Genomic DNA, 72,089 nt, shown 5'->3' with positions numbered 1-72,089 from the left:
AGCCATCCTTCCACTGAACCACTCGCGAAATGCGCGACCGGGTGAATTTATTACGCGAGAACTAATTTAACACAGTATTTCGCACGATACTACAAGACACTCGCGTAAAAAACCGACGAACCGACTGCGGTTCGTTTATTAATTATCGGCGACGAAAGCACGTTCGAGCACGAATCACATAGTCCTCTGGATCCTCCATATCTGAAACAAGAGCAAGAGATATGCGCTATTAATAAGAAATCAAATATCAATATGCAATAGAAATGCGTTTAAATTAAAGTATTTTTCCATTATACACGAAGCGGCATCCAAAACATTGCGCGAGTCACGACGCCGCGCCGTGTGCCGACCTTTGCTCGCGCGCTACGCAGCGACAACGCAGCATGCGAAAAAATTCAATGCCCGGCAGAAACAGAAACGTGCTAGCAGCGTTGGAATTAATCGTCGATCAGCTCGCATGAAGCTCGATCGACGTAGATTTGAATCGAATATTCTACGGGTAGGTTAGGCGAACGGCCCTCTAACAAGTGCATATAATTCACGGAATAAATGGGGATACAACTTACTTAAAAGGACGGGGAAGTGATGTTAGATGCTCTCCGCATAGACAGCTTGAATGGGGGAAGGTAATTTTCGCCCGGAATTGCGTCTTTGTCTGCCAAAAACGTGTAGATCTTTCGACGTCTTTCTACAGATGCTTCCAGTTCGACAGCCGGCGAGGGAACTGGGAACGATGGTCGTGCAGGCAGACACGTACGCCAGTCTCTGCTAGCCGAGCGTGTCCGACCACTCCCGACCACCTCCGATCCTTGTTCGTGTACCGTGGCGTCTCGATATACCTCACGATCAACGTAGACTTGAATAAAATATTAAATTAGGCGAACGGCTCTCTAACAAATGTATATAATTCACGGAATAAATGGGGATACAACTTACTTAAAAGGACGGAGAAGTGATGTTAGATGCTCTCCGCATAGACAGCTTGAATGGGGGAAGGTAATTTTCGCCCAGAGTTGCGTCTTTGTCCGCCAAAAACGTGTAGATCTTTCGACGTCCTTCTACAGATGCTTCCAGGTCGGCAGGCGGCGGAGCAACTGGGAACGACGGTCGTGCAGGCAGACATGTACGCTGGTCTCCGTTAGCCGAGCGCGCCCGACCACTCTCGACCACCTCCGATCTTAGTTCGTGTATCAAGCCTTGGCGTCTCGGTATACCTCACACATTCTAAAAGAATTAAAAACAGAATATTAGGTATGTCGGACATTATGCCGAATATTACTTTTAATATATCACGAATTTTTAATAGACGAATACGTTGTGGTATTTGTTAATTATATTAACTTGTACTTTATACGATCCGTAGTTTCTGATTGAACATTATTGAATGTAAAACAATAGTTTTAATGAATAAAAAGCAAGAGTAAAAACGCGCGTGCTTTGAAGTATCTAGCATATTAACAAATGTATAATGTATAATAAAAGGAAAATAACATAATCCACGTCAATCGACAAGTGATTATTTATAAAGAAATTATCGAGTCTTTTTAATAATTTGCAGAAGCTATGAGTAATAAGCGGATAATGTATGATTGATGACACGAAATCCTATCGGAACTTCCTAATATTCAATTTAGACAGGTAATGAGATAACGTTATCGAGTGACGTTTATCGACGAACATCTCAATGTAAGTCTGAAAGAATTTTGACGATCATTATCAACGGCGACGGGGACAATATTCGCGACAAATGAATCGATTTGCAGTCGCGGAAACGACAATGGTTGCAGAAAGAGCGTTCTCGCTTCCAGCCGGCCGAGTCAAAAGTAGTAGTACCGAGACAAAGAAACGACGACGAGAAAGCGAGACGGAACGCAGGCAGTCAGTCTCACGAGTTTCAATCCGATAGGCACTCCGCGAGCGGAAGGGAAACGTCGTCGAAGCGATTTGTAAGCTGATTTTAATGTCGCGTTTACAGAGCCCCGTAGGGCGCTTTGGGGAATCCCTTTTGCCCCTCGATTCTTTCCCGCTTCTTTCCGCCGTCCTTCGTCGCTCGATCTGACGCGTCGGCGAATTTTCTACCCCGGGGGTCGTTCCTCGCGTTCACGACGAACGTTTCGCGCCACTCGCTGGTTCCCCGACTGTGCCGCGCTGCCACCCTTTCTCTCCCTCAGTGGCGTCCTCCCCCTCGTCACTCCGCTTCGTCATCCCGTCGGTGTTTTTCGATAATAAATCACGTTTCGGGCTTTTCTCGTTACGCACGACTTCACCTCAGATAAGGTCAACCCCAGGGTCATTAGAGGGTCATTAAGGCGACGCTAATGAATGCAGCGCGTAGGATTGATTTCACTACGTAAGGACGTTGCCCCTCGCGCCGCGACTCGTCCGGATACCAGCGCTTCCGTTGTCCTCGTAGCAGGGAAGTAAATTTAGAAAGTGAGTCACTTTAATAATGAGGTTTGCAACATTTCAAAACACGCTAAAAAGTCCTGTTTATCGAACAATAAAGAAAACTTTAAATTACCTCTTCTTCTATCTGAAATTACAATTAAAAAAAAAAGGGAATAAATTGAGAAATAAATTTTAAACGGAAATGCCAAAAAAAAGTCGCCTGACAAATGCGATCGCGATCTATCAACGCGCTCTTTAAAGAGATACGCAGTTCCAATAGCGTGCTAAAGGGCGGTGGCAAGCGATAATGTCATATCGACGACAGTCGACCGTCGCGTCGTAACGCTTGGAATGTCAACGGCGTAAAGTGGCTTCGATTCCCGGCCCTTGCACGAGCGAGCGTTCCCATAACTGTCGTGAGAACAAAAGTTTCTTCGAGGTGGTTCGGTGCGCCTATCCGTGAGTTCCGCTTCGATTGACTTGCCCCGCTTTGCAGGCCGAAAAGACTCTTCGGCTGTCTTTAAAGGTCGCCATGTGAATTTTTATTGACACGAGGCGTGCAAGCGGGTTCGATTCGATTTTTTCCAGACGCGCGCGAGATGCGGAAAAAGAGACAAATAGGAGGGACACCCCGAAACGCGAGGCCTGGAAGAAATTAGATTGTCCTCCCAACGTATGCGCCGTTTCGCGAGTCCTCCTCGTCGCCCTTTCGACGGCATTCTCGTCTCGCTTCCGCAGCCACGCGATCACCTCGGCCTGTCTTTCACCCCCTTCGATATTTCTCTCGTCTCGCGACCGTTCGTTTTACACACCACGTTTACACACCATGATTACACACCCCGCGACGGATCAACCGCAAGAGAAAACGCACGGGAGCGAGAAGAGAATCATCGCGCGACGAAACGCACGTCGGAGCCGACGCTTTACAGATATTAAAAATCTCGTCGCCATTTATCACTCGCGCGGGGAGTTTTGCTCGGCTTTTCATACATTCGCCGCGTGTCCCGCTCTTTGCGTCTTAATGAACGGCGCGATAATTTAATCCGGTGAATGCGCGGCGGGCGGAACGACGCCGGGGTGAATGCGTTACGTCAATGTCGTTGATTTAAAAATTTTGCCACTTTAATTTGACAGTTATTCAATTAAGGTTATCTGCTATCTCGGCGCGGTAAAGCAGTAGCCAAAGCTCGGGGATTTCTTTGGCGTTGAAAGAAGTTAAATTGGCTCCTTCACGGTCGTCAGTCACTCGGCGCCTTCGCCGTTTCATCTGTCCTCTCATCGTCACGAAAGGATGAGTCAAAACGGTAGAAAATAGTTTCAACGATTTTGATACGAATAATGGAATAATTATTATTATAGCAAAAAAAAAAGAAGAAGAGTATTTGATAAATTCACTATTTTACGTCTACTTTACTTAAGGAGAAGTTAAATGTTCGATCATACGCTTTGATCAATTATTTCAGCGTCAAATAAAAAAGTGATGACTTCCATTACATGTCATTTCCAGTAATAAATTTTAACGTCGTTGATTAATTCCGTATCGTTTCAACTTGATAGTCGACGTATCTATTTCCTATCTTCAGTCGCGAAATTAAGTATCAATTTCGACGAATTTATATCTGTAATGGATATTTAATTTCTATATATTCACGTCACGAGTTTCTTTAGCGCTTTCCCTGATCCACCCTTCCCCTCGTCGCGTTGCTTTCATTGATCTATACATCTTCCGTTTCACCAAGCGCTTTTTCTGCTCTTCTTCTTTCGCTCAGCAGACACGTGACTCGTTGGATCATACTTCCGGCTTGTGAGCAAGGGTGCAGCAGCCCCTTTGCTCGTATTGTGACACCGAGTCGATGTACCCGGCATATATATGATGCACGATGAGCAATGCCGGCTCATCGGTTTCCTCGGACTTTCACAAGTCGATTCAAGGGTATCGGGATGACAGGTTGACTTCGCCGCACTCCAGCTGCCCCCGTCGAGGCGTACTTCCTGACTGAGTCATAGATCAGTCCAACCCCGAGGGATCGGACGAGCGTACGCGTCCGCGTATCAGTTGTGCCTCCTCGCGCGATACGTGTATACACATGTCGCTCTCGCGATTGCTCCGACTGTCAAATTTTCCGTCCTGAGACAGAATATTGATCTCCTCAAAGGTCGAGGAATAAAGAAAAGGATTTTCCGAGTATAAATCTTTCCTGACTTTATCGACTTAGCATTTGTGGAGAACATTAGTTTTGTTTTTCAATTTTATTGTATTTTATTATAATTAATTTTTTAAGGATTGCATCGCCCTATTGTAACAATTTATGCAAGTATAATTATGTTTTAATTAGAAATAAATTAATATAATTAATTTGAAATAATTAAAATTATATTAATATAATTAATTCGAATAAATGTATTCGCGTTGTTATTTACTATTGCGAGTTATTGCAGCGCTGTCTTTAAGCTCTGATTTTAATTCCAAAAATACAGATACGTGACATGGTATTAAAAAATGGTTTACCTGATACGCCCTCCGGGTTGTCCCCCATCCCCCCTGCATCCCGTTCATTTTGCGGGACCCCAGCAAATATTTGCGCGCACCTATACATTTCCTGTCAAATATTTGTAGGCAGTTGCGTCGCCGAATGAACTATTCACATCAACCATTTTTCGCGATGAAAGCGCTCGCGTTTTTTAACAGCTTCCTCCAATAGCAGTTCACTGATGCATTGTAAACGAATATTTCTCGTGCAAATTTTTGTGTACACTTTTTAAATAAATCGCTTTGAAATATTCGATTAAAATTTACTTAAACTCGCTAATACTATTAAAACAATATAACTGTTGTTTGGTCATATTTCTCCATCGAGAGGTTAATAAAAAAAGAAAAAAAAAAGAATATATTTATCGAGAAAGGATTTATTTTAACTGAAATCCGTAAAATAACTCGATGATATTTTTCCTAGGTGTCCCGCGAGGTTTATTCAGTGTGTTCACGTGTGTTAACAATAACAAGGTGCAAAGTCGAAACGCATGCACTTACGAAGGCAGAACGGGAGGGTGAAGAGGGGTAAAGCGTGATAATTACGCGTGTACCACGCAAGACACCGTCATCTCTAAAGAAGCGGCGGTGGAGACGTTTTATTGCGAGGTGCCGTCCTAATTTTAGCCGGCTGTATTTCTGTACATCCGACAACTTATCCTCTTGGCGGCGATGGGTAGGCTTCAGTATACAGCCAAGATACGCCTCTATTCGTCGACGCGCGATGATAGTCGACGAGAGTCGCGAACCTACACGTGTTCCATATTCGAAGCGGCCTTTCTCTCAGATCTCCACGCGGCGTGTTACGTTGTCAAACACATGGCGTGCCGTGCTCGCGGTATTGCTTACGGGTCGGAGGAGCGGAGCCCTTTAATCTCCCGCGGCCTACCAACGTTTTTCTGTTCCGGGCGAGTTAATCGTTCCGCTCGCAATTCGCCAATTCGGAGTATCGAATGGTTCTCGGAAAACCACTTGTACTGGTTTAAAGAAGAAAAGAGACAGGGAGAGAAAACTCTGTGATGTGAATAATCAAGCTCCATACATACGCCGACGTATGGATTGGAATTCAGTTGGTAATTTTTTTAAACAGGAAACCTTGTAACGTCGGTTAAGTTTTCTTTTTTTTTTTTCTTTTTTCGATAAAATTGCAGTTCTTAAAATGTTATACACCCTAAGATCGTTCTTTAATTTCTTTTTAATAATGAATAAATTGTGTAAAATGGCGACAAGTGATGAACAACGTCAGGTGGTCCACAAATCGCTTTGCATTTACTCGCGAAAAGTCTTTCTCAGAACTCTTCCTAGTCGTGGTTATTAATTTCGGACGTTTATGCGTCGCGCGCACTTACTCGAGGCTTTAACAATGTGTTATGACGCAAGCGAATCGTTCCCTGGAATTTTCTGTGTGTCATGCTAATTGGAACGCTCTGAGTCACTTCTAGTAAGCAGCAGTTGTACTAAGTCTTGGCGATCTCGTTTAAAACTCACTCATCGAAGGCGACCGCGGAAACCGTTACGTCGCGAGATCCTGCAGCCCTAATGTTCCTCCGGCGTGCATAATAAGTCGCGTCCTACCTGGGAAAGAGCGGCGACGCCGGTCGTTCATCGTTTCAGGTACCAGTATCTTAGTCGCCGAGCAGTCGAGGCGACGATCAATTAAGCGCAGCCCGCAAAGTGCTAAGACGTTTATGGCCGACATCTTATTATACCGAGGCAGATGGGGTGTGCGCTGGCGCGACTGAACCGGGTCGTCGTCCTCTTCGGGCGACTGCTCGTGATCACAAGCGGCCAACTATCGAAGAAGCGGAACCCGTGAAGCCCCGACGGGACAACTGTCTCCAGTCGGATATCTTACAAGATTCGGTTAGGCTAATCTCGATGCGATCCCGTTGCTTTGATAATGACTCTCGGAGGAATTAATACTCGTTAGGCGCTCGCGATTGAACTATCGTCAACCGTAACTGTAGGCAGACCGGTGGGATTACGCGAAATACCAAAGGTGTTCCAAGAGCCACACATTAACTGCTATTATTTCCAACAAAAGCAATTACAAAAGGAATTTACATACCAGAGCGATACGCGCGAAAGTGCTTAATGTAAAAAAAAAAAAAAAAACCATGGCGATCGCGGGAAAAACCAATATATCTTCGTGGCCGAGGAAAGATCGGCGGTCTCGCAAAAATTGCTATCTAAATCATAAGATTTCGTGCGGATATACTGGCGTGCGCGAGCACGCTGCACGAAGAAGACAATGCGCGGCGTGGGAGAGAGAAACTGGGATAGCCGACCATTTGCGCGGTCCACGAGGCAGCCCGCTTATCCGGCGACCGTCGTAAATCAGCTCGGGAATAAATGAAAACTCGAGTCCGCTCGCACGAGCGGGCTCCCTTCGCCGCTCTCGAAGAGGCCGCACGAGCACCGAGGTCCGGTTCGAAACGTAACGTCGGCCAGGCTCCGGCGCGATATTAAACCGCGGATATCGCTCTCGAGAATTCGACGCGGCTTTCTTATTCAGACCAGCGGGACTCGCGCGCGTTTTTCGTCAGATCGGCGCTTCTACGCGATTAATTAACCTTTAACGCCGCACTATCCTGGCCACTCTTCTTTTGTTTGAATCTTGAAATTTAATGTAGCAATTTAAAACAATTTTTTTCAAACAATGTGTTAGATATTAAAAAAAAATTTTTTTTTATTTTATTGCTTAAAAATCGTATTAAGTTATGTTAATTATTACTTCAATAATTATTAGGTTATAGGATATAACTTATAATAAACTATTTAGTTACTTTAATCCAGTGCTTCGTTTGAGGGTTAAATCCTTTAGCGAGCTTAATCAACCGGCGCACTTTAGAACGGTGCTCGAAAATGTCGCTCGGGGCAATCGTTTACGGTTCGTTGTCGCCTGCGTGCTTAATATGCACACGCGAAGACCTGCGTCAAATAGTTAATTAAAGTTAATGCATGCGGCCCGCAAAGTTATTATCCCTGGGCGCGTCAGCTGGCGCATGACCCGATACCGAAGGACCTGCTTACTTACTGCCTGTTATCGACAAATCGCGCGTTATCTCATTCTTTTCCCTCCCTTTTTTGCGCCGTGCACTAGTATTACATATCAGTCCACTCTTAATGCGCTTATTAATATAAATTTAAAAATAAAATATTAATTTCAGCCGCATCGAAAATGAAAAGTTAGAAACATATCTCAAGTTAATTGTTATAAATTTATACATTAGGTATCTTTTTATAATAAAACATGTAAAATTAAATATATCGTTTCTTCAAAAAAAAATATTAACAATAATTATTATTTTATTCTAAAATTCAGAAATATAATTTCGTTATTTGTATCGAACCGGTTATACGCTTTTATTGCAGCTCGGAAACACTCGAGACCAAGTGCACGTATATTACTGTGAGTCTTCATACTGCGGCACGTAAAGTTCCGAAACGATAATTCATCGCAGGGATCTCACCTTTTGGCGACGATTGACCCGTGGCATCTGTGCGACGAGAACTAAGCGGATGAAAGGGTAAGACTTTTGACGAAAGATGAGGAGGTATCGAGTGGACTTGCCCTCGGCTAGAACGATAATCCGCCTGTGCCGTACATAAACTTCAATTTCATCGTGGACACGCGGCGGTATGTATCACGTGTGATAAACGTTCTCGAATATAGACGTCGCCGGGCGACAAGCCCTTCGAAACTTTCTGTCCCTGTCGTATCTTCTATTCGCCGGGTCTGGTTCTCGTCCTACGATACGATTGACTCCGCAAAGTATAATAACGCTATTATCCTAAGTCCGCGGCGTTTCCTTCTTGCCCCCTCATGCGTGCATGGCGTTTCTCTCGGAGCGCTCTCGATTGATGATGCCTGAACCCATCGACTCCTTTTGCGAAAATAAATAAGGCGCGTACTTCTCGTCCCGTCATGCTCTTGATATTACCGAGTCGGAAAGGCACGAAGAAATGTTTTCGATAACGAAGTATATCGTTTCATTTTTTATCTCTCCTTGGCATAAAGAAATAATGATGTGACGTTGCGATTCTTCTGCAGTTAACTTTGATGCTAGTTCGATTCGGTTATTGAATTAAAATAGCTTTGATTTATCATGTAATTTGATAAAAAATTAAAAAATAAAATATATAATAATTATTATTTTCTGCTTTCTTTTCTATTTCTGTCTTTCTTTCCTGTCTTCTCTATCTATTTTTCTGTCTCAGTAGAAATATTCTGTTACAATAAGAACGTAAACTCCCACTGTAACTCTGGCCTGTTAGAATAAAATAATATTAAATTCTTCGGCGACGCATCGAGGTAAGAAGAGTATGGCAAGCAATCGAGTTAGCCCGCTGGTCATCCGTAATTCGTGCTCGCAGCGACAGAAGCACCATCCCCTATTTTACTACGGGCCGACCACTTCGGCGCGAGACCGCCGAATTAAATTAAAACTTTCCTGCCAGTTGGCTTTTGCCTCGCTGCTCTCCGCATTAAAAGTAGGTACTGAGTTAAGTTGGGATTTTAATCAGATATCCTAGATTCCCCAGTAATGCACGATATTTAGTTTAAAAAAGTCCGAATAAGTTTCCATTGTCTTCGTCATAAACTACCATAATTAATATGTCATCAGTATTATCGTTATAATTAAAAATATTAATTAAATAACTACAAACTTTATTGACAAAATAAAAAATTGGAAATAAATAATTTCTATCCTTTCTATCCTTCGCTCCATAGTGACCTTTAAAAAGAAAAGAAAATTCGGATTTTTTTTTTATTTGCTTAATCGGTCGCGTCGAATTCCAACCAAATTCCATTCCAATCGCGAACGTCGTCACGACCCTAAGCAGAGGTAATTAATTTTTGAAGGCTTATCAACGTTTTTGAAACACGTTCCAGACTCCAGCCGTGCGTGGGCACAGCCGCGGAACGAGCGTCTGGACCGTTATCGGGACACGGCGAGATACGCGCTGCGGATCGGTCTACAAAAGTACCGAGAAAAAGAGACAACACAAGTCGCGCGAGTCCGTCGATCCCGCCGGTTTCTGGTTAAGCTCAAACGTGATAGCGGCTTATCGATTCGCGGTCCCGCTTTGAATTTAGCCGAGTTATCTGACGAGCGCGCGGCATGCATCAGCTACCGAGTGATCGAAGCATCTGTTCGAGTTCCTCAAGTTCTCCAGCAGCGTCCCCCGACTCTGCTAGCTCCGTCTGTCTATCTGCGGAGAAGATCTGTATGCGCGCACTCGAGCGATGACACACGTACTCGTCATACTTGGAAGGCGGTCGCTCAAGTGATGTTCGAATTCCCGATGGGAGACCTCGAATACCGATCTCTCCGATTCCGCAGATATCATTCTGTCGAATTCTACGATATATTCTGATATAAACGGCATGTCAGAAAATAACACGAGTCGCGCTAAAAAATATTTGATTCGGATCAACAAAATATAAAAGAAAATCACAAAAAAAAATACAAAAAAAAGACATAAATTGCTACGAACTTAACAAAGAAATATTTTTCACAATGACGGCGCTCTTCTTCACGAGAAAATCGATGAATTCAGTGTGTACGCGTGGGAAATGATTAATGACATCAAACGCATAATTTGTACGAGATTCTATTCGTGCTCATTAGTTAATAACGATTAGGCAGTAAATCTCATTCGCGGCTGTGTATGGTGGTACCTTCGATGTAATCTGGCATAATCCTACGATTAACGACAGGGAAATATTCCGCGCCCGCCATAATCGTTTCATTCGCCGAGATATATTATGCGCGCGACCATGAAATTGAGACACTAAAGTCGCGTAACACCTCTAGTGCTTGAAAAAGGATTTCAAATACGTTTCTCCACGACACCAAGACGGGCCGTCAAAAACAGCATGACGTCGGCAGATATGTTATTGTAACATGATTTTAATGATCTCCATAATTCTGTAATGACATAACGCGGGCGTTACAGCGTCGTAAAATTTAAGATGATAATCTCGTAACAATCCGGACTTTTCCCCGACGCCCGTTTAATGTTACTTGCCGGCGACTTCCGATAAGCGACGCTTATCCAATCTGTGAGTCGGTCGCCCGGCGACTCGAGTATATCTGACATGAGTTTCCGCGGGTCAGTCGCCGGCGAGAGAACCAGCGCTCGTAACACCGCCGGCCATTAGAAGTAATAAGCTTGGAGAGTCTTAAATAACGCGGGGGCATCGCAGTGGACGACAGTTATGACAGGCACGGCCCATTGTTCTCGGGTACTGGTAATTATTGGAGTTGCGGGAGTAGCGTTACAGTGAAGCCGGGACATACAGAGCGTATTTCTGCCGCCTCACCTATCCGCGGTATTTCAACTTCAATGACCAAAAAGAGGGCCAAAGGGGGGGAGAGGAGACCGAGCACTTCATGCGCCATTTAGAAGGGTAATGAAAAGACCGGCGTCGGATATGACGAGGGGGAGAGTAATTGCGCGTGTACCCGAGGACGTTCCCGACGTCTCTCTTCCGTTCCGTCTTCGTCTAGTCGTGCCCTCGCCCTTGGCATTATCCCACCCGATTCTCGAGAGAGACTTGCGGGCAGAAGAGAGAAGAAGGAAGTGACTTATAGACAACAGTCATCTACTCTAATTTCATCTCAGGAGCGTTCGGCATCTCGGACGTCGACTCTGTTCCCCGAGTGCCATCATCCGTACTGCGTTTGATCGCTCTGGTAGCTCTCGTTAGCAGACGCTGTGGAATTTCCGGACGCGACGCGCGTATAATATTAGCGAAGACGCTAACGATCGGAGTTTGAACGCGGGAAAACCTCCGCTGCTCCATTGATTCGATCTGTCGCGCCGGCAAAGCGAGTGCAGCTCGCAAAACTGCAATCTCCGAGAAAGATCCACGTCCAGGAATACTTGCGACGACGATTGAACATGCGCGGAATGCGGATACCGTTTTATAATTTTTTCAAATAGTGCTACATTTTATTAGATAAAATATTAAATACAACCAATGCTTGTATTTTTAAAGAAAAATAAAAATCTAATTTAAGCAAGTCTTTTTTCTTTTTTTTTGTTCCCCTTAAAAACCATCATCGTTTTTCTGATAACGATCGAAATATGCCACGCAACAAGCGGTCGTACTTTCCAGCCATAAGACCTGATAAATCCGACGAAATCACGGATAATAGAACGCGGATCATTCGAAACATTACGCGCGGGGTATCGTGGCATAAATCAAAACACGATCTACCCGCCGATCGTTACGCGATCCGGCTCAAAGCCGGACTGTTATACTTTCAAATCAGTTCGAGAATACGAAATCGAAGGGCGTCCTTATCCCTTCCGCTTTCTTCCATCGTTTTTTTTTTTTTTTTCTCTCGCCGTTCGTATTCCTCGCGCAAAAACGATTCGGCGGTCAGTCAGCGGCCGGCTGTATTTTCAGAGCTTCTTTTCAGCGGCGGTCTCGCGATCCTTCGTGCCGGAAAGGCGAAGGAAAGAAAGCGGAGGAAGCGGATGTGGACGGCGAGGGAAAAGGCGAACGATCGACTGGGATGAGGCCGGGAGGGAAAGGAGTCTGGTCAATGCTCGCGAAAATTGGCTTCTAAATCTTGCGGCCGGAATGAGCGCCGCGCATCCCCGTGTACCCCTCCCGCCCTGTCGAGGGAAGCGACCTCAACCCGCCGCCACCTTCTCACGACCCTTTCCCTCAGGTCCGGCGCGGTTCTTGGAGGGAATGAGAAACTGCTGCGGTCGGGAACGGCCCGGGGGGAAGCCGGGGGCGGAATAGAGGGCCATTGTCGACGACGTGGAGGCTTACGGCCCGCCCCACGAAAATCCGCGAGGCAACTTTGCGGAACGGACTTCCATAAGTTGCATTCAATGGGACATCGGTATAAAGAGGGTATAAAAAGGAGGAAGGAGGGATGAGAGACGGAGCATTGTCGCAACGGCAAAGAGGACGTCCCTATTCCGCGTTCATACGTTTGTATCTTATTCTCTTTCGCCGGCACCATCATTCGCTCATTTGGTGCAACGCGCGCAATTCTCCGCGCGATATCTTTTCTCCCCGCGATTTTTTAATATCCACGCGGTACGCGTTTCCTTTTTTCTTTTCCTCGCGTCATGGTATTATTTGCATTTCCATTAGCGTTAATTTTAACATCGTACTCGCATTAACGTCGCCATAGCGCTCATCTCGCGCAGCTTGCGCAAAAATAAATTTGCGCAATTCGGTAATTGATGCAGCGATAAGCGAGAAGCGTTATTAATTTTCGCATTTTTACAAAGCCATATTAATTATCTAATAAACAAATAAGCACAAATATGTATTGTATAATTGTTAGGTTTGTGACAGAATAACATAACCGGCGATGCAACTCAATATTAATTCCTTGAAATTCTGTGACATGGTAAAAAAAAAAAATTACATACAACAACGTGCGAAATAGATGAATGAAAATCTTACGGTTTCAGATTACGTTTATACTCTCAAAATAATTTTAATTAATTTCTAATAAATCGAATAGCGCGAGGAACAGTATTTGATCAGTTGCGACGAAGTGATCTTACACGACGAATGATCCGCACTGTTCTGTTTGTATTCCACGAAGGTGCGACAATATATTACGAAGGAGCTCAAGCAAAGGTCGCGTACGATTCTGCTTTCGAGTATTCCGAACGCATCGGGCGCGTTATCTCGGACGTTATCGTACCGGGAAGCCTCAGAGAGGACGGCACGGACACGCACGTGCGTACCCCCACACGCGGCCGGGGGGCAACTACCGCCGCGTGCAAATACTAGCAGGCTGCCGGGTGTGGTCCCGGTTGTGGAAACGTGATCCCCGTGGCAAACCGCTGTTTACGTAGATAGAAGTGGCCCTTTCGCCCCGTAAACCGACTGAAGTTGATCGATGCGCGGCTCATCTCAAGACGCGTCGATCTCTTCCGGTCATCTCTATGAACGAACAACTTCCGCTACTAACGTGCTAGAAGTTTGCCAGGCGAATCGTGTCGGAGAGCGCGATAATTGGAATAATGATATTTTGAACAGTCAGATTGCTTTCAAGTTTTGCAATGCGCGCGACAGATTTTATTACTTTAATAAATTACTGTAGCGAAGTAAAATGTACAAGTATCTACTACGCGATTGGATGATTTATTAAAAATAAATGTAAAGTAAAAAGAAAAATTTTTGAACGTAATTATTTTAAACAAAAATAACCAGCGTTTTTTATTTTGTTGAAACGTTCCGGGGATTTGCACTTTATCAGTTATCAATTATTAATTTTTATTATTTTCGAATGTAATTCGTTATATCGATGATTGTACGACACGGCATCAAAAATTACATCATGGTGGTCCAACTATGTCTATGTAGAAGGGAACGTTATATACTTTTCACGGCAGGAAACCATCTGTTTGTTGTCTTAGGTCGAGTCCGAATGAAACGCGAGCGCTTCGATGTTGGCAGCGTTTGGAATTCCTCGGTGTGATCCTAAAGAAACATACGAGGCGCCAGCCGTTATGAACGGGTTATGAGAAAACAATAGTTTCCGGATAGAGAAAACCGAGCACCTGTGACTTCCAATATTGCAAGTTGGCGCGCTCGTACTTCGCGCCCATGCCGCGATTTATTTCCACGTTTGTATCTAAATTAACTCGCAGAGACGTATTGCTTGGCGAAGATACCCACCAATATCAATGCAATAGAATTGAATACAAATATTTTATTCTACTTTTCAGTACTACTAGGCAATAATTAAAAAAGAGTCCCCAAATATAATAACGCGTGCAAATTAAGATTTTGTTTCTTAAACTGTGCGCGCATAGCGCGCACATGATTTCTTCTATATTAAATAAAGTTCTTAGTGTGATGAAACAATTCAATGTAAGTGGATACAGCAAACATAATTGTATACTTTCCCTTTCATCAATCGTCTGTTGCTCGCCCTTTCTCTCGCGGATAATTGATTATCTAATATCGTCTTTCACTACGAACACGTTCGCGCCGAACATCGACGCGAAAACTATGCGCCAGTTGTGTAACTCGAATGGATAGCATTACGTATCTCGGAGATTCCCATAGAAATCGTCTTCGCGGAGGCAGCTGCGCGCTCGATACGCCTATCGGACCGTTTTCCTCTCTGCGGTAACTTTCTCTCCTCGCAGAAATCTTCTCTTTCGGATTTCCTATATTTTCCTCAATCTCTCTTATCTCCGCATCGTCAGCTCCGCTCTCGCGATCCTATCGAGGGAGAAAAAAAACTCAGCGGGAATTCGGCCAGGGACAAACTTTTGTCAATCTAACGAAGTCGCCCGGCTAAGCCGATTATTTCCTTTTCCTCTTCGCTGAAACTGCCGTTTGATATATAACAAAATACATCCCCGGCGAACCAATAAAGCTTTTCGCGTGATTTCGATAAATCAATTACGCTCGCGACAAATTCCATAATTGATTCACGTCGGCGATTCGTTCGAATAGGTTTTGATTCAAGTACGATTTTATCTTTAACCCGCGCCGCTTAGATTTTCATTTGTATTCTCCTCACCGCTTAAAATACAACGTGATGCATCCCGCCGCGCGAATAAAGCGCTAAATAATTCCGATAAATCCATCACGGTTGTGACAAGTTCTATAATTAATTAATACATCGATTCAAGATTAATCCCCGTGTCTTTGGTTACGGTATCTTCATTCGAATATAATTTTGAAATATCAATGGTAATTCAATTTTTTTACTATTCTTTTAATAATGCTGGAGCTCATATCTCCTCTTTTCTCATATCGTTTGCAATATTTCCCACGCGTCGTTCTCCCATATCAATATGAGATTGGCTGAAAAGTAGGGCACGGCTAGGTCCGTAAACAAAAAGCAAAAGGGATCAGCACAGCTGTTGAGAAAGTGGCATAAGACTGCCGTTTACGTCCTGCGGAAGGATCCAGCTCGAATTACAACACTCGTTACGAACCACCGGCGTCTCGAGTTCCGGAGTGCACTTTTAATGAGTTCTCCCGCCACGGTCAATTAGTTCTGAGCCCGGTCGCCCTTGCAAGACCCGGAAGATTTGAATCGTTTGAGTGTTAGAGCCTGCTCTAATGCGGCGAAAATTGTGAGATAATTGTTATGGGCCCTTGTAGCGCCGCGGAGAAACGGCATAATCACATCTGAATGGACAATTAATTTCTCACAAAAAAGTCGCCCGACAGGCATCAAATGTAAGTGAATGTTTCACTCGCTTTAAGCATCGAAATTGATTTTATTACAAATAGATAATAAAATTTACTCTTCTTCCGTAATCTATTTTCAAAACCTAAATTCGCAAAGTTATCTCGTTTAAAATTAATTAGACAATTACCTAAATAATGACATCAAACAAGTGCTACATAATTTTCCTGATTCGCGTGGCATATCAAATAAAGCGGAATCACAGTCAATATTGATATCGTACAGATCTTGTTATCACGAACACTCGGAAGAACGAAAGCGTTAAGATATCGCCGACCTCATCAAGGCGCGTTCGTTTACTCAAACGGTAAGAATGGTGTAGGGGAGAGCGCAATTTCACGAGTGTCAAATAGAACGTGCAAGAGGCAATTCGATATCGTAGTCACGAGCGTGCAATGGCGGTTTTATGGTAGCAAGTAGGTCGGCCATGCAGAAGAAAGTAGAGCAGCGGTATAAAAGTTAACGATCCACAAACGTCTGGACGCTGATGAGAAACGCCAGTCTCGGGATATGAATTGCCTAATGGAGTGCAGGTAGCCGATAAGGCCGTGGATTTTTTTTCCGGTCCCCCCTTCAAATTGTTTAAACGGTTATCGCGTGAGATGTATCCCGCGCGCTTGCAGACGATACTCGACTCGACGTCCGAGAAACGAGGGCGATCGAAATAATTTATAGGAATGCGCTCCGACCAGCGACGACAAATCGAAACCGATGGATTACACTGGACGTCCGCAATTAGAGTGACGAGTGACGTCGATGAAAGACGCACGTCGGCCGTCTACTTCGGAACGAAAGCGAGAACGCCGCGCGATCGGCGTTACCGTCGATCTTTATCACCTAACAATGAAGTAATGAGGACCATTAGCTTTTTGCCTTATTGCGTTGCGAGTTCCTGCGTCGCCGACGACGCAAGGGATCAAATGACCCTCATTAAGATAAACGGCTTAAACAGCGCACGAATTGCGATTCATACCGAGCAAGCCGGGCAACGGCCTCAAATGCCAACGCGCTATCGGTTTCTTTCGCCGGCGAGCGATCGGCGGTTATAATTAAGGCTATCGATTAGCGACGCGAGCATCTAATCGAATTCCTAACTTTTCCAAGAAACGACCCGAGTCTATTCGCCGACGGAGGATTGCGAAACCGTTACCATTATGGCACGAATGTGCTTTCTCATCTTATTTAATCTGACACTGATCGCCGAGCAATCTATCAAGTGTCAGCTCTCAATATATCTTGCCGACAATCTGCATTTTATTGGTCGCTTTTATTCAAAGTTGTCCCGTGTTCGTAACGGTGTAAAAGTGAAAAAAAAAAAAAAAAAATAAATAATAATTATAATGGTTTTTAGAAGAAATTTTTGCATTTATCTGCATAATATTAAATTAAAAAAAAATTATCATATTCTAAAAGTATAATCAGCTAGCGGATAATTTAATTTTTCGTTATTTTTACGATTGAGGTTTTATATTTCATTTTTTTTTTTTTTTTTTTAATTAATAAAATATTTTGTCAAAATTATTACAAACAATTCCGTATAAATCTTGAAATCACTTAAAAATATACAGAACTGTACTATATTTTTAAATACTTGTGTAACTGCCTTCTGTACTTTCCTTCCTCCCTTCTCCATAGTTAAAACCACTTCTTTAGAAGAAGGCTTACGGAAGCTTCTCAGACGTTGTAGAGACAAATATATGAAGCTACTGATAGCGGAAATGGAGCAACTGGTAACCGTAACACGATGCACTCAGCTGCATCCTTTTCTTAAGGTTTAAAAAAATTAGTTTATTTTATCTCTATTTTTTTAAACATATAAAATTGAATATTAATATTTATTTAATATAACAAATCTAAATGTATCAACAAAAAAGCAGGAAGAAGAATAAATTAAGATGATTAAATTTTCTAAATTACCGTTAAATTAATCAAAGAAAAGAGCTACGAAGTTACGATGAAAAAAAATATATATAAAAAAATGACACGCGTGCACTCGTGGTGATGCAGCGAGAGCACCGGGCCCTTTTTTCAGAAGCGGTATAGAGGGGGAGGGAGGGACAGTACAACTAACGACGTGGCAGGTCGAGTAAATCAGAAGGGAGAGTGACGATAAGTTTTTGCTCGTTACAACCGGCCTGGGAAGCTCATTACGCGGCTGCCGTGCTAACCCCACGCGAGGGAAGGGCGAGATGAAGGTGGAGGGCGCGGAGAAAGGGCAGCACGAAAGCGAGCTTCGACCTTTTCGCCCTCAGCCAGCCGGTCAGATGGTCGCCCGGGGGGAAAAAGAGGAGAGGAACGAAAAGTTTCGCGTGGGTTTGTTACTCCGGGAGTCGGAGCTTTCGGTGGAAGGCTAGACGCCGGCTTCCCGCCGCGTCCAATTGCTGGAAATCCCTTCTAAAACTATGGCTAAGCGAAAAGTGTAAAAACCTCGACGGGAGATTGATGCTGCGCGGGCTCATCCGCCGTGAGAGCGCGCATGCAGCATCCCGGCGCGCGTGAGACGGAGATGCGCGGGTACTCGAATCGCGCGTAATTGGATCTATCCGCTTTAAGGTAAACACCGACGTCGCTCGGCCCTCCAATAATTAGCGGAGTAATCGAACGGAAGCGCCTATTCCCGAGCGTACGTTAACGTGCTTCTTTTTTACCGCGATTACAACCCCGCGTGTACGTTTCGAGTGTTATTGCGATTGTCTTTCTAATTGGCAGCGTCGTAACAACGTTACGTAAGATAACGCGGATAAATATCGCCGGATCGGCGCTTTTACTTTCCATTGCATCCGATGCTCGCGTGTGCTTTTGCAAATTTCACTTCCCGGGATATCTCGTAAAAATGCGCGCGGTGCGAGCCTTCGAGGAGCGGAGTCAACGAAATTCCACGATCAGAGCCGTTAGGTACACGAAATTATCGCGCGCGCCTACCGGCGCTTGGTATTTAAACGATCGGCGAAATAAATTTCGCCGGCAACGGCCGTCTCGTGACCGTAGCAGAGAAACCCAACGACGGACGCTCGTCGAGCCGCTCAGATTTTAACGCAGGCCGAAGTCGCGTCCAATTACGTCCGAAACCAGTTTGCGGCAGAGGGCTGCCCGGGACCGTCTATCCGATCGGTGGCTGGCGAAGCCAAGCACTCGCGTGCTGGCGCAATGACGCGTTTTTCAGAGACGATTGCGCGGATTCCGCCGTGGGTCGTTACTTTTAATTACGAGGGGAGAGTACCCCAGCGAGAAACCACGACTGTCTTCCTTCGTCGCGTCCCTTTTCCTCGTCGGATAAGATGGCTAATAATTAGGAAGGGTTGCCGTGACCGAGGCCACCTCGCAGCCTCTCTCGGCAAAATGCCAAATGCATTTTCCTGTGCATCCAGCTTTGCCGGCGCGGCGTATCTACCCGCTAAAATTTACAGTCGGCGATCGATTAGCCTGCTCCTTTTATTCATTCCGCGATCGAAGAATTAGAGACGTGTCTCGAAACGGGGCGAGCTAATTTTGCTTCGCAAAACGTCCAACCGCTCAGATCTCATTGTAAAAGAAATAATTCGATATTTGACCGACACCGAAGTCCCACGCTGAGATATTAAAGAAACTTCTCTGACCTCTCTTTTTTCTATTTTTTTTCTTAACTACAAAAGTTCTTCAAGAAGCAAACTGAGAAGACGTGTATCAAATTTTATTTATCGCTCAGTTGTAAAAATATTTCTCTCTCCCTTGTTTTTATTTTTTTTTATTTTTTTTTATTTTAATTTTATTATTAAAAAAATTGATGTAAGCGTCGTTTAAAGATAGTATTTTGTTTCTTCGTAGCTAGAGAATTGAATATAAATTAACAATATATAATGCCGCGCAATGGTAATAAAAGATACAACAGTTGCACAAAGAAAATGCGCAATTTGCAGAAACATTTCCGTAGCGACAGAAACGTTTCAGCAACGTGCAATCAAATACCTACACGAGCATCGAGCGAACACGGAGGAAATAAATTGCAGCGCTTTTACGGAGTGGACGACAATATCGAGAGGAGGATCGATTGATCGTTGGCCGAAGAGTTGATATAACGGGCCTCTACCTTCCTCTCTCTCTCGTCGAAATGTAATACAATATTTTCTCTAGAACGCGGCGCGTCTGGTCGACGCGGCGGCGGTCGCGGGCAAGTCCATTGTCTCCTAATCGCTTATGCACCCTACCTATCTCCGCACGATAATAACGGGAGCGTGCACCTGGCGCACCGTGCGGGAAATTGTCGGCTGATACGCCGGGACGACACACGCGGATGTCCTAGGTCTCTCCATCGCCTCTCGGGACGCCGCGACGCCGCGTCGCGACTGACCGGCCGGCCTCCGCGAACTGGTTACCAATTTATGACGTTTGCCCGACGGGCAGAATGTACCCGCGGCGTGTCTACACGCGTCCGTTACAAACGCACGACACGCGCAGTCCATTAATCGAGAGAACCTGCAGCTCGTAGCGAGCTCCTCCGCTGAGCATCTGAGATTTTTACCGTCGAGTCGCGGGTCGAAACGTCGCCGTGGAAACGCAAGCCAGGTGCGCACGTTTTTCTTCCCTTTAAGGTCTCGAGTGGCGTTGAAGGTAAGATAGAGACGTTTCGAGGTCGACGAGATGAGGAAGGAGACGGGGGATGAGCGACGAGGAGGTAGATCGACCCTCGTCGCTTGCGATAACGGATTTCCGGAGCGTTTTCCGTCTCTCTGGCGTGTTTCCCGGCGTACAAATATCTCTAGCGAAAGTGATTTAATCTTGAAAACGCTCGATTCGTCTCGTAAGTATCAAGATTACGTTTCGGTGTAAATTAATATAAGGAATTAAAAAAAAAAAAGCCTAGTCTGATTTACGCGCTACAAGTTTTTAGTTTCCCATTTCGATTCATAGATTCAATCGAGCAAGAACGTAATGGACCACCGACGATAACGAATATTAAATTATAAATATGTAAAATAACGCAGCCCAAAAAATATGCCTGGTTCTTCAGAGAATATGTATATATAATGAACCTCCCGCGGCTAACTATTTATTAATAGCCTCGTGACCCGAGATGCTTCTAATGAATTTTCCCAAAAGTAGGATTTCGTAACCAGCATCTCGTGCACCCGTCGTTCTTTCTTTTCTCCTCTTCTCGTTAGCGTGGCTTCGGTCTCTCCGCGACTTCGTGCGTTTTACCCACGGCACTTGGCGCAGAACACGTGGCGAGCGTCACTTTGAACAACTTTCTCTCGTCTCTCGCCGATGGCACGGGATGTGAAAGAAAGACGCGGCTTTCTTTGCGGTATCCCGCTGCCCTTCGCGTCTCTTATAAAGGGTCTAATTGTTCCGAGGGTTCACGAGAGGCCGCAGGAAAAAAAAACGCTGCAGCCGGCGGCAGTAAATTACTTCGCTTGAGATTCTTCGCTTTTGATTTAGTTACTTCCTGCATCGGGCGAGAATCTGGCCTAATGCTCGCGGCATGAAAACTAAACGGGGATATACGTCTTCGTTAAAGAAGCGCCTTTCGACACACCGCAGCGCACTCGTTGCCCGTGAAACAATCGATACTTGCTCGCCGCGATATAATTGGACACGGGATTTGATCTCGCGTGGCAAACATAACACATTTTGCACATAACGCGTTGCATAAATTCTCTTGCCCTTCCCGTCTTCGTTTCTTTCGTCGGGCATTTTCTTCGAGGGCGCGCGCGCCCTTAGAGCGACGAGGAAGCATCCCGTAACATCTCGCGCGTGAAACGCACAATGTATAATTATTTATTCTCACTTATGTCACGCGCGCGTTTTGCGAGGGCACAAAGGGAAATAAAGGTCCATTTCGCGCGATCCTGTTATTACCGCACTCTTTCCCATTAATCGGCATCACGCAGTATTGCCGACCGCGATTTTTCCCGCACGGCCTACCCACACGCGGTGGAAGCGATTGCTTATTACAGTTCCGCATGCGATCCATCTTTCATCAAGCCCGAATCGATCTGTCCGCAACTGGGCATCGATCGTTCTCCCCGTGTGATTTACAATCGTCCGTGGATTCTCGTGCGTGCAGCGATCCGTCCGCTGGTAGGTGCCTGTTTCACGTTGCCGTGCGAAGCACGTTTGCGCGGATCGGAGGTGTGATAAGTGGAGTCGCGCCACGATGAAGGAAAGAGAAACCGACTGCTGAATATGAGTCAACCCCGCAACCTCGTAATTATGCTCCAATTGTTGCCGCTCGGGTCCACCGCGAGAAGAGGACTTGTCGCACCGACGTCGGAACGAGTCTTAATGTGTCTGACCGCCCCCGCGGACTGTCGCGTATATTCACCGGTTCTCCTCTCTCGCATCGAGCACTAGCTTTTTCGCCGTTCCCCGGTGACGTCGCAAAAGTTGCCTTACAGCCATCCTTGAAAACGGTCGAAGAAATTACTTCCTGAGAGGGGGAGGTAAATTCTCCGTTCCCCGTCGAGACCGGCAGCGCGGCTCCAGTAATGAGAAGAATTTAAAGCAGATATTCCTCGTAAACATCGGCCCGAGTCGATCCATCCTTCAGCTGTCGGAATGATTGATCAAGTGAATCTAGTTCGCCGCTTCTTACCGCGCGGATAAGAGTTTAACCCGTTCTCCGCTCGGGGCGGAATCGATGGGCCCTTTATCTCCTTGATGGATCGCTGATGGAATCTCGCTATCGTCGAAAACCGCTCATTGTCTGCGCTGGACCCTCCGCCGTGATACATTTATGAAACATTGATCGATCGCGATAATACGGATCACTTGCTAGGTGTATCAATATTAGCGCGTTCCGGCTTCCGGTTTTGCCGCCTACTTGGCAAGTTTCCCTTTGTCATTTGTATTACAAGCTCAGTCGGCGCGAGATAATCCGAGACGAGTTAAATTAATTTACGATCGTTGTACATGCATGCCTATAATTATCAGATAATCGTGAGGCAACATAATTTTCCACGTAATTAGCATAGTCTTGGATTCTCCGATAGCAGGCCGCGTTATCGTGCAACAAGTTACTTCAATCCTCCGATTTACGATTTTTTTTTCTTTTTTTTTTTTTAATTAATTCATAAGTATCGTGAGATTTTCTTACCGTAACGAACATCGTTAGAGGATACGACGGGAATGATATTCTCGCCGGTGGAATTTGTAGCGTGGTGGTTTTCAACGAAAGTACACTTGGTATTCTGCAAACGCAATTAAATACCTAACGTATCGCCGAGCCGAGTGAACTCGCGGAGAGCCAATTACAAATGACGCTGTAATGACATTAGCGCCATAAACGCAATTGCAAAAAATAGCAGTGCTTACCGAGATAACCAGCGTATCAGGCATTAACGCATACCCCGATACCGCCCGCGTCCCAACACCATTGACCACTCGACGATGCATTATCGGGCACTTCGGACTCTCTTTCCGCACCTCGCCAAATCACCTGGGCGTGAAATTGCGAGCTATTTGAAGTACAATCGGCGCATTAAACTTTTTGCCACGCGACGAGGCAAAACGGCGCCCGGCCTCTCATCATCGTCATCGAGAATCCCGCACTTATTCGCAGAAAGGGGAAACGCGAGGCAAAGGAAAAAAAAAATATACACCCTTTCCTCCTCCTCCTCCCCTCCCTACCCCGAGAAAGAAGAGTAGCGCGGCGATTTTGCTCTCGCGAGAACTGCTCGCGCCCATTATCCCGGCTATTGTTCCGCCCTGATTCCCTCGCGCGCGGATATTATATATCCGCACGACGATAAATCCACCGGCGGTACGATGGCGCGCACATTCCGTCGCTATCCCATCCAGCCACCCTTGCAGGGCTCCTCCGCCATGCTACGCGCGCGGCGGTAAATAAAATCGGTAAGCGCCGCGACGATTTACGAAGGCGGGGAGGCAGTAAAGGTTTCCGCTTGATCGGCTGTAAGCGCGGGTGCTTCCGATGCACCGATACTCCGATAACTGATGTTTCCTTCCCGCATGTCCCTGTCTCAGCTTTGCGACAGCCCTCCCTCATATTCCGACAAGTCTCTGTCCCCCGACAGCAGTGAGACTTTATCGTCTTGCACGATCCTTCCGTATATATACATTTTATATGTATATTTAACGTTTATGTGTATCTCTTTGTTCTCCTCGCGATCAGGATCTATCGACCTACGACCGTATTTTAAGCCGCGAAAAATAGCCGCCCGAATAACGATCGAATAATGGAGAGCTACGACGCAAACGTTTCGCTCTGTTAATGCACGCTCGTCGCTGATTTACACAGCGACGAACGGTCTGTAGGTGGGAAAAATATGCGACATCCGAACGCACGACCTCGCGTCAGAATGATTTAACTGCTTTCGCCGAGTATTCTTCAATTAAAAAAAAAAAAAAAAAAAAAATTGAGCAGATCGAATTCGGATAAAATGTTATTATGGGATACGGAAGAAAGAAAAAGGAATTTTTTTGAATTTGTCATCGTAAACAGGCTCGTAAAATAGGATTCGTGAGCGCATTTTAGATACTTCGCCTTTGCTATTGCCGCAGACCGTAAATGTCCATCAGGACTATAATTTCACCGGAAAATTATAGCAATGTCATGCTCCTCGGGAGTGAGCTTGGAAAAGATTAACGCTCGTTACATCGCACCGCAATAAAGAACGAGAAACCCGTGAAACCACATCATTCCGATCCGTCACGAATGTCTCTTCATGCCGAAGCGTAGATTTTTCTCTTTTTTTTTTTTTAATTTTTTTAGGTCCTTCGCTACGCCGCTCCCCGAGACGCCACGTGAAGTGTCTCGGCGCAATGACCGAGGGATCCCGCGAGGTCCTCATTAATCTCTTGTCGCGGGCGAAGAAGTAGGAGGCGTTGACGAATCTCGGGCGGGCAAAGTGTACATTCTCGTTACCTCGTTCTCGGCTGTGTCTTCGTGGATGATGATCAGGGAGTACGGGGACCGAGGGAAGCGCATCTTCCCTTGTTTCTCTTTCTTCTCATCTCCCTCTCATATCTTTCTCCTTACGTCTCTCCTTGCTCCCAGAGTGGGCGAGAATTACAGGCATTGTGCGCGCTTGGCCGTTGCGGTAATGCGGTCCGCTGATTTATCGCGGAGGTGAACCACGAGGAGGTGTAGCTAATTGTTCTTGCATGCAGATCCACGACGAGGCGCGCCCGGGCTCGTTTCCTCGACGACGCGACGCTTCGAAATTAATTGTCCGCCACGGTTCTTTTCGCCTAAGCCACCCCGCGCGCTATCTCGCGCTAGCCCTTTTTTTGCGCGCTTCTCCCGGCTGCCTTATCATCCCGCCGCCCTTCCTCGCGCCGAGCGACGTGGCGTCGTGTTTCACGGTCGTCGTCGACCAAAACCTTTTACGCTGACCTCTGCACCTCGACGGTAACGTATTTATTACGACACGCCGGAGTTACGATATACAGATACTAATCTACGGAAAGCTTTCTTCAATAGGGAAAAACGGGGAGAAAAATAGCCGCGCGTAATCGGTCGTGGTATCGGTTAATAATCCTACGCGCATACTATGTACGGTAATACCTTACCGTGCCTCGTTCAGCGCTTCGAGATTTACCTCGCATATAAAGATCTACTCCTTCCGCGAGAGTAGAATTTATTTCTCGGCCGCATACCACTTTCATCAGCTGTTCCTCCTCGAGCGTTCACCGCGATGCAAATAATACTTTCTTGTCGCGAATTATTTATCGCTTTTGTAAATTAAACGCGCGCTGAAGTGCAGCCCGAACGTAGATTCGCGATACTTGGGCCGATGGGCAATTTAACGAGATGACCCGCGCAATTAATCACAATTATCACACTGCGCTTTGCGAGCGCAATCACTTTATAGGCAAAAACCTATAAATAATTAAGAGTTGCACGTTCCGTGCTAAATACGCGGCTGGTTATAGGACGCAGCCGCTCGTCACAGCCGAACGTCTGATTTTTCTCCCGACTGGATACAGCCAGCGTGCGCGGCGAGTTGAAAATAGCAGGGTCGGGAATCTTGGAACGTAGCCGTCGTCGTCGGCTGTCCGGCGACCCATATTAATGGTGCGCCACGTACGCGGCTCAAAGTCGTAATGCCCGCGCGATATGAGGAACTCGCTCGTCGCGATATGCGGTTTGCCGCACGGTAAACGATTCCGTTCTCTCGTCCACATTTCGCCCTGACGAGCGGGCCCGCTGAGCCTGAGGCGTCGTCCACCGTATTTTTCGGCGGTTGCAACAGCGACCGATGGGGAACAGTTGAACTGGTCGCGTCCCGGAGTCGACCGCGAGTGGTACGGTCACCGCAATTATCGCGAAAACGAGGGACCGAAAGTGACGTTCGTTCTGCGCGACGAAGCCGGCCGATTTGTTTTAGCCGCAACGTGGCAAAACTTCTTGGAGACGATCCAGCGGTTCGTCGTTCTTTCTCTATTTCTCCTTTTTCTCCCTTTCTTCTCGTTCTCGCTTGTTCCGCGGTGTTACACGGCGAGGACGATCCGTTCGAATTTTCTGCGATACTCATTTCTTCTTCGGCCGACATCCTCGTCTGCGTGGCCCCGCGCGAAACCGATGGCCTCTGTTTGTCAAGAGGCATCACGGAGGAGGCACCCGTTTGTCAAGGGGATTACACTCGGGCCTTTTTTTGCCGCCGAGTAATATTAAAATTCCGGCGTATCTTTGTCGAGCGCAGCGCGTCAGGCCTACCGCGCGTACTTTTCGCATGCTCCGGGCCGTTGTCTTTTTTTGCACCCCTCGGGGGGATACTCCGCTCCGTCGAGGCACATCTCGCAGTCGTGGATATAACGAGATCCCCCGCTCGCCGGGCGATGACGTTCGATTATCCCGTTTTATCGCGTGCCATTAAGTTTTTGCGAGGGCACTGGTATATGCATATCAAGTTATCGTTCTCGGTATCGTTACCTGGCGGTTCTCGCGATGACGAAATGAAAGCGCTGATCCCTTGCCCTTTCTCACAATGTGTTAAATGTATATACGGGGAGATTGCGCGAATTTAATTCGCGCCTTCCCATTTATCATCCCGATCGATCCGCCATCGGCGATCTGTCAGACACACTGGAATCGCCGATCAATCGGTCGGCCGATTGGTCCTTTCTCTCAGCTGGTTCGCGTTCCCGCGTAGATTCTGGGCTGCTCAAAGAACAGGACGGCGGACGGCGGAAAGAAAGCTGGCCGTGCCGGTGCTCGTTAACTCCATTATTTATTCGCGCACGGGTCGCGGATACATATCGACTTTTGCGCGCAATTTGTGCCGCCGGTAGCGAGCCGGCGGTGAAACGACCGGCGGCTCGTTTTTCTTCGGACGAGTTAATTGACTCGACATGCCCACTCTCAATAATACATATAAATAAAAGCGGCCGAGCAGGACGTTGCGTCCACCTTACGACATTCTAGCGCGCGTGCCGTGCGGTACCGCGCGTTACGAGATGGATAAAAAAATAATTAAGGCTCGCGCGGATACGAGAATAAGCCGCGCCGCGTACGTGACGACAAAGGAGAGAAATACGGGGAACGGCTGCCTTTCGTCCGCGCGTTGCGCCACATTGCATCTTGAAATGCCGACGCGCGCGCTCGGCGAAATAATTTATCAGCTTGAAATTCCGTCTGGCACACGATTGTTAACGTCGCACCACGTACCACACGCACATACGAGCCGCGCGTGCAAGCTACGCGCGAGTGCGCATTATGCGCTTTGGTGCCGCGTAATCGCGTCTAATTTGAAGTGACATATCTTACGTTATTATCTCGCGTATTACAGGAAACGTGCGGTGCCTGTGCGGCTCGATATATTACGCGAGACCGCTCAAACGGGCGACACTCGCGTTCCGAGATTAACTGGCTCGATCTTCGACCGCCGCCGGCAACCGGTTCTCGGACGACGCGTCCCGAAGCCCGTCTCGATCTCTAACATAAGAAAAGCCACGCAGAAAGACACTTTATTAAGCGGCATCGGTTGTATTCGCCTCGTTCCTATCTTTATAAATATATACCGGTGATAATGCTGCTGAGAGAAACGCGGAATTGAGGAAACAAGCGTTTTGATATTAACGCGCGACAAAGACGGCCCATTCAGCAGTCACGAAACGATCTCGCGAGGCGACTTGTTCCTCCGAGAGGACTGCTCCGCGCAATTTAACTCCTTGCGTTGCTGATGGAGCGACAAGCGTTTTCCTCCTCCGCGGTAATGGATAGCCGGCGATGATGTTTATCCCGAAGGCTGATAAGACGCGCTCTCGAGAGCGGTATTCTCGGCTAATTGCTCTCGAGATAATGCAACCGCGGCGAACGCCGCGCTCTCGAGTGTCCGCAGATCCGTCTAAATACTTGGAAAGAGTTTCACCGGCTGCTCGAGTGGGACGTACGCTCAGGCGGGGACTAAGCTCTATATAAAAGAATCCATTATCGCGGCAACTTCCGCGGCGGTCCGTGCGAAGTTACAAGTTACCGGCGAGGCGGAGACCGAGAGGAAAAAGAAAGCGCGAGGGTTCGAAAAGTCAATTAAACGCTCATAGTGTTTACTTTCGATTGGACGGTAATAAGCGCGCGACCGGAGATATAAGTTATGGCTCCGGAACGGGCACAAAGAGCGAGCCGACCCTCTCATGAACGGCCAGCGATGCGACATTTCATTTGGATTAATGAATGTATTCGTGCCATAGGCCGACCCCGGCGACAATCGCGTCGTTACCAGCACGAGCGATGAGATGACTCTATTTACGAGCAATTCCGTTTTCCCATAGCCGGCGGATCGTTGTTCTGTCGAGCGGCGAATAGAATTCTAACGTCCGGGACCAATATTTTAAACATCCGTTAATAATCGGCGCTATTTATGACAAAGTAAAGTAGCCAAGTGTAATAAAAAAAAATGTTCACCGATTATTCTCGGAGAAAATATTAAAAATGTTGTAGTCGCTGGTATTAGAGACGGACGTGCTGTATATCGTGATGTATATCCGGGCGCTCGTCTCGGGGCAAAGAAAATGTTTGAGAAAAAAGGCGTTCCCCAATTTATCGGGCGCGCCGCATTCATCCACGTCGTCGGCAGGGCGTAATTAATAACCCGTTTAATCAGGCCTATGCGCTCGGCCGGATTCACCGGCGGAAAAAGCGCATCCGTAAAAACGTTCTGATTTATAGTCTGGCGGGAGAAAGACAAAATAAAAGCGTGTTGAGGAAGCGATCCCGCCCCGGATTGATTGACGTTAAGTCGACCGGCTGACTCGATTATCGTTCGTCCCTGGTCATTAGGAAGAAGCACCGCTCGCTCCGGAGTAAAATCTCTACTTACGTGGATTAAGATAAGTAATTATGTCTTGTGGCTCCGAAAGGTTTCCAGATTAATCGATTTCCATGCGAAAAATCGGATAATCGACCGGCGATGCGCGCGGGCCATTAATTCTCGTATCGTCCCGTATTAATATCCGCGGGCCTCTCATCGACGGCGATGCTGTCGCGGCGCATCTGAAGCGTTTTATTTCCACGTGGAAATCATTAAACCAATTAATTGCCTCGTTAACGTAATTAATTGTGTGCCGAGTTGGACCGATGAAAAATATAAATTACTCATGTAGAGCGTATGACTTCGTGATTGATAATATCGGTGTGCTCGACGATGTGGTACCGATACATTTTGATATTCGTATCGAACTTTCCTGTCCCCGTTTTCGTCGCGCCCTTGTGTACTTTCGATTATTCCCGATAACAGGAAATCTGGGACAAGCCGGGCTTCTGGGTATCTTAAACTTGGTCACGACACGTCGCGCGCCGATACGCCGCTTCCTCTTAACATTGCCGTTGCTGGAGAACTCGCCGACTTGCCGGAAGTTCTTCGCCGCGCGCTCAAGGACCTCTATTGTTTCGCAAAGCGCAATACTCCACCGGCTACCGCCAGTTGAGCAACTTGCCCGCCGCAATCTCGCCAATATCGTCCGAGTTTGAGCATTACCTTTGGAAAACGTCAGCACGCCCGCCGGAAAGCAACGAACTCGGCCAACTCGTGTGAGGAGAGACCGGAGGCGCCGGTCTGTGGAAGGAGGCGCAAGAACGAGATAGGCTCCCCGTTTGATTTTCATACGGCTTCTAGAGAAGCACGTGCTTTGTAATTTCAAGTAACATAAAAATAATACTTAGTAATTTTTAAGTTAAATTAATTTTAAGTTAATTAACTTTAGATCAAATAAAAAGAAAAAACTATTAAATTTTGCATAGTTCTTGAGATAATAAAAGTTGGAAAAAAAAATTCTTAAACTACGCTTTTTTAAAAACTGATACATGTAAAATCGCCGTAGAATAAATGGCCTTTATGATCAATTTCCGGCGTAATTTCGACGTTAATGTCGTCGTAATTGATGAGGGGCTTCTCCACGGGCTGACATCGAAACAAGAGACAAATTATCACATGTAGACATCGATCTCCGCGATCGACGTTCCCGGACAAGCGGCGGAACAGATGCGGACGGTCGGCCGTTTCAGCAGGCGCAAAAACGAAACAGAGGAGGATGAATGGAGAAGTCTCCAGAGAAGAAAGAAAATCCTCCTGTAAACCAACGCCTCGCGTTCGTCGTCGGCGAGCCGGAAAACGTATACCTATTGTACATTCGTCGAGAAGCGAATTAAGAGCGAATAGATTTTCCCCGTCTCCCGAAAGCGAGAGATGAAGAGAAGCAGAAAAAAAGGCGAGAGAAGAGAACGCCGGTACCGCGATAGGTAGACAGAGCACGCGTTACATACTATATGCCGGCGGTGCACAAAGGGCCCGGTGTTACCCCGGCGCATTGTGCAACGGTCCCGCAATTCATCGCGAGAGCCACGGGGCTGTCAAGAGAGCAGTTTCTGGTCCTCTCGACTCTAAGAAAAGAGAAGAGAAAAAAAATGGGGGCATGAAACTGTTCCGCCGACCACACGACTCGCGACGACGTCAAGGTAGACCGAACGCGTTGGTGACGGAACCGCGGCGAATCGCGGGCCGATGAGATCGAGGAGACAATTTTCGTGAGTCTGCAGCTGCCGGATAGAGCGACCCTGATGGAAGGAAAGCCGGCACCTGCGGTGCGAGCGCAGGTTGCGGGGGTGTGGAATTCCTTCTCGAAATGGAGATGGAAAGTATCGAGAGACGCGACTGCTGTGTATCTTGACTTTCTCCCAACCCCCTTTACGTTGTCTACGATTTTTTTCTTTTCTTTCCCCGTAGCTTGAACAAAGACCTATCGCCGAAAAAGGACAGATGGACTTCGGACAACCCCATCCGTCTATTAATCCGACCTTTTGTACCGTCTATCGATCACTCCCTTCGCGCTCTGGGGGGTATTACGTATCTCTCCGAACCCACCTTGATCTTCATTCCCCCCGAACTACGTAGTTGAAATAATTTTAGATAAAACCACACGCTGCGCGACTGGAAGCGGATCGAGAACCGCGGGAGGCATTCGTCGACCGTGTATTAATTATGTTAATTATGCCCGACACTGGTCAGGCCTGTAACGAGGGATCCGTAGAGAAAACAACTCGAACGGGCTTCCTCTAAATACAATGGAATCAAGTCGCTGGCGTGGTGGAGGTTTTACAAAACAAAAACAGCATTAACCGCAAAGTTACCTCGGAATTTGTGCTTCAACCTCATCGCGTAACAAAGTTGGAAAACAAACGAGATCTCTAAAATTTTAAGTTAACTAAAACAAATCATACACACTCTTCGAGTGCGCTATTTTTCGGAAGGTCGAAATTCGTGCGCGTCATTATAATTGAGTAATTTATAATCAACGTGTTATCGGTTTAATCGGTTCAAGAGATTACAAACTACAAAAAAAAAAAATTTTGAGACTTACCGAACTCCATGAACTTCAGCGGAGTTGTAGAATTCCGGTAACTGTAACATAAAAAAGAAAGTATTAATGTAAATATGTATATTAGTATATTAATTAATTAAATTAATAAAAAAAGAAGTTTTTTTTTTAATAAAGATTAAAAAAAAATGTATGCTTACCTAAATGTTACTCCGCTGATGCAGGATGCCCGTCCCGGGCCTGCTCCTCCTCTCAGAATGAAACGTGTCGAGTCATTCTTCCGCGCACTGGACACTCGCAGGAAGACCGTCTTTACCTGAAACATATTAATTAAATATTAAAATTTTTAATAGGATTAGCAATAAATTACACATTAAACTATCTATTCAATTGCAAATTTTTCCGACTGGTCGAGTTTGCGACCTCCCCGTCAATAATTTAATTTCTGAAGTATCATCTCGCGTTGCTCATCGAGTGCTCGTATAACTTGAGCCGCGGAAAAATTGATTTCGCTGGATCTCGAAGCAGCGATACGTGACTCGAGCCCTCGTAACTTCGAAGGAAATTGCACCAATAACCGGCCGGTCTCCTCGAGGCGTAGCTGATGCGGGCGAAGCGTTGGGCGCAGGGTATTGAAACGTTCCACCGGGGACCGCGGAGGGAAGGGATTCCGGCGTATTCACGATTGCATAAGTAGCGCAACGGCCGTGTAAAAGCCTGTTGCACAAATGCATATCCCGCAGCGAGAGACCGGAGTGATCGCCGAGAGCCTACTCGAGTTACTCGGCGACCGCTCGCAATTGTGTCGCCCTGCGTGCACGCACGTAAGTCCTATCATCTCCCCTTTTTCCCCTTGGCCGCCCGTCCCTTTGCCTCTTCACGAGCGCAAACGACTCGCAAACTGCCGTGTAATAGCACGAGCCACCAGCCAGGGTGGCTCGGCATTTTCAGAATGGAAATACTCCGCGGAGGCGCGAACGAAACTCCCCTTTTCCTCCCTGCTGGTTTTCCCAATTATTATTATTATCCGCGGTTGTAAACCGTCGTCGATACAATGGAACTTTCACAGCGGGCTTGGAGTTTCGACGCGAACGCGTGCTTATATGTAGCGATTTGATGACGACAACTTTTGCATACCATCGGATATTCCATTGTCCTTAGACGCGCGTAAAAGTGCAAATTGTAAACTATTGCTCGTGTTACAGCGTCTCTATTTGCAACGCGCCTCGCGGAATAATGCGTATATGAAGCTAGAATGTATTTCTAATCAAACAACGAGATATGATTACCTAACAGTCCGGTCTTTGCGAACCGTTGAAATCGCGTAAGTTTATTGTTGAATGTTTAAGTTTTAAAATAATTTTATTTAATGTAAGAAATAATTAAGAAATAATTCTCACTTATTACATAATTTTCTCGTTTTAGTTGTATAATTGTGTCATTAGTACCTTTACAATGTAACAATTAAATATTTGCTCGAAACTTTGACGGCACCAAAAAATTGGGGTGCTACTTGCCGAGTATACGTTTACTAGGAGTATACGTTTAAAGTACGATTCAATACGCACCAGATGCGTCACCAATCTCGTAACAATCCCATTATATCACGACACAATTGTAACAATCGCGATAATAGGAATAAGCGTTCCTCCACGTAGAGCGTTCACGTCTCCCGGGCATTAGCGAGCTAATGAAACGTGAGTTGGATTCGAATCCGGTGGTGTCGCATTTCCGGAAACCGAGAGGGATGTTCTGCTCGGAACGAGAGAAGAAGACCGGGACGGACGTTCGCGCGAGAAAAAAAAAGGGGGGAAAAAAAAGAAAAGAGATTGAAAACGAAGGGTGTGCGTCGACGCGGAGTGGGGAGAAACCTGATCAATTTATTTATTAAACGTTTTTCGTGCCTTTGTTGGGGCTGCCGAGTTCCCACGGGAAATACGAGGCGCTTAAATGAGTACCGTCGGAGGTGGCGGCGGAGGAGGCTGAATCCCGGCGAGAGGGAACCGTCGCGAGGCGAGAGGAGGTGAGAGCGGCACGGATACCCTTTTCCTAATGGAATCACCGTGAAGTACCGGCCACCAAAGATTCAGAATATACGGCAGAGCTCGGGATGCGATAGCCCAGGATTTTCGTTGGCGGGACACTTTCTCATTGAGCTCGTCGAGAAGCGCAGGCGACGCTGCCGAGAATCTGTGCCGGGTGCGGAGAAAAGGACACGACGAAGCAGGAAAAGAAGCGAGAGGCCGATTCTTCGCCAAGGGAGGAGACAGCGGTTCGCCATTAACGCAATCTAATCGTCGGGGGTCCCTTAATAACAGGTTGGCCTGCAAGTTCGTCGGGCGAGCTGTAACCGCGCCCGGAGTGAAAGAAGAAGACGGGTCCTCCGCCGCGAAGGAGGACGAGAGAGCAACGCTAGACGCCGCGCGCAGCCTGAAATTCACCCATTTTCTCGGATACCATTCCACGCGAGGATCTTCTCTCTGTAATCTCTCAACCGGGGCTCAATTAATGCTTAACGACAAAACCGAGAGGAGAGCCGCCAAGAGAAGCGGCGTGCGGTGCGTGGGACCGGCGAGGAGGCTGCCTGTAAGAATGCCGTCTTGGAAGATACCGCTAATTGTAAAGCGCCCTTGTACCGCAAATTGCCGAGCACGCGTCCGAAGAATGCGCGTCGAATCGTTCGGATGAGTCCTTCTTCCTTCCTACCGTTACGAGAGCGTATCGTCCCGAATCGTCGAACGCGCGTTCTCCCTTTCAGACGGATCGGGCTCGTCCTCCTCCTGTCTTCCCGCGGCGTTCTCGGCTTTCCGTCGTCTCCATTGTGCCCCGCCGCTAATTGAAAATCGCAATAGCGGCGCGCGGCACGGAGAAGCAAATAGCACGTTCGGATTGATTGAGTTTATTGAGCGAAGTAGACGCGCGGTGTAATGTTCAGCGATACATTCTGAATGGGAGCCTGATTGGCAGGCATTATTCGGCCGCGCGAAGGAAGGTACGCGCCGTCGTTACGATCCTCGATTCTGATAATGTGTAATCGAAGTAAAGGTAAATATCGTTTTACCTTATCGCACGGTTTTCCTTTCAGAAGCCGTGATCTAACGAGCGATTCTGCTAGGCTCTCGCGATTCGTTATTATTGCACGACGACTTCCGTAATTCATCGAGATCGGAGAAACGACGGGAATCTTCCCCGGTGTATTTTGCACTGATTAACAAAATGACAATAAAATGTTAAATACGGAGTAAGGGTGGCTTCAATAAATTACGCACATTTATTATTGATGCGCGTAGCGCGAGCTCGGGAATACCAGCGGAAAAATATACGGCGCTCAATAAAAGCGCGGCGTCCGATTAAAACTAGGGCTGCTACTGAATTTTACATCACCCTAAAGTATACCCGTAATGGCGCAAAATCAGTGTGGACCTTTTACAATCGCTGTTTAAACACGAACGCGACAGACAGCGCAGCGGCTCGTTTTTTTTTGTTTTTTGTTCTTTTTTTTTCGTTATAAATCAACTTTTTCCCAATCTGATGCGTACAGGTAGCTGTGCAATTTGTTGCACGATTTTTCCCAGAATCCCGCGGGATAACGGCTCTGTCATTATCTCGATGGGCGCGGAGGACGTCGCCGAGGGAAAAGCGCGAGGCGCGAAGGGCGGGGGAGTGAGCAGATCGTAAGTAGAATTTGAGAGGACAGGAGCGGGAAGGGAAAGAGGAGAAATATCTCGTTTCTGAATTATAACCGCGCGGGTACAAAAGTCCCGGGAAAGGTAAATCAGTCCCTCTCGCGCGCGGCCGGGATAATTCGCCTTCTAGGCAGTGTCTGGATGCAATCTGCCAGATTGTGGGGCACGTCGAAATTGCCGGGCTGCAAGAAGAAGTCCTCTAGGCCGGGGACTTGGTCGGCTTTCAGAAAACCAACGTGCCATTAGCGGCCCGTCCTCCCTCGTCCGGTCGCCGATATCCCGGCGTGCACACAGGCGCGCCGTATCGCCGGTAAATAATGCGCCGCACGAGGGTGTGCCCCTCGGTGAGACAAAGGGAAGGACCCCGGGCCCCCTTTTGTTTCCCTGGACCGAAGATCCTGACTTCCTACATCGTGACCGTTTCGCCCCGCTTCCCGGATCTTTCTTAGCTCGCGCCGCGCGACAAAGAAGCCTCGCGATTTTCTTCGTCTCTGGCAGACAATTATTCTACGTCACAAAGAGCTTCTGGGTGAATAGAATTGAGAACGGAACGTGGAATTATATATATATATATATATATATATATATATATATATATATATATATATATATTAAATTTTCGTGAACTTTTTATTATCCGCAGTTTCGAATATTTTGATAACGAAGAAAGAATCCGCCGGTGTGTAAACAAGCACCCAAGTCTGGTCGACGGAAACGACTAAGAAAAATAATCGTAGTGCGCATAAAGGTCGCAGATAGGAAAACCGTAAAGATTACAGTAGCTATAAAAAAGTAAATCCCGTTTTAACTACGTATCTTTCGAGTCCGCGTATCGCCTCGCGCTACAAAAGTGCCGAGGAATCTAACGATGCGCCGGTCGCATTATTCGAACAGAGAGCATGTAGATCGAATTTATAACCCACGCGAGTTTTATATACAGAACGCCAGAGTTTTGTCGACTTATCGATTCCATTAAATACTATTAGCCACGTGTATTACGAGAGAGATATACACCTCTAGAAATTAAAATCTATTCACTGGGCACGCTTGCCTACCTGAGCCTCGGCCGAACGCATTTTTGTTTTAGGAAGGCTCCCGAGAACGGGAAGATCCTACCTACCAGATAAAGGACTCAATCTCCGAAGGACTCTTCCTCCTCGGTCAGAGACTCGCCGTCAAATATTTCGAATGCATCGGCTGGACGTGGCGTATTCGTCTTGTGTCTTTGGTCCCTTCGATATCTTCGTGAAACCCTCGAGACGTTTCGTAGGGTCCATCAGGCAAGCGTTTTTCATCCCGCTCTTTCTCGCCCGACTCTTCCGTCGCTCTCTTCTGCCTCCGCCTTGGTCCCTTTTTTTCTACGAGAAAGCTCGAATTTCACTCATGGGGTCTTCGAAGAGACGTCGGCCTCGTAATTCTAGATGGGCGACATCGATTTTCCTCTTGAAAATTAATGGACACGCTGACACGCGCAAAAAGAAAAAAAAAACTATACGCCGCGCCGGAGTTTTCTACGATCCTATCGCACATCAATTTTGTCAAAGCGGTCATGCAGCGTCACCGATGAGTCGCGCCGTATTTCTGTCTCTATGACTCTCTTTCTCTCTTTTCTTTTTTGTTCCTTCTTCTTCGGTTTAATTTTATTCTTATACTTATCGCATACAAAAATCTCACGACTAAATTGTAATTATTAATTGTAAGTATTATAAATAAAAAATGAGGAAAATAAATATATTTGTAAAGACATTCAAAATAGATTTAAAATATATTCAGCGAATGTCTAGCTATTTTGCTTCAAGTTACGCACTAAGAAAGATAATTTCGTGCGTGGATTGCATTTCTTATTTCTCGTTCTACCTCAAACTCTCGTAACGCAATATTCCATACATATTTATTATATGTAGAGTACGAGTTTTTCTGTTTATGTAAACCCGGGATCACCCCTCGCCAAGTCGATTCAACCATAGAATTTCTGGTTTCCCAAAGGGGAGAACGATACAGCGGCGGTGAGGGGCATCTTCGAGTTCCGTTGACCTCCTGGCGAAACGAAACGACCTTACAAGAGTTTCCTCTCAAGAAAAGCAACCCACGAGAGCGAATACGAGGGTCTGGGGGAAAAAAAAAAAATATATTCCACGGCCTGTCGGGCGAACAAGACGAATTCCGTACGAAAATGAGAGCCGTTATCCCGAGTATCTTCGTCGAGATATGCGTCGGATACACGTCAATTGCCGGTTTCCGCCTGATTAAGGAGCGATTTCCGGCGGGCTTTTAAAAGAAGAGTCGCACTTTGACGGCCGCGTAGCGCCGCGCGTCATTAAGCGGACCGAGAGAGCCTCCGAAATGAGAAATCTCCGATTCGTGGGCGTCATGTGCAACGGAGATCTTTCGAGAGAACGAGTGCGTAACACGTGTCACCGAAACTGGTCGTTTCTCAGTCGCAGTCGCTCTAAGAACCACAAAACTTGATTCTTCATAATTATTAAAAAAAAATAAAAGAAAAAATAATCCCGATAAATATGTCAAATTAGAGTGACAAACAGTCGCTAACGATTCCTTTTCCTGACAAAGGTCTCGACGAGAAAAACTATTATTATTATTCGTTGTATATTTGTATAAAGGACCGTCTTTGATCTTTCATTTTATTTCTTTCGTAACCCAACCACGTTTATTGCATACTAAGTATTTTACGACGAATCGTTATTAGTTATCGCTACCATGCTATTTTTTTCCAACAAGAGGCACTGTGACGATGCATTTCGAAGTCGCAGGCGTAGGTTTTCAATGGAGCCGTGCAAGTAAGACCTTCGAAGGAACTCAGGGACTATTTCAAAGGCCTGTATCATGGGCCCGGGCGCATTTGCCCCCCCGCTGTTAAGCAGCTTCGTGGCGGCAGACGAGAGGGGGTGTGGCACCAGGGTACACCCCCTGGGATCCTGCGGTCATCCCTAGACGTCGGCGGCCTTTAAAGCTTCATGCACAACGAACGTGGTATTATGCAGACTCGGGGCTCCGCGTTAGGCAGTCACCGACCGCCCCATAATAGGATAAAAATAACCGTGTTTATATAGGATTACGAGACGATCGTTTTCTATATCCGAGACACTGCGTAAAACCACGATCGAAAGAGGGTTCCGCTGGCAGTGTACAGCATTTCGTCTCTTCTTTCTGCCCGTTGTATTATTGTCTGTTTAGGAGGATTCTCATTTATCGATTAAGAGTCACATGGCGAAGGGGCACGAACGAAATGTTCTTCCGCACCGAGCCGAGAACGGATAAAAGATTCCGGTAATTATGAATGAATAACGAATGAACGAGTCAGCCACGAGTCAAATAAACAACGGTACAAACGGGAACATTTCGAGCGGTGAATTTAACGCATTTAAAGCCGTTTAATCGATATTTTAACGCAGGCAGCTGAGAAAGTGTTGGCGAGTCGATATAAATGGAAGTACCAATGAATATCTCATGGCGCAGGGTATTCACCTCGCTATAGTCTTCGCGAGAACGCCTGACACACCGATATCTCCTTCGCGATTTATTTTTAATATTCAATTCTTACGTCCCCCGGCCTGAAATATCGCCAAGTTCACCTTGCTGTCTTGCAGAAAGTTTGAAAGAAGGAAAACTGTGTAATTTTCCATCTGCATCACAGAAATAAAAATCGCGCAACCGATATAGATTGCGAAAAGAGAGTAATAGTGAATTAAAAAGAAAAAAAAAGTAAATAAAAAAAAAACGATATATTAAATGAAAAAAATTTGAGTTTTGATAATTAATATCGTGAAATATCAATCGGCTAATTAAATGATCACGGGGATTTGGTAAATGAGATTACCTTTGATACGTATCGCTACATGATGGACGCGTTTAAAATTAACGAGGTTACTTCTCGTGAAAGTCAAAATCAATTTTCGGAGAACGAAACCTGCCCTTCTGTTGCTCCCTTACGCACGTATTCCTTCCGACCTAGGGCGGCAAAGAACACGAAGGCGCGGAGAGTAGGGACCGGATAATCGATGAAACTTGTATGTTTGCTTTTGTAACGTGTGCGTTAACGAGACACACCGCGAAGTTGGATATTAAACATCGAGGATTATTACATTAGTCTCGCAAATTTGCGCGAGTTCGCTCGTGCAAATCCGCTGCTGCAATTTTGCGTCATTCTCTCTCTCTTTTACACGCGCTCTCGTTCTCCTTCTCCTTTGTGTGGTTTCTAGCGATGCTGCCTCTCTATCTTTTCGGCAAACCGTGCAATCACCTGCCGGCAAGGGAAACAGAGAAAGAGAAGGTAGTAGGGGAGGAAGGGACAGAGAGGAACGAGGCTGGATTGGGAAACGCATAGAAATGAACGTTATTAAATTGTTCTACCGTGACACCGAATCCACCCGCAGACATAAATTGACACGGACAACGTCGAATTAGGTGCGGCGGATTGCGGGGGCCGTCAGATTGACACAGCCCAAGTTCAACGGGCGCGCATCCGCGCTCCCGGATCGCGCGGATGCACTCGTGTATCCCCCGCGACAAGGTTGAATTTGTGTTATTAATGGATTTGTTTGCGGTGCCTCCACCTCGACAATCAATATTTATTTATCGAGCGTAGCGACAACTACGACCGCACGTCCGACAGACCAGCGACGACAGACCAGCCGGAGAAAGAAGAGCGGAAAGAAGAAGGGAGGCACGTCGCAAATAAATTAATGGTCAGCGTATTTAGTTGGCGAAAAAAAAATTTATGCGCTCGACCGGAACGCAACGGCTTCTATGCTTAACCTGAAACCCGCTGTCAGAGAGAAAGAGAGAGAGAGGGTCTTCCTCTGATTTCCTAGAGATTTCGCCTTTTCTCAGACTTTTCTTTATCCGAGGCCCGGCGAACAAACTAAGGTAGCGGTTCTCCACGCTTTGACGTACGGCTTTCGGTTTTGACAGTTTCGCATTTCGCCTACGAAGTACTAGAGCGTTTAAATATAAAATATTCCCTCTGCCAATACCGGTCTCATCATACATTTCTAACAAGCGCGCGTAGCCGAATGCTCCGAAATTCGCCCCTGCGGCGTCCCTTGAGTAATCGGGGGAACGAGCGGCGACCTGGGCAAATATTGTACCGGGCGTGGGCACGCGACGTAGTACGACAATCAGATCAGGATGAATATTTGACCGTCTGCGGCCATCTCTCTGTACACGGAGGTCCGTCTCGCGCGGCGGACGGTGCTCCGCAACATCCGCGGGTACAGGAACGACTGCAGAAACGGCGTTCGCCGGCTCCCACCAGTTCCTCTCCTCTCGCCGCCTCTTCGCCTCCACCTACACCACCACGGCTTCGTCTCCGGTTAGTATTGCCGCCACTACCGTCGCCGTTCACCACCACCGCCACTGCGCCTCCACCACCATCGCTACCACGTTCGCCCAGCACCGGCGCCCGAGAGGCGAAGGGTCCCGAAGTTTCAGCGCTACGAGTCAGTTGGCCGACATGAGCCGCGCGTGCTGGGGCTCCCAGAGTTTATCCGCTCTCAACGGCTAATCCCGAGACGCGTTCCCTCGTACCCTGGGACGCGCGTGTGCCCTCGCCCCGTGATACACACACGAAGGGCAACATTTCTCGCAACTCGTACTCGCGGGGTGAGTTTTTCGACGGGGGTTTTTTTTTTTTACGGGGGTTTTTGACGCTCGAATCGCGAACTTTAAACGGCGGGTAGCTTCGACGACGAAGGGGAATCGCTGTGCTCTTTACACGCCGTTAGGTCCCGTCGGGCGTCGATGTAAAACAGTTTCTGCGGATCGGCAAACGTAAACCGCGTCTTTCGGTGGTCTAGAGAATGACGTTGCGGCGCGCGGTGTAACGAACTCGCCGCGGTGTTGATAACGCAAGTGTCAGTGCAGTGGGGTTAAAGTGCCAGCCGGTTTATGGATAACCACGAATCACCGATCGGCTTCACGAGTAAGTGCATACAAATACTCAGCGTTGCGTAATGCGCGTTGAATTTTTTTTTGCGCCGCGTCGATTCAGGAAATGCGTCTCGATATCGTATGTAAGCGCTTTTATCCGAGACGCGGGCAGAGTTACGGTACAAATTCCGCTTGTGAATCGCGTGCGAATAATGACGCAAATTATTTCGCGATAAGCGAAATGGATTAATAAAATCGGAACAAGGCGCCTCGGGATCGTAAAAATGTTCATGTTGACTCGACGTAAATAAAACTAAATAAAATGCGTTCCTTGAAACCTCGGATACTCTATTTAACGAACAAAGAAAAAAAAATTATATCTCGTGATGAGAACGTTTCGACGCTGGAGATCGGTAATGACGTTTCGAATAACTAATTGAGATAATTCATTACGCGCTCTCGAGGGACTGCGAGCATTTCCCCCTCACCCCTTCCCCCCCCGATTGATTCCGGTGGCTGCACATTTTCAAAAGCCCGCCTGGGGACCGAATCGAAAGACGGACGTTAGCGTTTAACCCCTGCACTCCCGCTGAGAGCAACATCAGCGCGGTCCACGAGTGCCTGGTAAAAAAAATTCACGGTATCGTGAACTTACGTTCGACGAGAGACGAGGCCTGCCTTGGTTAGGCACCAAAATACCGGTTGTTAGAATCGCGCGACTCGATCATCTCCCGCCGATACCAACTACTGGATTTGCGAGAAACGGCTGTAATCTTCAATCGCGCCGCCGCCGTCGAGTTGAAGCACATCGCATCATAGGTCCGCACTTAATGAATGAAGCCGTTGAAAAAAATAACGCGAGACGGTATTAGCCCGGTGATGTATGCTATTACTTGTTGCTTCATCGTGCTATATTTATATTCCTCTCTTACGTGCATGAGACACGCCGAAAGACGAACTGACTGCTTCAGATTTATCTCGATCCGGTTGGACGAAGCGATCTTCTGCGTGTAAATAAAACACAGTCGTGTCGATAAACGACGATCGGACAACCGCGAGGCATACGCGCAATCGTAAAATATTCTTCCCCGCGCCGTCGAATGAGGATTTACAAGTGCCTCCCAAGGCACTTACTAGAATTACATATAGGTACGGGAGCACGTACCCCGGCAGAACTCCTAACGGCGGCAGTAAGTTGCCGGCGATTTACGTCAGATACACGCCTGCATCTTTCAGCCAAAAGCTTTAAAATTGCACCCGTAGTGCTACCTACGTACCCGGTATTTACTCGTAAATACGCGAAATATATATACATTTTCGAAGGCGGAGGGAGAGGAGATCTCGAGAGGTCTCCGAAGATTACCAGATATCCATACGTGCGCAATGTCGATTCCCGATAAAGCGGCGCTATTACGTCGTTAGATTGGCCGGATTGTCGACGGTGATTTGCAAAACGGTCGATTCAATTACAGCCCCGTCGAGCACTCCGGCAGGATGATCATATCTATCGGCTCGCGATAGATTGGTAAGGTCGCGCGATTATAACAGGGAGAGGGAAAAACGACGCTGAAAGCGTCGGCATTATCTCCAACAAATCAGTAACATTACGCTCGTAGCTTTATACGGCATTTATTGACTGTGAATCTCTGGTCGTGACACTCACGACCTCACGATCGCTCGTAAAGATCGCGTCTCCGCGGCGCGAGTAAATCGCCTCTGACGGAAAACGGCCCGGCGTGCGTGCGCCAATGGTCACGGCTGCTCATTGACTGGCGTTAATTAATAATGCGCCATCTCTTTAATCCGTAACGGTAAAACGTATCAATTATATCGACGGCACGCTGCATAATTACTAAGCCTCGTCTCGTTTCGCGGAGCCACGCCGTTGGAATGTTTTCACGTATTATTCACGATGGAAACGTTACGTCGCGCATACGAATTTCGCAATCGTGCGTACGTAAAACTCTAGGCCTAAGAATTTTAACCGCACAGAATTTTCAAGCGTTGCTTGACTTTCAAAACGGCCGTGCGAGTTCTCCGCGACCGGTCGCATTCCTCGCGTGGGTAAGTCTTACGGAATTTCGTGTACGATGGCCTTTAGGATCCCTTCACTTCCGATTTCGCTACATCGGCTAGTTCCTGTAAATACACCGTAGCGCGACACGTGCGCGCTTCTTTGAACGTTCCCGACGGGAGTTTGCCTTTCGACTGGCGCCTACCTTCCTCGACCGCGTCGGTTCCGCGTCGCGCTTTTAACCGCCGCATTTCTTCACGCAGCTGAAGGAAAATAATTACGTACCGAGATCCCGGGTACGTTTCTTACGAGACGCCGATAGGATTTCCATGCAGCGGCAGGGAGCAACAAATTGAATTGTAATAGCGCTTTCCTCGCGAAAGAAGAACTTGATAAATCTTGTCTGTAAACATGTGCCACAAGGCGTGAACGTTTCGCGAATAAACGAGAAAAGTTATTCGAGTTTATTTTCGAATCTTAACGACTAATTAAATAGCAATCGACGTTAAAGCGTCTTTGATAAATAATTTCAAGTATCGATCGATGAATGGAGAATGCCAATTCATACAAGAGCTGCTTCCGTCCGTTGCCTCTCGACCTGCAATTTCGGTTTCACTACCGTATACGCGCGCTCTTTATAATGCGTTCGTTGAAATTTGCCCCTTCGGCCTGTCGTGAATAAAAATATCACACCGGGATATTCTGGAGTGAAGCTATTACGCGAGACCTACGCTCTCGAATCTCCACGGGATCCGTGTAGAAGCCGGGCCGCTACTCCCGGCGGGTTAATACGCCATTCACACGCGATATTATTCGTAGAAGGTTACACATTCGTGCGCATTGGTCACGTTCGTGCCGGGCCCCGACAATTTTATGCAGACGTCTATCATTTCGCCTCGCCGCCACCGGCGTCTTCGTCGAGTATTTCTCATCCCCTCGATTTCTCTCTCCCCCATAAGGAGCTCGTTTCCCGAACGTCCGTTCTCGCGACGATACGCTACACGTGTCCGATCATCGGGAGAGGAAGACAGGAAGTCCGCCGTACGTGCTGGGAGTGCATGAACCGTCGCCAACCGACGGCCGTCCCTGTGCCTTCCGTGAGCCATTAAAAACTTGGTTCCACCTTATCTCGTCATCAACGAAGCCCGCTACGCGGAGCGCCCTGTGTATCGCGGTTTCGATCGGTTACCCTCGCGAGGGAGCCCCGTGAGGACCGAATGGGGCCCCACCTGGCACGCGTAGCGACCCATCTGCGGCGGCCGATTCATCCGGAGGCCTCCGTGAGAACACCGAGAGCTGCCTACCTGCTCCGAGGCACAAAGCCGGCCGAGAGAGCCCGGTGTCCGCGTGCGAAAAATGTATTCACGCGTCGACGAGTTTCGGCGGTGGCGAAACGACCGTGTCTTCAGGGCCCGATCGCGCCGGTCGATCGATCGATCTCCGAAGGTCCACCGGTCCGAGAATGGCGTAATCTGGCCGGGGAACATGGTTCTGATACAAATCGGCAAGCGTAAGATGCCGATCGGTAACGGCAGATGGGCAGACGTTAAGCACTTTAAAGGATTACTCGATGGACCGATAACAACGGGGGATAATCGAAAGGGTTAATGCACGAGGGACGGGAGCCGAGTAATAAAGAGACGAGCAACTTTATTTCATTCGAATGAAGTCGCGATCGCAAAAACGCTCTTATCTCCCGAGATATCGGCGCGATAAAAGCGTTAGGACGGAAGGTATCGAAAAAATGTGCAGCCGCTGCGCCTGCGAAATTTTAATGGGACCTCTAAAATTTGCCACCTGTGCCTCTGCACCGCAATCGCGTAGGTTTGCGCGGCGGAACGGCGGAAAAGTCACGCGCGACGCGAAAAATTCCGCGGAACGTCCGCCATAAACTAACCGCGCGCCGTTTCCGACGGCAACTTTTACCGCGGGGATTTCTTATCGGTGTAGATAAAATCGAGGGAACTTTGCGGGTCCGTTCTTTACACATAGTAACGCCGAAGGCGGCAACGTCTGAAAAATCTCATACTCGGCGCGCGAGCTTCTCGCTTGCGTCCGGCGATATACGCGCGGTCGAGGTGAACGGCGCGTCGTCCTCGTTTCCCCCGTATCTCCCGGCTTCGTATCGTATAGCTCCGCGGCGCAGCCGAAAGAGATCCCGCCGCAGGCGATCATAGTCGCATTGTACTTTATATTCATGCAAAAACGTCGAAATAACTTGCAGGCGCGTTGCGCTCGCCGACCGAAAGCCACGGCAGGAACGTTTGATCCTCCATCGGGGAAACGCGTCGTCGCGGTATATTTTCAGCCGGTTTCCAGCGCCCTTCTTGGCGTTCCTGTTTGCGAAATAACTGCGCGCAAAGGAGACGTAGCCGCGCACAGCCGCTGCTCTGTGCGCGGGCGACGAAACGATCAAAGAGCAGAGGGAAGGTGTATTTCGGTGTTTGGTCGAACAAGCGAGCGAGAGCGGAGCTGACGCGACGTGACGCGACGAGACGCCGGACTCGCCGTCCCTTTCGCTCTAAAGTCGCGGACGGTGGGTGCAGACGATTTTCGCAGTGCCTTCGGCGGCGCGGACCGCCGGGCATAGATCGGGAAACTCCTTAGCCGGTTCCTTTGATCCGCGCAGTTGCGGAAGTTGTACGGATATCCTTTGTTGCTCTGGGACACCATTGCCCATCTCTGTTCTGCGTGGTGCAAGTGGTCGCGGATGTCACAACGCTTTATTTCACGGCTTGCATTCTTTTAAATTCCTCTCGCGATTCTTTGATCTGCCGACTTATTACGTTTGCTTTGAGTCGGAAGTCGAAGCACGCGCCGGCGCCGTAAGTTTCTTCCTCTTCGCTACGCGAGAAGCGACGTTGAACATGAGATAGCATCGCCGATACCCGCGAGAACGGATAATTTATGTTACGTATCGCGATCCCGCCGAGTAAAAGGTCTAGCCGTGCATTGCGATTGAAATGTACGCGGGGAGGGAAATAATAACTTTCTTTCGTAATCCGATAATATATCGCGAGAGTGAAGAGGTCACTCCGATACCACACGTCGACGAAATACTGACGTCGCGAAATGGAAATTTTCACTCGGACGCAAAGCTGCGGAAGTGAGATTCGTCCCGTTATTAGGGACCATTAATAACCGCTGGCAATCGATACGTCGTCGAACATCTGCGAACATCTTGTCCGACAATACAAACGCCTCGAAGAATACAAGATCGTAAATTAAGTTCTTCTACCGTGGATAGTCGTGCGGGTTCCGTCAAATCGCAGGTTTTCACTCTCGCCGAATGAATTATTTCGCCGATGTTCCGTTCTTTCTTCCCAGACAAGATATATTTGTATTTATGTGCGGAGAGGAGAGAAAAAGACGGGCTGATACGATCGATCTGATAGAAATAAAAAGGCACGACGATCCAGCCTTGATTGAGGAGGATCCAGATTGTAGATAGATAGAAACGCGCGACCGATCGAGTTCGTGTGAACCTGACTAGACGTACTTGGCCGCTGGCTAAATAACAGCCGGCGAGAGAGGAAGGACCGGTATCCGAGAGGAATCTACGTCGTCAACGAGCGGACGTCGGGGCGGCAGGGCGACGTGTGTAAGCGCGAGGACCAAGAAAGAGGCACGCGGCGCGGGAAAAGAAAGGCGATATCCTCAACGTGCGGTCTATAAAGACGCTGCGAACCCACATCCCCGCGGCCTTTGCGCCGCGGGGGAGGTTGACATGTTTATTTCGCTCCGTAATCTTCTCGGATTACGTTACCGAGAAGCAAGAATAAGCGAGAGAGAGAGAGAGAGAGAGAGAGAGAGAGAAAGAGAGAGAGAAGCGGACGAAAAACGGAGAGAAACGAGCCGAAGAAGGAATAGTCGGCCTGCGGGATGGAGTTCTGGTTCTGGATGATACCTGGGGCTTGACGCGTGTTGCGAAGGGATCCCTTGCGGTCGTCGGTACATCCTTGAGGAATGTTCGCGCGGTTTTCATAGATTAGTCTCACACGTTCGCGACGCGCACGCACGGCGTGTTCCTCGCAACTATGTTAAGTTACACCGCATTTACGCGCAATGTAAACGGAACAATTGAGAGCGGGAGGGAAGGAAAGTATTTCCTGTATCCGTGCATTAGGAGAGATGTGGAAATCAGAATCCGCGCGAAGCTCCGATGGTCCCGGCGAACAAAAAACCCGTTCGTTGAATCACCTGATTATTAAGACGTCGGAATTTATTTTCACCGAGCGTCGCTAATCCCGGCGGGATTATCCCCGTTTATCGCCAGCGAATATTGGACTACCGGAGCGTCCGACTCCTCTTAATGAAATTTACGACCGCGTCCACCCAACCCGGGCCCCATCTTTTTCCCACAAGCACGTAACGTCGTTCACCGCCATCAGGAATTTCTCAAAGGTGCGACCGTATAATAAATACGTACGGCTCCTTGACCCTTTTGAATCGCGTAAGATGAACCGCGTCAAAGAACCGGTAGCTAAATCCTTTTGGCTAGGTCCGGCCTGGTAGTCGTTCTACCTGTTGTCATACGATACTCGAGATGCATCGCGAAGACACGAACCGCTCTCTTATCATGCTCGCCTTTTACTCGCTATGAGAGGAAAAAAAAAAAACGAAAAAAAAAAGAGTATCGTCTTCGCTTCAGTCGTGAGCTCTGATGATCCGCGTTGGGCCGCAAGATACCGCAGTTCACCTGGATATAACAAAGAAAAAAAAGAAAAAAAAAAAAAGAGACGACAGGCGGCTCTTCTGGCCAGATTTTTCCAGCCAAATGGAGGCCCGGGCGCAAGCGGATTTGTGTCAATTGCAGTGTGAAATGCTACCATGTGGCGCAGTGCGCCAATCCCCGTCGAGTGTTTTAAACCTGCGAATGCGGATAATGCCGAGCGCGTTTGTAAATTGAGTTCTCGTCCCGAGGGATTAGGACAAGAGCTCGAGACGGGATATTTGTGCGGGGCACCGCGACCGCATAATGCGCGTGTTGCGTAGATCTTCGCCGGATTATTCCGCGTCATGAATCTTCGAGAGTATTTTCGACCTGCATACACACCCGATGTGGCGTTGCACCACGGCTTTATCGATTCTCGAGAGCCTATTCTGCCGGCGAAAGGCACGATGAGCGGATTGGACCTCGCGTGAATAAAAAATAAGACACTCGCGTGAGAATTCTGCGAAAGCTGTAAATTTCAGCGCAAAAAAGCCGCGGTATTGAAATAATAAGCAGAGATTGCATGCCGCGAGCACGTTAAAGATAACGCTCGTGTACCCCTAACTTAATTATTTCATAAAATATCGCCGTGAATGACGATTACATTTTTTCTTATCGCGATTATTTCCGGAACAAAGCTCGTATCGCGGGGTTTAAAGAGACGACTTAGCGCGCTTTTTTTTTCCTTCTCGGCGCACTAAATTTCACCGCTATTCCGCTTCGCCTCCCAATGCGTTCGCTCACGAGAGAGCCGCGACAACATTTGCAGACGCAATCGAACATCTAGCGAAAGACCTTGACGAACGACATTGATAAACGATCCCTTAGTCGACGTTTCAGCTAACCGACTCGGCGGGATCGTGTAACAGCTCGGTACTAACAAGCTTAACTATACGCACGCTAGGCGTGCTTGCGATCATACGTTTCCGCGCGAGTTTCAGCCGCACGATATGCACACATCGCGTGAATTTTAAGCATCTCGCTGGAAGTCCAAAGTATCGATTGATAAGCAAAAATAACTCCCGCGCAACATGCGGGGGATTTAATGTTCCGCGGACAGACATTGTTATTCAAGTAGCGACGCAGGTTTTTGTTTAACGCGACGAAATACACAGCTAAAAAGTTTTGTCGCACGTTTCCGCGGGCGAGTCGCATTCAAAAGTGAGCGTTACACCGAGAATTATTACACGAGGTCGGTTCGACGTCAAGCGTCTTGAAATTTACAGCGGGTGTTTGCCGATAATCCCGAGGAGCCGTGCCTCCAGTAGACGAATCGCGTTTAATAATTAATCCCGACGGTTATCGATCGGAATCCTCCCTTCGAAGAAACGGCGGCCTCGCGTTCGAGGGAGCCGTCGAACTGCGTGGCAGGGACAGAGGGGAAAATTGCGCTCTCTCCCGCTCCCGCTTTCCTTACGCTCCTTTCACGGTGGCGACGACTGAAAATGAAGGCGCCGCGAAGGAAATTTCGCGTGCGGGAAAGTGTCTGCCGCCGCTGGAATATTTAAATGGCAAGGGCTGCCAGGCTATGCCGTAAGTGGCACTCTCGACTTTCCTAACCGTCTTTTACGCTTTCCGGTAGAAACACAACGCCGCGACCCGGCCGACGCTAAACCCGTTTCACCTCGATGCTCCCTCACCCCGCTCGCGTGCGAGAGGGAATTTCTATTTTGCGCAAAGAGTAGCCTTTCGCACGGCGCACATCGGAGGGCAAATAGGCCGCTTTGTCGTACTTGGTGAAATATCGCTGAAACTCGAGCTTATTTGCGTTCCTTACGTACGCCCGAGATTCGCAGCGCGATGTTCCGTTTGCGAAATAATCTTTCGACGTTAACGAAAGCCGAGATAGCGGACATTATTGTAATCATGTTTTTCATTTATGTTGCAGATGCGGGCTCGAGTGTCGACGAGTGGTCAGCGTCGCGTCAAGTGACGTCGAGTGACGGCGTTTAAGCGTGAACCTCGATCCTTGTTCGGCTCGTATCGCGCGCGGAAGATGAACGGATGATTGAACCGCGGTGATCTGTGATACGCGATGAGGCCGAAATCTTGTTCGCTGTTCCTGTTATTTTGCATGCTCCTGCCGGGAGTGGTGCGACCTTTCACGTCCGGCGAAGGTAAATATAAAAGTCTTATGTGTAAAAGCTGCGTCGTCGCGGCTGTCGTAAAACTTATGACGAGGTCGCGTCGTGGCAGCGTCGAAGAGAGGATCTCGCGGAGAATCGTTAAGTCCGCCATTTAACTCACGCCGAGTCCGTAATGACCTCTCATCCCTCGCGAATTCGAAGAGCCGCGAGCTTGAGTGCCCCCGTTTGAAACGCTCGCGCCGAGCGCGCGGGTATCGCCTCGCTTCTTCCGCGGTCCCCCGTTCGCACGTGAGAAATTACGGCCCCGCTGTAAATTATGTTGCGTCGTTACGCCGTTGATGGACCGCTCGGTTATCGCATTAATTTGCCCGGGGTTCTTAGGCTCGCTTCGCGAGGTGTTCGTATTCTCGCGTGTCGCGGACAACAGTTACGCGAAACGAATGCCGTTCACGTCGCGTTTTGAATAAAATCCACGGGGGAAAAATCTGCAAACGCGCCTCGGTAAATAAGGTTCTTACTGGCGCGACGAGCTGCTTAAAAATACCCACTGACGCTGGACCGCGACGTCGAGAGTTAGACGCCGTGCGTCGTGACTCGAATATTCCCGTAGATGGGAAACCCAAACGGAGGCGTGTCCCTTGCGAGCCACGGGAACGGAACGGAAGAAAGGCTGAGTATCGAAGTCGAAAGTATGCGGGAGCGTAGCAGGCATGCGAGGGAATCGGTCGCGGGAGGGAGACCGAGGGACTGCTAATTATACGGCGAGGCAGAGCCTGACTGATTAGTCGTTGGTATAACCGGCCGGTTACATTACGCCGGCCCGTTTTCGATGATGGATTACGCTCCCCCGGAGCTACTTTTAAGCGACCTGGACTACGTGGAAATCCCCGTTCTTTCTCGGATCTTTACCGCGACCAACTAATTAGCGCTCCCGACGTGTCGTCGTCATCGTCATTCGCGTTAACGACGGATTGTATCTGCTCCGTCGTCGCACGTTGACGTAAAAAGAACGCCCGGGGAACGATCAATCTCTGTTAACTCGGGACAAAAGTATCGTCCGCGATGGTCGTCGACGAAAGTATCGTCCTAGAACAAACACGGCGATCCATCTTCCATATTCCTCGGCCGACGTGTCTTTTTTCGCGCATTGTCCGAAATTCCGCGCGTACGCCGGCTCGTGCGGCACGTAACTGGATTTTCCCCCGGTGATCCCGAGCGGTCTCGGAAAGCGGACGTGTATGATTTAACGCTAGGACGAAACGAGGATACAATTACGACCTGCTAACCATCTTCTTTTCAAATCTAACTATATAATCTTGGCGCACGCACGCACTTACTGCCGGCCTTATTATCCCGTACGAAACGCGCGTTGCCCACGCACGCACGCAGATCGGCGAGAACAAACGGCGCCGACTTGAAAACATTCATTTTCCATTCCCCGAGGTACGTGCAGCACAATAGAAATCACGGCGCGCACACACGCGCGAGTACGCCGTCTTCCCTCGCTCATTTTTCTCGCAACGGGCAGATAAATAATTCCTATTCCGGCGCGGCATCTCCGCGAACGAAGCGAACATCCCGCCGTATTCTTCGCACGGTCACCAATGCGAGAAATCATATCTCCCGCACACGTGCTCGCGCAGTATGCCTTCCATTTCTCACGCATGTCCGCCAGATAGGTAACAATTATCCTCAACGAGCGTGTCGCGTTTTCGCGAGACAATGCGGACGCGGGTTAAAAATAATCCCCACGAATGCATTTTCCGTCGCGTGAAAGCCGGCATATGTGCGCTTTATATCCGAAGGCCTTATTGCGGGTTGGGTTACTTTAAATAAGATATAACGAAGCGGTATTGGTCCGTAATGACACAGGCGCGACCGCGACTGCACCTTTCAGGCATATGAGAAAGATTGCGATCTACGCTCGCCGAGTCATCGCGTGTAACTCGGAGATAATTGCCGTTCTCGTTATTATCATCGCGAAGGGAAGCAAGTCGGTAATGGCGATATACTTAACCACGTCGGCCGGCTGACAAATAACAATTATGGCCTCCGACCTCGTAATAATTCCGCGCGAGTGTTGCGTTCGCGGCGCCTATCGCGCCTGTCGAACACGCGGCGATCGGTTCCACCTTGAGGCCGAGAGCCATCGTCGACGTTGTCGGGCGCAAAGTCGCGAACAAACGGCGCCTATCCGGTCGTTCTCCCGCAACTCGCCTGGCGAGAACCCGCTATACGGAACGCACGCACACTGACGCGACCGCGTGAATAATTACCCCGACGATTTATCGCGACGTGATATCGCGTCATAATTCCGCCGCTTTGACTGGTCTGGCGCTGCCGCGCGGCGAGAAAAATACCGGCCGCGTTAATAATTAACGGCGCGGAGAGGAGGTCTTGGTCCAGCGGCTCCACGCTGTCGCGCTTCGAGCTGACGCCGGTTTCATTCGCGCGACGGCAACGTTGAATTTTTCACCCGTGGTTTGTTATCTCGCGACTGAACACGAATTCTACATTCACGGAAATTGTGGAGCATCGGAAGGCACTGCATCTCACGCGGGATCGTTTCCGCGATGCGTTTTATAGGATGGATTCTCGTCGCCTTCTGGTACCCGCGAATTCCGCTGCAAGTCCGGCAACTTGGTCCTTTGCCCGGGCGAAGCTCTCTGCGAGCAGCGAGTATTAAATTTATGCAAACCGATAACGTCGCTTCGGCCGAAAATTTACGTCCCGCGACGCGAGATTACACGGAGAAGCTGATCGTTAATTCGTACAAGCTCAGAATTTTGCCGCGTGATTTATACCGGAGCTTAATAAGCACGATGCGTGTATGTAAACGTCAAGACCTTCACGTAAGTGTGAAAAAAATGCGACGGTAAAATTGATTTCGCGATTGACGTTATTACGACCTTAATAAGAATAATCTCGGCATCATAGATCGACGTATCCCCGGAAAGGAATTGTCCCGCGCGGTGCGAAAATGAGCTCCCTTAATCCCGCGGCGCGGTCAATTACGCGAGCCTTGACGAATCGGCGTGGCGGTAACGTACACGGCGTTTTCTAATCACAGCTCGCGAGATGATCGCGCCATAAATCGCCGCGCGTTATATCATCGCTTTCACGATCGGATTCGTTATCCTCGATCGCGCCGCACGCCGGGAGAGGATAATAGTGGCTCGCGCGAAATGCAGTCGGAGGCTGAAGAAGATCCGCTACTCACGCCGCGGCCGCAGCCCGTCGCCCTCCCGTCTTGATAAGTATCATAAGTAAATCGCGATCACCGGCCGTGATATAACCCGGGCGATCAGGAACGGCGGCCCAGGCCGGCAAGGTGCGCGGTGGAAGCTGAGAGATCTGGTCTCGCGAAATAGCCACAGGCAAAAAATGCAAAGGCCGGCGCGCTCGCTCGATCGTGCAATTACCCGGTTGGTACCACCGGACTGTCTTGTCTCGGAAAGAGCATTTCTTGCGACGAGGCAGGAGAAAGAGGCGAGATGGAGGGATAAAAAAAAAAAGTAAAAAACAAGAACAGCGATCGGGAATGAAAATGAGGACGCGAAAGGGGGAGAGGGAGTCTTTTTAATATCCCGCAGTCTCTCATCGGCGCCCGACCGCGCGTTCCTCTCTCGAAGCTGCGACGAAAGGTCAGGTCAGCTTTAATTATCGTAAATCAAAGCGAGCGGCCGGCGTACCGTGCCGGCCAAGAAGGCCCGCTAGTTGCGCAAGCACAATTATTGTTGAAATCGGGGAGAATACTGGCGAGGAGGTCCGAGAACCTCGCAAATGCGCGAGCGAACGGCAATCGTGAAATATCGGCCAATCAGTTTACGTTCCTCGAAGTCGTAATCTGAAATTCTTGGTTTTTTTTACGAGATTAAAGTGCACGATTCTTGATTACCCTCAATTAATAACAAAGTTGTAAATAATGACTGTAAAAAGAGTCGAGAGCCAAGCTTGAGAGTATCGTGCATAAAGAGCTTCGAAATTTATCTCCGCTGGTCTGAATTCTGAAGAGATGTCGCAACCCCCGCCGTTACTCGAGCGAAATGGTAAAATGTAGAAAGTAGATTCTCATCGCGTTCGATAAACCCGCGTGATGGTACAGTTGCAGTTGACACCAGGCAAAATAAAAATTCTTCGTAAATCCTCTTTCAATTTACGAAACTCACCTTATCTCTTTCGTGCCTCGTCGCGCTTTTATTTTGGCGAAACGAATCGACTCGACGCAATTCCGCTGCATAATCGCAGATCGTTACGGGCGTATCTGATAGATCGCAGGTTTAATAACGAGTAATATTGAGACGAGCCCGGGAATATTGAGCCGGGCGCGAATTTCCATTCGGCTTTAATGGCCCGGAACTGTGAAAGAATTCACACGGGAGGGCATCGGGGAGATGTATCGGTATGACGTGTACGATTTCGAGCGCTCGCTGTTATCAATGCACCCTTGAAGGAATCGCCGTGGGGGGCGACACGCGAGCAGTCGTATCTGATTCTGTTACTCGCTTAATTACGCGCCTTAACGTGGCGGTGCCGCAATCGAGTCGTGTAATACGCATCATCACCCTCCATTTTCCACTCTTTGCGCCACTCTCGCCCTCGTGCATTTTCGAGCTCTTTAATTCATTTAGCCGCCCGCCGGCGCGCATGCCGCCATGCATGCGTTACGCTTCGGGTCATATTCGATTACTCTCTCGCAAAAAAATCGTGTTTCCTCCCCCCTGACGTGTCCTTCCGCATGTCGCCGACTTTTTACGAGAATTTTGAAAAAAAAAAAAAAAAGAATTGAAAGAACGAATCAAATCGAGGAAAAATCAACCCGAAATCGAGCGAGTGTACGCAACACTCGAGCCTCGGAACAAAGCCTCGTTCCGCAAAATCCTATCACCGACACGCGCAATAAGCGAACGTTCTCCAGCCGGGATTAAGATGTATCGACGAATTAGGATAGAACGAAATACTTTAATCCGTTCCGTGCAGCGTCATCTCGCCGTCAATCTTGTCGCCGAAGAAGTATCGAAATCGAGATCTCGTCTGCCTTTTTAGGTCGCAGGCGTTTGCTATCTGCGTTTGGCCGTGTCCCACGCGGCTTCGTGCGATACCGATCGGCAAAAGAATCGGTGCCCACTCGTTGCGCCGTGCCTCTCGTCAGGCCGAGTGACAGTTCGACAAAGTCTCGACGAGCGCGGGACTTGACTCGCGCCATTTAAAACCGGAGGTCGTGATCTGTGAACGGCCTGGAAACACAATAGCGACCCGATCTAGCTAGGCGCCTCTATTGTAACGCGACGACACAGCGCATCCGCAACGTGTTCGAACCGGAAATGGGCCGCTCGTTCATACAGGAGGTCGGCCGATCGTGGAAAACATTAATTCGAATACACCTTTCGAACCTTATTGTCGTCGGCTCGCGCTCCCTTGAGAGACCTTTCGAAATATTTGCTCTACAATCGGCTCGTATACAATCGCGACGCGACTTCGAGTTAATCCGATTTTCGAAATCTAAGGGATGCCGTCGCACCTTTCGAATCGCCCGAAAGGAAAAAAAGGTGAAACTCCTCGTTCGACAGGATGTTATTGAAGGGGGTTTCTTTTGCGTGTTTAATTCGGATTTCGCTGCTCTCTTATTCGGCATTTCCGTGCACGCACGGAAATCGGGGAAAGGTGTACGAGTCGTTGGGTCAATGTTGCCACGAGACGACGGGCGCCCGGCTCGTCGGCTAAAATAACAAGGCACGTGACGTGAGAAACAAGGAACCCCTTGTACCTTTCCTTAATCCGTCTCTCTTCGTTTCGTATGCGGGATCTCGTTGCGCTCGTTCCCGTGTGTACTCGCGGCGTTCCCTCGCGCTCTCACTTCGCCGAGCGTAGCTCTCGACGGCGCTCTCTCCCGGTGCTGCGGCTGTTGCAGGTACCTTTTGTTAATTAAGAGGCGTCATGTGTGGTCTCTCACCCCGGGCGGCCGGACATACCGTGAAACGTACGTGAATGCACAGTGGCTCGTGTCTCTGTCCCGCGATACGTGGTCAGCCCGCATCGCAGACCACGTGGGGCTCGAGGACGCGAGTGCACATCGTGTCCGTGTATAATGCACGTACCGGCGCCGTTCGTTGTTCTGCTAGGCGTATTCTAACGGAGACACGACTAACTAGCTCGTCCGCCGTGGCTAACGAGGAAACGGGGGAAGCCTCGCGGTGGCTGGCGCCGCCGCGGCCAGGTGATTCCGCGGCAGATACGAGACCGGATACAACGGAGTTCCAATCCGGGTCCTATCGCCCGTTCGATCGCGCCGAATTATTGGAAACCGATGACAATTCGCCGATCGGCCGGCCGATGCGTGGTCGCGTGACGTTTCTCCCGATTAGGCTCTTCTCGCCCAGAGATTGCCTCGTATAAATTTTTTTTTCCTATTTTTTTTATTTTTTTATTTTTTTAATTTTTTCTCAATACCGCCCGTTATTAATCGATGAATCGTAAATGTGGCTTTCGGATCGCGGAACCAATTCGAAATATGTATATATGTGCGCACCGTAATCCGGCGCGCGTGCAAAATGAATAATGATCGTGACGCTCTCTCTTTCTCTCTTTTTGGTCTCTTGTGGTCATCGAATATTCATTGTACCCAAGATTCCGCACGGCCGTTCGGAATAATTATCTAGACCCGATGGCGGGACTTTTTTTCCTCCCACCGACTCGACATTACCGGCCAGTTGCGTGACCGGGCTCAATTAAGTCGTCTCTGTTTCGTGCTTGTGTTCCTGTTCTCCCGTGCCTGTTTTCGGCATTTAAACCCTCGGCGGGCGAGCGCCGGACGCAAAGGAGCAGCTAACCGTGTCATTGGAAACTATTAAAAATACTTGCGAGCCAAGTAAGCCGCGGACGGTACGTACGTCGCACACGATTTCGCGCTGAAAAGGACAGATATCGAATCGCGCTCCTATCGATAATCCGATCCGCAGGAATTATCGGGAACCAATGAAAATCTCATTCCGGCTCGTTCCACTTTCCGCGCATCGCGTGACGTCGCTCGATTAAATCCATGTCTTGTTATCGCGTGCGACTCTTTTCCTTTGTACGTATTCAATGCGCCGGAAAAGGCAGGCCGCCGCCGGCCCGCCGTGCAAATAGATCATAGTTACAAATTACACGGCGCTCGTCCACAAGACGACGAGCGGCCGTAAACGCGCTCGGGGCGGCCGCAATTAAGCGAGAGAAAACTCGGAATGCAGATGCCGACAACGCCAATTGGGACTCCGACAGCTATTCCGTCCGCATCGATATTAAATGCTCTTCGGCTCACGCGCAACGTTACGTAAAGCTCATTTTATATTTACTAGAAGAAACCATACGCGTGCTACGCGCACGGTATTTTTCAAGAGATCTCAATCAATTATAAACTACGAAAAAAAATCATGAGACTTACCAATTTGCATTCAGCGGAGTTGGAGATATCTGCCGGTGACTGTAACAGAAAAAAGAAAATATTAATATAGACATGTCAGTTAATTAATGAGATTAATAAAAGAAAAAGATTTTTTTTTTTTTAATTTATACTTACTTAAAAGTTGCTCCGCCGATGCAGGATGCCCGTCCCGGGCCTGCTCCTCCTCTCAGTTTGCGTGTCGAGCCATCCCTCCGCGCACTGGACACTCGCGAACACCCCGACCGTGAATTTATAACCGCGAAAATTATTCAGTGATCACTCTCGCGCGTTCCATGCTCGGCACTCGCGATTAGAAGAAAGTCGTGTGTCGAAAAACTACGCCCGAATACTCAGCGAAACTCCCGAGACGACCGACGAACCGGCTGCGGTTCGTAAAATTATTAATCGGCGGTGACGACACTTTTATAGACGACGGTGGATGCAGCTGCGTCGATCTGTAACAAAAAGAAAAATAAAGTTTAATTGTAGTTATCGTGCCGGAAGGGTTTTCGTTAAACGGAAGTACGAATTACTTTCGGTACGGACACACGTGGCTGCTGTACAGTGCGTAGTGAGTACGTGTGCTTCGCGCGACCGCTGAAGAAGGACAAAGCGAGAGTGGGAGTAGTGGGGGAATATACCTAGCGCGCGGCACGTATTCTCGCGCTCGCTCTCACCCCGTCCCCCCCGTTCCCCCCGCGACTATCTATTCGTTACTCCCGTTCGATTTAATTGTAATATTTAATTAGTATGTCCAGACAAAGACGGTAATCACTAGCAGCTGGCTGCGACAGCTATCGAGCGTTGAGCTTTGCGAGAGCTCTACGATGATCGGTTGTTGCAAGCCGCAACCAGCTCGCGATTAACGTAGAAACCAGTCTAAAGTTCGTAGATTAGAAATTAGGATTGAAATGAGATTGAAATTAGATTGAAACTTGAAGAATCGAAGCAAAGTTCACCGGATTGTTGACGTTGGCTTTCTATCTTTTCATTGACTGAATCCCAATTCGGTCTCAATTTTAATCTTTAGTCTGACACGGGCTCATTTTATATTAATCGCAAGCCGGTTACGACTCGCGACTGTCAATCATCGTAGATTTATCCACGTAAAGCTCGACGCTCGTTAGCCGTTAGAAGTCGCGACCGACTGCTTTGCGATTAATGCGGAATGAGCCTGACAGGCGATACCACGACGGCACTTCCGCCCTGCGTGCGGTACAATAAAATCCCGGCCGATTGCTGGCATACGCGCGCTCGAAACGGTTAACGAACTGGCCGCATGCGCCTGAACGGCTAACGAGAATTCATATGGATGAATTCGCCATCGAGAGAAACTCGGATAGAATGATTTCGATGGGTCCTATCGGCTATTCGATCCGCCCGAATTATCGGAAACCGATGGAAATCCTATTTTGCTTGCGTCTCGTACAAGTGCGTCGCGCGTTACCGAATTCGGGCTCCGCCGTTCCCCGTTCGACCCTCGACAATCGTCAACGCCATTGTAACCATTCACCATCACCATCATAATCCATCCTCGCGAAGACGGCGCACTTTTTAGCGCGCTCGTTCGATTTTGAACTCTGTCATTGTTTCCAACATTTAGGAAGAGCAAACGTTACAACGAACAAATTAATATTGTTATCAAAAATTGAGAAAACACAATTAATCCCGTGTAAATAAATCCATTATTTAGCGATTAATAATAGATGATTAAGAATTACTTTCTCCGAATTTTGACGTTAATTACTTTTATGCTCGTAGAAGCTATTTTCACGAAGCTTGTCGTATTGAAAAGATCGCAAAAATGGTATGCATTGATCTCGTAATGCATCGCGTGCGTCTATCTCGCGCTGTAATTCGGTAATGTTAACGTGTGATTTGTATATTCCCCATATTCACATCGCGACGGCTCGATTTTAACTTCGCATTGACAAACTCAGGCGTTGCGTGGAAAAAAAATGAAGCGCGCAGAGAGTTTATCACTGTACCGCATTTTTTTCCACGCTTCTTCATCCAGACAGAGAAGCGCGCCGCGCGGTACAGGGTGGCACGTTTATCGCGATAGAAATTGTGGCCCCCGGCCAAATGTCGCACGGGGATAAAGGTCTAACCACTCGTTGGCGGAAAATACATCGGACTTGTGCACCGGTGCGCCGCGTAAATCCGAAAATTCATTACTGCGGTCCGCGCGCCGCGATTGTTCGTAGCCGGCGTACGTTCGTAGCCGGCTCTCTCCGCGCGGCGTCGCATTAACAGGCCGAGCCGTCAGGATTTACAGGCAGGAACGCCATTGTTGACGGGCAAATATAAAATTTTTCACGACTCCGATAGAACGCGTCGCATGAATAACGATTATCATCGAATTAATAACTGGCCCGTGAGTTACGGTCACGGCGTTATTTGGAGTGTAGACGGTGGGCGGGCATCGCGTCGTCAGCTTCCCGTTGATCACGAGGCATTATGACGGCAATAATAACGCAATCGGCGCGATTTATCGCGCGCGACACTGCTGCGCGTCGCGCTTAATTGTTTATATTCGCAGGCGACTTTCCGTGAAATTTACTAACGCTACAAGAGAACAAATGGTCGTTACTCCCTCCGATAAAGGCAATAATGATATAAAAAAATACTTGTGTGATGTCATTACGCTCGATTAAAAAAGTCCATAAAAAGTAATTTCTGGGGGAGAAAAATAAAAATTGAATTTTCTTTCTTTATCAGAAGGCGAAGATGCCGCGGAGGAAGAGGACGCTTATCTCCTAGAGGACGACGACGTGCCTTCGGCTACGATAGCCAGCGATACCGAACTTATCTCTGAAGGCGGCGGCCACTTGCCCGTCTTCCTCACGGAACCCGTAAACTCTTTCGTCGTGAAAAACAAGCCCGCGATTCTACGTTGCAAGGCCGCTCACGCGCTGCAGATCTATTTCCGTTGCAATAACGTGCGGGCAGAAGATTCTCAGCAGCAGGATTTTGTGGATCCCCACACGGGAACGAGGATCGTAGACTGCGAGCTTAACGTTACGAGGGATCACATCGAGGAGTACTTTGGCAAGGATAAATTCAAATGCGAGTGCATCGCCTGGTCGGGATCGGGGCAGATCAAGAGCCAGCCGGCGATCATCGACGTTGCGTGTAAGTAAAAAAAAAAAATAATAATAATAAGATTACGTACGTATAAGATAATAACGTATAATAATCTTAAAAATAATGTTCTGATGAAAATAATAATGTAAAAATATATTATAATCTCGTTGATAAGTTTTAAAGCGATAAACAACCGCGATGACGAAGATTGTCAAAAGCGAGCTGCAACGTCGAATTATACTCTTATTTTTAAGTCAGATGGCTCCTATTCCCGGTGCGGATGGGATACACGAATCAAAGAGGTTTGAAATAAACGTCGCGAGAATTCTGGGGACAGTCGACTTTTCGTCTCACTTTGCCTTTGTCCTCTCTTAATTATCTTGATTCTCCTGCCAGCGAACTCGTTATTTAATTCTGTCCCTTAATTGACGACAATGCAATGAGCGCCGAGTTTCCAAGAGAATCAATTTAAAGGGAGAACCACTTGGCCAATTTTAGAATTGCATAACTCAAAAGCTAGACGTAAAAGTATGCTCGAAAAGATAAAATTAAGAATAACTATAAATCGTTGAAATAAGTTTAGAAAAAATTATAAAAAGTGCATGGAAATAACAATATTGTATGTTAAAAATATTTAAATCTTTTTTTAAATGCCATAATTTAATATAATGAAATATTTCATAATAAAATAACTTATTTTTACGACGTTACGATTATTCTTTACAGATTTGAAAAAGCAATTTGAGTCGCCACCGTACTCCGTGTCCGTCGAAGCGGGTCAAAGTACCGAACTAAGGTGTCTGCCGCCGGTGGGAGTGCCACCGCCTAGAGTTTATTGGTTAAGAAATAATATTCCCGTCGATACCGAGTCGGATACTCTTTTGGTATCTAGTGAAGGCCACCTTCTTATCGGTCAGGCAAAACTTAGCCATCAGGCGAACTACACATGCGTTGCCGAAAACATTGCGGCGAAACGACTGAGCGATCCAGTCAGTCTAACAGTATACGGTAAGTTGAACTTTTTCTATAAAAATAATTTAATACTGTGAAAACTATTTCTTTTTTAGTGAACAAATTTTTTTTTTGGCACAAATTAATTTTCAATTAAAAACTTAAAAAAAAAAAAAAATTGAAAGATTTTATTATTGCTCGATTATCGCCGTTTTTCCGCGATGGGTTTCCTATTCTTAAAAAGTGCGATTGTTGGCTTCGGTTAGTTAACGGTGGCTGGTCTTCCTGGTCGTCCTGGTCGGAATGCCACTCGCGGTGCGCGAAAGGCGGTCAGAAGAGGACGAGAACGTGCACGAATCCAGCGCCCATGAACGGCGGTCAACCATGCCTCGGCCCCTCTCAACAGAAGATGGACTGCAACTCGGGCTGCTCCGGTGAGTCCCTTGAATTCATTATCCTCGCGGGCATGCAACTTTCGACGAAGAAACCTCTCTCTATCGAGGAATTTTCTTGTCCACCTTCGTGTACCTCTTTGTTATGTTCTAACTTACTGCGATGACGGTGCTCGAGACTTATAAGAAAACGGCATCTCCCTTCTCTGAGTTGGCGTCGGTCGAACGACAGGCGAGTAGATTTTGCCGTCGCGGGACGATATTACTGATGCCGAGAAGAGAAGGCTTTTGCTTGATTTACGATCCGATCCCCCCTCTCGGCGTCTCTGCCCTCTTTCCGCGTACATATCTATTGCACGTGCCGCGGTCTCCTCGAATGCCCCGCGAAGTCTTTTAAATCGTATTCACCTTTCAAAACGTTTGCGACATCTTAAAAGCACCTGTGGCTATCCTCGCGAGGGATATGCAGGCTGCATGCAAATGGCCGAGCCCACGGGGGGGATAATGCCCGAGGAAAGTCGGCGTTCGCTTTACGGCGCCGGTTAAGACATTGATCGATCCGATATTCTTTCGGCGTTTTTCGCGCGCGGGACACGTTAACCGCCTCGCACCCACGTTAGTCAATGCACTCACAACGCACTTTTTATTCCCCTTTTAACGCTCACCCGCTTTGGAGTAGCCGGGGCTCTGGAAGAATTCACTAACACCCTGGGTAAGTCCTTCACATGTGCATGAATCATGCCCTTCGGGCCGGAACGAAAATTAAACCGCGACACATACGCGACCGCAGCCGTGGTCGCGTATAAGGGCGTTTTAATAAAACGTAGTAAACGACAAGCGCTATTTATTTGATGGCGCTTAAACGCCAACAAAGCAGCCGGTTTCGAACTCGAGATTAGAAATATAAACGGGTTTGTGCGCGATTTTTATCTGCCCTCTTTCAGATTTTTCTTCTCCTTCAAACGCACTAATTATAAAAAAAAAAAAAATAAAATATAACAAAAACGAATTAATTATATACATAAGTAAAATAAATGTTGTTATCAAAACCGGCGACGATAGACGTATCTGAATGGACTAGTATACTCTTTCGTGAACGAGGCCGCGGGGATTAGCGCGAGTTACGAGCTTCGTCGAACTTTCTTACTGTCGCGAAGCGTCGATTCGTCCTGACTCCCGCACGAAACGATGCTCGACTTTTTACTCTCTTTGCCAGCCGTGGACGGACAGTGGTCCAGGTGGTCGGCGTGGTCGATGTGCGGCAGCGATTGCACGCACACGAGGAGGAGATCGTGCGACGAACCACCACCCAGCCACGGCGGACGATCTTGCCAGGGCAGGGACATCAACGTGGCGAATTGCACCGGCGGCATGTGCAACGGTAAGTCAGCCGCGAACTTTTCCACGTCCTGATTGCACTTTCCGCACGCCGCGACAAGTCTTTTTGCACGCCGTAAAGTACCGACGGCGTGCAGTTTGCAGGCCGTCTATCGTATCGAGTTCTAAACTGCGACAGCAACATACTTCCGTTTTCGTACGAAGTAGAAATAAATGTTATTCTCGTTCAACTCTCTCAATGTTGCATTGAACACGTAACTTTAAAAGGGTAAAACATAATCTTTTTTTTTTTTTTTTATTAAATAAACGGAAGTATGTTTTTACATTTTTGCATAAAGAATTTTGGGTCATTTTCTTTCTCGCGCAATTTTTTATCTTTTAAATTTAAAATTGATCTGTATATAAATTGGAGCGTAAAACAAGTAGTGTTGACCGGCGGCATTTGTAAAAATAGTTTTATCAGTGCTTTATCGAAATCCTTTAATTGTTCAACTTACCTGCGCTTCCTTTTACAGTCGGAAATGCGAAGGTGGGCGGCGCTCATTTGACCGAGGAAGGTGAGTTGGCCAGGCAATAAAGCATTTTTCCGCTCTTTTAATCGCCTGCGATCTGTTTTCCTTTTACGATTCTACCTTGCGTCGCTTCCCGGTGCCGTTCACGAGCCGATCGCGCTGCAAAGAGAAAAGTTTCTTGATTAGATAAGCCGCAATCCGCGCCGCGATGCGTGCGCTCCTCCTCCGATTCGTTCTGGATTTGTAGACGGTCGCGAAAAATAAAACGGGACGACGGAGGAGGGTCCCCCTCCGCGGTATACAGGGCGCGACCGAGGCGTTCGAGCGCGAAGCAAATGTCCTTAACTCGTCGTGCGACATTCTTGGATGAATTCTTCACGCCCGGTGCGCGCCATTTATATTCTCGGCGACGCGGCGCTACGCCCAGCGATCTGATACCATTCAAATCGGACGCTTTATGCGCCACGAAAAAGCTGGTGAAAATAGAGAAACGCGAGTTCGAGCATTAGCATTATTCATTACGCCGGTGTAATAACGCGAGCTGGCCCCCGACCCCCGCGCATCGGGTTTGTACCAAAAATAATACCCGGGAACGAAACAGGGGGACTGATCGAGCAGCCCGTGGATATCATCCGCTTTACCGCGACGTATTTGCCAACGCGTTTTTTCCCTAGCGTCGATAACGAGCGCGGACGGCACTATTTACTTTTAATTACTCGGCCGGTTAATTATTGACGCTGCCGCGAAGGCCTGATCGCGACCCCTCGCCACGAGGTCCAAACAATCGTAACAATGAGACCAGTTCGTAGCCAAGGGTAGCCACCCTGGTCTGGTCCGTACAGACGCCGGTCTCTCGCGCCACCCTAAGGTAGCCAATTCTATCGACCGAGGCACATCAAAGTTGCACGCGATACGCCTGCACCCTCTCCATCTCCCCCTTGCCACCCACTCGCCTTTGCGCCGAAGGGTGGAGAGACTGGCTTTAATATCGAAGAAAATTATGTAATCGGTGGCCGTTACGCCCTCGCTGCGGAAGGGGGAAATTGATCGCGCATGCAAATAAAGTGCCATTATCCCGCGGCTCAGACCCGAGCGTGTACACGACTGGATCTCGCTCTCTCCCTGAGGAGGGTGGGGTGCTGGATACCCCGAAACAGCCCCCTTGAATCCAGAAGCGAGTTCGATTTTCCTGAAAGCGACGATAAAATATAGATGGAAGATACCGCGCGCACACGCTGCGCGGAGAAACGTGATGCGATTTACCGTCTTACGGCAGGCGTCTTAGGCGAATCCTGAGTCATCTCGGACGTCCCCGGTTTAAATATTTAACACGCCGCGCCGTCAATCAAGGTGGAAACGTTTACGGTGGGCAGCTCGTATCGCCCGACACTCGAGTTTATATCTACTATGAATTATAAATGCCATTTTGATGACTGATATAAATATAAGAATATGTAAAAGTTTTTAATAATTATGCATGATATTAATACCACGACGTGTACTATTTAAATTTTTCATAAACTTAACGATAATAAATGCGAGCATACGCTTCGTGCGATTACTACAGAGAAAATGAATAAGTTTTCGGAAGCGTTTCGCGCAATGTGCGATCTGTCGGAAATAAGGATGAAAAATAACTCGTGATACATTAGGTCCGGTTTATGAAGCGTTATCAATAGCTCGGGAGAAAATAAATCTCGGCGCCCCTGTGGAAAGCCACTTTTCAAGCCGGCTTTCCAGGAGGAGGGTGAGGATCGCGCGCGTTTCCGATCTCGTCCTGCGGGTAACGACGTGGAACTATTGCGTTTTCGAAATCTCTCCTCCGAATTCGTATGCGTTTTCGTCGTCCTGTCGTGCGTATTGACGTGCGAGGCACGTGTCGGAAACGCGGCGCGCGCCCGACGGGCGGCCCGCATGATCCCGCAAAGGAGAGTTTGAGCTCGAAAGTCACGTAGCCGGGTTACGACCTCGTATGGCTTTGACATTCTAAAATTGGAAGAAGCTTAAGAGTGTCGGGGTGTGCTCCTCGCCGTGGTGGCTGAGGTATTTCTCGACAATTTTTACGACCACGGGGACGTTTCCTACACCGCGTCTCGTTACCGCGGGGGAGGCAACTTCTGTGAATGCCTAAACGCGCCCCGGGTAATCCGGTAAGAGGAAAAATTGCCCGTAATTCAGACACCGAGACCCGCGTTTTATTACAAGCCCGGTTTTACTTTCGCGACTACCATTTCCTTCGTTTGTGCGTTTACTACTTACGCTATCCGGAATACGCGACGGCGATGGTCGTAACCGAGTTTTCATATCTGTGAGCGCGTCTCGACAATATCCTGCGCGCTCTCCCGTAATTTCGTTTATATGAGAGCCCCGTGCTACGCTAAATACTCGTTACGCCGCGGCACAATCTCGACCGATCGTTTTTAAATTGCTCTTCCCGCACCACCGCTTTTCGTCCAGTTTTCTTCTCGGGGCGACGCTAACGCGAAATTATTAGCCCGCTTGAAGCGCGCTCGCGGCGCTTTTATTGCGTGCGTTAATAGCGGCGATAATAATGATCGGGATCTTTACGGGCGCACGAAATAACGCCCGAGCAGTAAAACGATAAACCGACGACGCGCTAAGGAAAACGAGCGCGCGCGCGGAGGAAACGAGCGTGTCGCCGGTGTAAATGGAGAGGAACCTTAAAACTTTTCTACGACGCTCATAATATTTAGCGACGCGCGAACGTTTAACGCTCCATGGCGCTTTTAAGCTGCTTTTGTCGTCGCGAGAAGCAGTCTTACAAAGTAAATAAAAGTTACGACGTTAAGGATTCATGAGAAAACAATGCAGTTGCCCGCCGCGCCGGGAATTATTTTTATACCGGTAATGCAAGCGCCGACGTTAGCCGGGAAGCGAAATTCTTACGCGAGTCATCGCGGTCCTTTTTATTAGAGATAAGTGACGGCAAACGGAGGGGGCGAAAATATTAAAAATTCACAATGTATGATTCCATTACTCCATTACAGCGAATCGCCAGATGGACGTGGCCTTGTACGTCGGCTTAACGGTCGCCTGCGTGGTTATTGGCGGCCTGGCGATCTTTCTAGTGAGACTCTTACGGCGAAAAGGTCGTGACCACTCTTTGTACTCCATGGCTCGCAACGGTAAGCATTTCCGTAGGTAAAAACGCAGCGCCACAATTGAAATAGAAATTACGTATATCTTATTTCGTTGTAATTACGTGAAACGTATACATTTTATTTTATTTTATTTTTTTTCTTCTTAAAAATGTATTTTCTCTTCGTGATAATTGAAGTTGCGCATTGCGTTACGATTAATTAAATAGATTGTTATCCCGGAAGTTCTCATCTTCGAATTTCTCGCAATTGGAACGGGCAAGATACTATTTCGAGAATGATACGAGTGCTTGTTACCTTCGTTTTCTGAAAAACGACTAATTGTCGTCGTCAACAAAATATCGTTGAGTTATTAAAATAAATAATTAGTCAAGCAATCTGTCAGAAAATCGTCCCATTTTTTTTTTCTTTTTATTTTCGCGCCGATGAACGAGCCGCGCCGAATCTCTCGGCTAAGGTGCGTAGATCGCAAGATACCGGAATAGTATCTCGGCGGCGTTTTTCCGCAGCGCGCAGAGATACCCACGAGCCGTGCCTCGGCCGTGTGCGTTTCAGAATTCCAGCCGGAGTTCTTCCCGGATCAGGACAAGAAACTGAGTCTACAGCCGGATGTGACGGCGACGAGCGTGCCGGCCTGCTACGAGTATCCTTTCGACCCGAAGCTGTCGATGTCGAGATCCCTCTCGGAGCACCACTACGACGTGCCCCACCTGTCGATCGCGCCTCAGCCCTCACCGATGTCGCCCACGCCGAGTACGTCGACCCAGGAGTCCTGCAGCGACAAGCAGGTCCATTCGGACAGCGAGAACAGCGTTACTAGTTCGTACCCGTCCTCGGACTCGACGTACAACGTCGCGTCAGAGAGTGTCCGACTGCCGAAGCTGGAGGCCGGAAATGTCGCCAGAGCGGCGGTGAACACGCGCGGCGCCTTGCTGGTCCTCCCAGACTCCGGGATCTCGATGTCGGTACCCGAGGGAGCCGTTCCTAAGCCGCTCCGGGAGGAGCTCTACCTCGCGGTGCTCAACGAGGATCGTTACAGGCCCCGATTACCCGGTGAGTGCGAATTATTCATGGCGTTACGCGCCGCGGGTGGCCGGGACGCTTTACGACCGCAGCTGCGTAACTTTCCGTACGTACCTTGAGCCGCTTGCGATAACGAGATGTTATTTTTATATCGGTGCCGTTTTGTGCACGTGGTTCGCGCCGACTACACCTCGCGCTTGATTTCGCGCTCGATATAGGCCATCGGCGCCGCCGGTACTTTTGCGTCGAGAGATAAAACCGTCCGGGAGAAAAAGAGATTTAACCGTTCTCGATAACTCGGTTTTTTCTGCCCGATTGGGAAATCTCGTACGTTGAATATATTAAGCGTAATTAATCATGCGAGCGCGATGTGACGGACAGTGCAACAACAGCACCGGTGATAACGATAACGTACAATAACGGCATTAAGCTCAACTCGGGATATCGCATTTGTTATTTCCGCCGTATATCGCCGTTCGGGGTCTAGAGTTGATTTTTCTCTCCCGCAGATGGGATAACGCAGTTGTCGGCCGTGGTGACCTGCGGACCGTCATCCGCGACCTTCAACAAGCCGGTGATTCTCCAGTTCGAACACTGCGCGATGTTACATCCGGCAACTTGGGAACTGAGCGTTTGGGCGTGCGACGGCATTAACGTTGACGATGGCTCGTCCTTGATCGCGCCGAAGGATCACCAGTCGATTACGTGGAGTAGAGTGCTCACTCTGGGCAACGAGACTATCAATACGCCGCTGTTCACGCAGTTGGATCACGCGGAGGCGTTTATCGTGACCGAGCAGCTGCGCGGCTACGTGCTAGCCGGGCAAAGCTGCGAGGGCTCGATCGCCACGAAGAGACTGCGACTGGCGCTCTTCGCCAGCCAGGCCGGTCAGTGCTGCGTGCGAGTTTACGCGATGGAGGACACGAAGGCGGCGATGAAAGCCGTGGTCGACCGAGAATCGCAAATTCGGGGTTACTTGCTGGATAAGCCGCGCACGTTACTATTTCAAGACAACGGAGAGTCGCTTTGCGTCAGCCTCGAGGAGGTCGGCAACGAATGGCAGAGCAAATCGCCCACGGAACGTCAGGAAGTGCCGTTCCGGGACGTCTGGAACCGCCAGGAGAACGCTAAGCACGTGACCTTCGGCTTAGACACGGCCTTCGGCCCGAGCACCACGAGGAGCTACAAGCTGCAGGTCTCGCAAGGAAACTCCGACACGAGACAAGTCTTCAGAATCGTTTACGACGGCGCGAAACAATTGATCTCGTCGGGGAGTGTCACGAGACCACTCAGGGAAGTCACCGTGGTTAGCAGCGGACACGCCAACAACGCCACGACTGACTCTACTACTCTACGACCGTTCCGGTTCACGAGGTCTTTGAGGAAGCAGCTCTGCCAGTGCTTAGACCCACCGAACGCTCTGGGCAACGACTGGAGAATGCTAGCGCAGAGGCTTCAAGTCGATAGGTGAGTAACCGGCGACTTTCAGAAATAAATCTTTTTCTAAATATTCCGCGCAACTCGTGCGGACCACAAAATATATAATACGTTTGCTTTTACGAAATTATTATTCGCTTCCGAGCAAATCGACTAACAGTAAAAGCAAATATTTAATCCGATAACAAAATTAAATGATTTTCTTTAAGGCGGCAAGAAATAATTAACCGTAATATTGTTTAACTCGACTAATTTAAAAGTTATGTCATCAAAGTCTATTTTGACAAGTAATATTTAATATTATTCACGTTCATCTTGTCGAGGTAAACTTTCGCGAAGCGCGGTTTATTTTATCAACGGTATAGCCCGCTTTTCTCGGTAATCACGCAGCTGGCGTCTTCGCTCGTGTGTAACAGGTATATCAATTACTTCGCGACTAAGGCCAGCCCGACCGAACACATTCTGGACCTGTGGGAGGCGAGGCACCGAGAACCGACCGCGGTGACGGATCTCCTGAACCACCTCAGAGTGATGGGCAGGACCGACGCCGCCACGATTCTGGAAGCGCAGCTCGGCCCGTGGCTTTGAATAGACAGGAAACCGGATCCCGGAATGGATTTTCAGCGGTGAGTGAGAAAGTCGCGAGGGTACACGCCCACCCGCAAGAAAACGATCAGTGAATCAGTGCGCGATCGTACGGTAGTCTATAAATTTAAGACTGGGGCGAAAACGAATCGCTTGAGTGAGTGCGCGAGAAAGAGGCAGGGGAACTCGGTTCTCCGAACGGACTCATCGAAACACTGCCTTAATTATATGCGACAAACGCGTCGATTTGTAAATAACTATAAGAAATTAGAGGAGCGGAATCCCGCTCAAAGAGATACCTGTCTGAAGGATGCCTCCCTGAGGATCTTTAAAAGACCCACGGGCTTAAGAACTCTCGCCCGCGAGTTAGGAGCGTGCACGTGATCCGCGAGAGCAAACCCGCATATAATCGTGACGAAGTAATTAGGGACTGTGCATTTATACGGACGTACGTGTACATAATATGCTGAAAAATTTCGCGCGCAGATACAGACGGATAGATGCATTTTAGAGAGAGATGGACGTTTATATATATAAATATATGTTACATATAAATAGATATATATACAGGACACCAAGTAAAGTTCGAACTCGAGCGGATCGACCAGGTTCGCGACACTTTGACGCGACGACGTGATTTCTTTTTTTTTTTTTTTTTTACCTCGATTTGTTAGCACGAATGCACGTGAGCACGAGCGAGTGATGATTATTTTTTTCTTTCTGAAAATCGTGCCAAAATTACCTCGGTTTCGTAAGCGTATCACCTTTCGTTGTTGTTACATCAAGGTTTCGTGAAAACGCCGTACATCGCTTTTATGCGTGTCGACAATACAAATCGCGGTACACGAAGGTACGCGGAAACGGTTTGGCGCGCGTCGCTCACGAACGCAGCGACGCGCGATTGCATAAAACGAGCTAATTACGACAGACATGATTTAAATCGATGATTTATTTAAGAGAATTGTATATTTGTTACTTTCGACGAATAAAATATTCTTGTATACCTCAGAACCGAGTTTGTTCATTTTTCATTATCGAAACTCTTCTCCTTTCTACGTTTAATAAACTTTTTTAATTTTTTTTTTTACAATAAATTAATTTAATTTATCTGTACGTTTTGGCTCTTATAGTAACACAGCTATATTTTAAATACCGTCAATTTTTGATTACCGAATGGAAATATACTACGCTAAGATTAAATTAATAATAATAATTATACTTAATAGCACGAAGACTTAGGTCGGGTTAAAAAAGGTCGCTGTTTTAATTATTATTTTTACTTTGCCTAATAAGTCTTTAACCCTTTCTAACAAAAAAAAAAAAATTAATGAAACCGTATAATTTCTGAAATCCACGTAGAATTTTCCGACGTGAAATCTCATATCGAGCCTGCCGACGCTGTAAAGAACGTTGCACCGTAATAACTCTGCAAACATACTTTATCGGCATACTGTCAATAATTTTTTGCCAGCGAAGGAACATCCTTCTTGGCCGGTATTAAAGGCGCACCTTCGCGCGCGAGCGCGGGGGCTGTATATTACTTCAATTTCAGCTTGTCTCCGGACGCACGACAGGGACAAGATATTCTATCTTCCACCTCCTCGATCCCGGCGGCGGCGGCGGCCTTTCTCGATTTTCTCCTGTCGAAAATAGGTACGTACTTTTGCGGAAGTTGAAGAAGGCGGAAATAGGTGACAATGGACGTCGAGCGTCGCAATTTTGAAATGTCGATACCAGTCACGCGTGCTTTCTCTCACTCTCTCTCTCTTTCTCTCTTTCCTCCTTCTCTCGTTTCCTTCGATTCAAGTTCCCTCATACGAATCGCTTGGAAGCTTTTTCGAACTTGAAATTCCTTGATATTTATGTAGCTCAATGTAATTCTCGTAACGCAACTTCTAAATTTTTAGCAGAACCAATCTCGTTCGTTAATCTCGCGTCTTTATCTAGAATTGCT

The 72,089-nt window shown here is 47.9% G+C and overlaps 1 protein-coding gene across 2 annotated transcripts; it reads left to right on the top strand.

Annotated features, from left to right (window-relative positions):
• Nucleotides 1–40,997: 40,997 nt before the first annotated feature.
• Nucleotides 40,998–71,146, top strand: LOC139113151 (netrin receptor UNC5C). 2 transcript variants are annotated; one of them, XM_070674086.1, is made up of 12 exons: nucleotides 40,998–41,505; nucleotides 50,070–50,298; nucleotides 60,413–60,826; nucleotides 61,505–61,786; nucleotides 61,996–62,163; nucleotides 62,801–62,833; nucleotides 63,338–63,502; nucleotides 63,975–64,016; nucleotides 66,980–67,117; nucleotides 67,646–68,143; nucleotides 68,623–69,580; nucleotides 69,967–71,146. In XM_070674086.1, exons 2-12 carry the CDS (start codon nucleotides 50,217–50,219, stop codon nucleotides 70,136–70,138), a joined length of 2,952 nt encoding a protein of 983 aa, XP_070530187.1. In that variant the 5' UTR covers nucleotides 40,998–41,505; nucleotides 50,070–50,216; the 3' UTR covers nucleotides 70,139–71,146. The 2 variants fall into 2 exon arrangements, with proteins under 2 accessions (XP_070530187.1, XP_070530196.1); XM_070674095.1 differs by lacking the exon at nucleotides 62,801–62,833 and having other exon boundaries at nucleotides 40,999–41,505.
• Nucleotides 71,147–72,089: the final 943 nt, after the last annotated feature.

This window comes from Cardiocondyla obscurior, linkage group LG01, assembly GCF_019399895.1.
Source record: "Cardiocondyla obscurior isolate alpha-2009 linkage group LG01, Cobs3.1, whole genome shotgun sequence".
Classification (NCBI taxonomy): domain Eukaryota; kingdom Metazoa; phylum Arthropoda; class Insecta; order Hymenoptera; family Formicidae; genus Cardiocondyla; species Cardiocondyla obscurior.
This window is presented reverse-complemented; position numbering and strand designations above follow the sequence as displayed.

Excerpts from the sequence above, each read along its gene's own strand:
- LOC139113151 (XM_070674086.1), top strand. The coding sequence starts at position 50,217 with ATGAGGCCGAAATCTTGTTCGCTGTTCCTGTTATTTTGCATGCTCCTG. Across the intron at positions 60,827-61,504 it reads GGCGATCATCGACGTTGCGT|ATTTGAAAAAGCAATTTGAG; the intron begins GTAAGTAAAAAA and ends TATTCTTTACAG. Across the intron at positions 68,144-68,622 it reads TTACAGGCCCCGATTACCCG|ATGGGATAACGCAGTTGTCG; the intron begins GTGAGTGCGAAT and ends TCTCTCCCGCAG.